This window comes from Prionailurus bengalensis, chromosome A1, assembly GCF_016509475.1.
Source record: "Prionailurus bengalensis isolate Pbe53 chromosome A1, Fcat_Pben_1.1_paternal_pri, whole genome shotgun sequence".
NCBI classification, from domain to species: Eukaryota; Metazoa; Chordata; class Mammalia; order Carnivora; family Felidae; genus Prionailurus; species Prionailurus bengalensis.
Genome location: NC_057343.1, coordinates 167,384,498 through 167,456,586, shown reverse-complemented (window position 1 = coordinate 167,456,586; position 72,089 = coordinate 167,384,498).

Here is a 72,089-nt window from a genome sequence, read left to right as displayed (position 1 = left end):
TCTTTTAGTATAAAAATAAAAAATGAAGAGTAGAAATTGTACAGAAACTTAATCCCTGAACGTTTTATAGAGGCAATACTGGATCATCCCCTTTCACAACAAGAAAAAGCCATTGCTACCTCAAATGTTCTAATTCCCTTAAAGATCCATTCAATGTACTTTCTGAGAAACATCAATTGCAGTAGAAAGAAATCTTTCAAAGGGACCTATTTTATAGCTTTAAATGGATAACAACACTCATAAACTTACACTGATACTATACAGTGCAAGAAATCACCATTATAAAAGACATGAATGTTCTTAATCCAAGTATCTTCCAGAGTCACTTACAGAATAGGAAGAATGACTGGGAAATTGACTGCTCTGAGCTAATTGAACAAAGCAGGAAAAAAAAGTGTCAAGGCAACCTCCTGACAGAGCAGAAAAATATGTCAAAAAATAATGAGTTAAATTAAAAACCGGAACAAAGTAGTATTTGAACTTTGAGGTCAAATGGGGAGATCTACAATTTAAAAATAGGTGTCTAGTAATGCTAAATCATACAAAGAGAATCTGGCTAGAGTGGAAAGTAAAAAAAGAGAATAGTTCCTCTGTTTCTCTTATGTTGGGAGTGCAATGGGGCAAAGTTACCTAATGATATTGTCCCTTTAATCATTATAGATAGGATTTTGTTTTGCTGGAAATTCACCTTATAATCAAAGAAAGGGCAGAATTATTATTAGATGTAGTCCATGAACTTCAACCACACATACTGAAAAAATGTCAGTTACATTTTAACTCAATTGCTTCAACAAGTATGTCTCGAGTACAATTAACTATGACTTATTTCTTGGTGTTCAACCGATTTACTATGTACAGGGAGCTAAACCAATAATCCACACTTTATCATATTTCTAGATGGGGATAAGAATATATGCTTTTGTTTCTACAATCTATGCCAAACATACAAACTATAAAGTAAATTGCTAACTCAAAATAATGATAACTGAGAGCATTTACAACTATGTCTCACTTTTCAAGTGCATGTGACTATTGAATTATAGAAAATAATAGGATTCTGGGTTTCTTTTGTGTCTTCGGGGGAAATTTTACTTTATTAACTTTACAAAAGAAATGCAGAAAAGCAAGTAGCTTTCAGCCCACATTTTAGCTTTCACACCAGATTTCAAAGTTTTAAAACGATGCACCTTTTATTCACTTTACTATTTCATTTATGTGGAGAGTTATGGGAAGAACTTTGCTTTACTTTTCTTAGGCAAAATGCTTTTATGGAAACCAAACTCATTGTGATGTATCAAGTACCTTTCCTTAAGAGTGAAGCATGTCTCCTGGTCCTCTATTTGTTCAGGTAGGGAGAAAGCCGCCATAGAGGCTATAATACCATAAAAGCCATAAGAGTAGGGAATGTCCGAACACTGAGCCTTGCTCATGTTATTCACTCAGGACAATTTACTGAATTGAATTTTAGGAAAAATAAGTTTATGCCTGGAAGATTTATGGCTTAATGCCTACCATTATACAAATGTCTGTTTCCATACAGTTGTATATGAGAGAGTAATCTTAAAAAACAAAACTAAAGTGTAAACTTTGTGGAAAATGTACATGAGAGAAGTTTCATTGAAGCATATTTATGTGTTTTAGGGTCATGCATTTCCAATGTATCTAGATCATTCCACACCATTACAATTTTCTAAAATGTGAAGCATATTAAAATTTTGTATTCTATATATCTGAAATATTTTAGCGTAATAAGATACACATTTTAAACTGGTGACACAAGCTTTTGCATATTGTCAATTTCCACTACTGGTAATATAGCGGAACAGACTCTGATGGACTCTTGCATTTAATACAACTAAAGCATGAAGGAAAGTATTATGGCCAAGCCAATTTTGAAAATATTAAACAAAAATGCTTACAATACTTACAATAAAAATGGAAATAAATATCAAACATTAGTTAATGGTAGCTTTTATTAAGTTGTAGAGAGTATTTGGAGAACTTGAAGAAAGTATAAAACGTGTAGGTAATTCTCAGTAATAATTCGTTGTTACAATAACAATAATAATCATGTGTTATCCTAGCTTACTGACGAAACCTTGTCTTAGATATACATCAGTTAAGAAAAAAATACTACCTTTTTGTATTTCTTGCACAAATTTGATACATTAATGATTTTCATAGAAATTTTACTACATGCTTAGTTATTCATTTTTAGAAGTTTTATGTGGCAATACAAATTATATAGTGGCCATTTTGTCCTGGTTAGCATTCAATTAAAAGGCTATTTAAGTTGATGTTATTTATCATTACCATTATTTTCATTTCTTAATTTTTTTTAATGTTTTTATTTATTTTTGAGACAGAGAGAGACAGAGCATGAGCAGGGGAGGGGCAGAGAGAGAGAGACACACACACAGAATCCAAAGTAAGCTCCAGGCTCTGAGCTGTCAGCACAGAGCTGGATGTGGGGCTCAAACTCACAGACTGTGAGATCATGACCTGAGCTGAAGTCCGATGCTCAACTGACTGAGCCACCCAGGCGCCTCCATTTCTTAAATTTTTGAACTTTTAAAAATATTATTTTGTAGTTTCAATCCAGTAAATAAATAGATCACTTTAAAATTATTCATTAAAATATAAAATATGCTGAAATGATAATATTAATCATCATATTTTTTAAACATTACATGGAAAAATATACATATAGTAAACTGAACTCAGGAAATACAGAATATAAATTTGCATGTTCTGAGAAAAGGAAATGTGCAAAACAAATTGTTCTACATAAGTAACTAAAATATTATAAAAAGAGAAAACAATGTATATCTTTAAAATTACGTATATTAGATGACCTATGTATTCACAGTTTCTGTCCTATTTATCTATATATTACACAATGTTGTTAATACTCATTAAGGTTTCACACCAGTTGAGAACAAAGTACAGAGATCGTTGTTAAAATTATTGTTTTGTGTTTATGTTTTATTGGATAATCATGCAATGTTTTCCAGTACAAAATTGATATGTATTGTCACTGATGGCCGGCAATAGCTCAAAACTAAAGAAGCATCATTCAACCTACTAATATGGCACTGTTTTGCAGGAAAAAAACATGGTTTATGAAAAAATCATTTATTTAATAGTAGAGCTGTATCAACAGTACCAAATCATTACCCTGACTGCCAAGGGAAAAGTGTTCCCATGAATTTTGGTACTAAGAGAAGACACAACATATTTATTGATGGCATTGATAATACACACAAAAAATCAGTTCCAGTTATTTCATGTGATCTACCACATTGCATGATCAAGGATATATTTAATATTTTGTGTAGTCAGAACCTATAGTTTCCCAGATAAAAATCATTTGGTTTCACATTGAGGATAAAAATTCAGTTGTTTAAAGCATTAACTCTGATAGGAACAATTTGGGAACTAAAAACTTGACTCATTCTTCTTTTTTTAGACTATACATTGGTGATGCATTATTAGGTGCATTTTTAAAAAAAGATCTAAATGTACAGAATACTCTTTTCACTGTTTACACATAAATAAAGATTGATTCAAGTCTTATTAGGCTCTGGCTTGCAAATTGAAATACTCAACATTTAAAAGTTTAAATCTGATAAATACATCATGATAGCATAATACATATGATTATTAAATATTTTTAGGGATAAACATTTCCTTATTTTTGAGTCCATGCCAAATATTATATTCATATGCTGAAGTCACCAAGGACTTGCTGCCATTCCCCAACCTATAGCTGTGATTTGGAACTTTTCAATAATTATAGAGAAATAATTACATAGAAAAGAAACTGGATAAAGAATCTGAACAAAAGTTCAATATGTCAATTACCAAGTCTCAAAAAGATCCCTTAGAGTTCATTGGGTAAACTATAGAATTCTTCCTTAACATATTAAATTATTGGTTTAATTAATGTTATCATATTAACAGGACATATTTTATCCATTTTAGTTTGGAACTATTCTTCTATCACCAAAATTTACCTACAATAGGATTGAGCTCCAATCTCATGTTGAAGAACAGTAAGTTGACCTCAGTTGCAAAAGTTTGAGAAACACTGATCTAAGTGAACTGGTAAAAAAAGAAAATATAAATTTGGTTTACAGCATAGCGTATTATTAAAAACGGAACATTTCTGATTAATATATTTTTCTCACCATGACTTTCTCATAAGACTTTATCATCAAGGTTATTATTTTGCTTCAAATCTCACTGTTATTTTGTCTATGATACACCTGCATACATATATAGAACATTATAAAAGGCAATTGACTTTCCTAGCTGAAGTTTAATTCGCATAATGACTAAGATACTTTACCAGAAATTCTATTCTTTGCGTGTATCTTTAAAAAACACAACATGTTTAAAGTATAAAAAGATTTTTACTAATCTTATTAATTGACAATAATGTCAGTGTTCTGGTAAGAGAAATATATTTTGTTGGCTCAATATAATTCTTTGATGTGGAAAATAAACCTGTGGGAAAGTGGGACAAACTAGACATACATGCATAATCACTTAATGGAATAGGCTTACTAAATTATGTTGTATGACCATGACCATGCTTAATTAACTAAATCTAATGTATGACTTTTCTAAAAAAACATTACCAAGAACAATTCTGCTCATGTCTAAATTATATTTAGACAAGCCCATTTTTATTATTCTATAAAGTATACCTATCTTAAATTATCTTTATCTTACCTTAAGGAATTATTTTTTAGAGTTGAAGGAAATGCCACAGTCAACTTAAGGGAAACCTCAGTAATAAAATCAGACATGTTTAAATCTTGCCTTTCCAATTGCCTGTTTTCACACTTGTAAAATCAAAATAACAACTATACATATCTCATATAATTTTATAAGATTTAAATATAATAATAAATGCAAACAACTTATAACTATGCCAGGAGTATTTGTGGATATTCTATATTTAGCCAATATCATCTCAGTACTCTTAGCATTCTATTTTTAATTATGTGTATATCAATACTTTAATAGACGTGTTGATAAAAACATTGATATCTGCAAGAGGATAAGTGGAATAAATGTCAAAGATAAAGTTCTCTCATTTGGCATCTTACAGTTTTTTCTACATATCTCTCTTTGTTTATGTATTCACCTACATAAACACAGAGTGGTATATAATTTCTGTATATTTTTTCCATTCTACTTATTTGGTTAATAGTAATGTATATCTTTTAGATAAAGTATTTTTCATCAGTAAGCTTTGAGAAGCATAAGGAAGTTACATGAGATAGTTATTCTCACACTAAAACCCAAAATACCCTGAACAAGCTAAAATAACATAACTCCTTTTAAAATTGCTCTCTCTCTCTCTCTCTCTCTCTCACACACACACACACACACACACACACAAAGACAAATACATTCCAGAAAGCCTCAGGTTCTACTCAGGAGAGAACAGACTCACAACTCTTTCCAACCCTGGTAGAACTATTCAGGAAGAGAAATCCACAAGAGAAGTGGATGAAGAGACATTAGTTGGATTTTAACAAATATTTAAAAGTGCTCTGTGGGCTGGTGTGGTATGATGGAATCCAGCGCATTCTACAAAAGAAAAAAATAGCATCTACAGCCCTGCTTACTCGTTATTCTTCATTTATGTGGTGGTGGTGAAGGAAGCAGGAGTATTGAGAGAAATTGGTTGACAGCCCTCTAGGTCTTCAGCTATAGAAAGGCTCTGGTCAGTCAAGGTAAGAGAGCATAAAGAAGACCTTAGGCACCCTGGGTTTTCACCTACAAAATACTGAGGAGATGGCAAGAAAACTGAAAAACGTGCTTCTAAAGAATGTTTATACCTAAAACTCAAACAATACGATATGTCAATTATATCTCAATAAAACAGTGGGCGAGAACTCCACACATACAAGACTCAACTCCTACAGAAGCTAGGAAATGGCAACTGAACTGGAAGAGATTTACTCAGACTCAGAAAACACAGGGTAGAACTACAGATTAAAGACTTCAACAGAAAGCTAAACTCCTGGCAGTGAAACTGCAAAGAACTACGAGATTTTCCACATATTTGAATTAACTGTAGAACAGGAAGATTTTTGGAATCTTCCCAGGGTTCAGATCTCTACTCCTAGTTCTACATAAAAATTTTTTAGAGCAGTTGTAATCTGAACCATCTTAAGGCTGTACAAAACTTAGAGCCAGAATAAATATAGGTTAGATTGACTTGGACTCACTGTTTTGGGATAAGAGGAAAGATATACACCCTTTTCTTGCCGTTAACATTATTTACTTATGGGGCGCCTGGGTGGCTCAGTCGGTTAAGCGTCCGACTTGGGTTCAGGTCATGAACTCATGGTTTGTGAGTTCGAGCCCCATGTGGAGCTCTGTGCTAACAGCTTAGAGCCTGTAGCCTCCTTTGGATTCTATGTCTCCCTCTCTCTCTGCCCCTCCCCCACTCATGGTCTGTCTCTCTCTGTCTCAGAAATAAATAATCATTAAAAAAATTTTAACAAAAACATTATTTATTTAAGTCTCTATTATTATTCTATATAAAACTTTCAGCAGAAAATCAAATATAAGATACAACCGCCCCCCCCCCAAAAAAACAAGAAAATATGACCCAAGTTTAGAAGGGGAAATGGTCAATAGAAGCAGTCTTAGAGATGGTCCAAATATTAGAATTATCAAACATGGACTTTCAAATAATTTTGTGTAAGTAAATAATCAAATAATGCATTTGAAAAAGTGGAAAAAATGTGTTAAGAGATATGAACTTTCAGCAGAGATATGAACACCAAAAATGAACTTTGAATGGAATGTGAGAAATGAAAAATATATCAGATGAATAGAAATCATTTGATAGACTTAAATTCTGACAAGACCTAGCTGAAGAAAAGATGAGTGAGCTTGAAGAGAGGAAATAAAAAATATGTAATTAGAAAAATAGGAAAAATAATTATAAAAGCAAATGAGAGACTCTGAGATCCTTAAGATATTTTCAAACAGTTTAATATTCCATAATTTAAGTCCCAAAAGAAGAGAAGAAAGATAAAGAAATTATTGAAAAGAAAATGGCTAAGAACTTTCCAATTTGATAAAGGATAAAAACAGATTCAGTAAACTCAATGAATTTCAATCAGGGTTGTAAAGAGAAAATATACCCAGGTTTATTATACTCTCACTAGTGCAAACTACAGAAAAGGGCAAATATTAACTGGTTCCAAGAAAAAAAAATCATACCAGGGAAGGAAAGACATGAATATTGCTAACTTTCTATTAGAAATAATGTGAAAAAGAACATAATAAAATGACAGTATTAAATTTGGGGGTGGGAGGAAACTCACAATAAGTAAAATGGTAAAAATAAATAGGAAAATGAAAAGTAGCACAACTCACAATGGAAAGGCATCAGCACTATTGTTTTTCAGGGAAAGCCAAGTTAAAATATTAAACATATACTACCTTATACCTAGCAGAGTGGCTAAAATTCTTAAAATAAATATTGACAATAATAATGTGGGTATAGATGCAAAGCACCTGGAACTCTCATTAGTGTTGGTGGGTAGGTAAATTGCTAAAACCTCTTCAGAAAAATATTTGGCAGCTTTTAATTAAGTTAAACTTATATCTACTCTATGAATGAGGGATTTATTACTAGAAGTTCATCAGTACCACCACTATTATAAACGTACGCCCACAATAAGATTTCTACAAGAATCTTAATAGCAACCTTATTCATAATAGCCCAAACTGGAAACAACTGATATGTCTATCAAAAGAAAAAATAAAAATATTGTGGCATAATCACACAATGGAATACTACTCAGCAATAACAAAATAATAGTGACAAACTACCAACACATGCGATCGTAACCACATAGAATCTCAAACTTTTAATGTTGAGTGGAAGTAACCAGACATACAAAAAATTTACATATTATGTAACTTTACATATAAAGTTTAAGAACAGCCAAAATCTATCTATAGCATTAGAAATAAAAGAATTCAATTTGGAGACAGGGAGAGGGAATTTATTGGAAAAATACATGAGGAAACTTACTAGAGTGATGGAGATTTTTGTATATCAGTTTGAATGGTGGTTTGATTGCTATGCAAAATTGGCAAAAATCGTCAAACTGAACTTCTTACTTTTGTGTTATTTTATTTTATAGTAATGATATATCAGTAAAATTATGTGACATTTGCATTTGGAAATATATCATGCTAAGTATGCAATGTTTTAAATATAATTCATATAATTCTGCAATATTGTGATTTCTTGCTTACATAAACAATTTAATTTCAACAGGAAAGATATTTTTCTCTAAGTTCCATGGATGTAAATATTTTAAATTTAACTTATTCTTTTCTACTCTTAATTATTTCAAGAAACAGGGATACATGAATAACTGATAAATTCTTATCACTGTTAAAAGACAATAGTGTAGGGTAAAATGATAAAATGTTTTCTTCAGATTTACAATTTTTGTTTCTAGTTGTTTACATTTGTTTTAATATTTTAATAATATATTTATCAATATTTTACAGAAGTTATTTTGTATATGACATTTAGCCATATAAGTATGCTTAACTTATTCTGAACTCTTCTGTAGGAAATTACTAAGATAAAAGATACCTTAAGGGAAAGCACTTTTTTGTTCATTAAACACACAACTATCAATCACCTGTACGCTCTTAAGCCCTTGAGAAACTCATAACATGACAGGATGAAAGAAAGGAAATAAAAAATAAGAGATAAAGTGTTCTCAATGTTTGCCTTCCTTTATTTTTCTTTTTGTTTGTGTTTTTAATTATATGAATTAAACTAAGGAAAGAGGAGAATGATTAAATCCTAGATGCAGAGAAAGAAAATGGAATTCAAACTACATAGGAAAGAGACTTGGGAAAAATAAATCAGAAACCAAGAAGTTAAGAATGTGAGCATATTGTATACTAGTAATATGAGCCCTTCAAAAAATTTACTCCTAAAGTCTTCTCTTTTCTCTGGAAAGTAAGGGAAGTAAAATCTCCTAGCGTAGGTAAAGCTCTGTGATGAGAACATGTCTTACATCCTCCCCTCCCCGCCCCCCACCGCCACACACACACATTGACGTACACTGTCAATTCACAAATTGTAGTTTCCTGAAGGAGACACTGGTAGAAAGCTTTTACTCTTTAATAGCCTACTCACTAAGCAAGAGTGATATTTTTCCTATGTTTATTTGACCAGGAAATAATAATTATACAATATTAGGGTAAAAACTGCTACATAACTTATCCGAGATTTGTGAACCCTTATTTTCCTGAAAGTCATCTTAACTATTAAAAGCCAATGAGACTATTAACTTTATAAATATAAAATCAGAGCTTTTTCTAGGATGAATTAACATAATTTTTAATAAAAGTAATTTTGAGTGTAATTCTGATTTAGTCAACAGTGTTGTAACAAGGAGATTTGATCAAAACCTTATCCTTCACATCTGTAATCTTACTAAGTCAAATTTCCACATCTGTTGATTGGTTGAATGAATATTGACTAAGCTAGGAAAGTTTAATTGGAAAGAGTTACAATTATTCACGGATGTAAAGAAATACGTACACATAGTTTTTCTATCCAAGGAAAGTTATATATAATGTACACATACACATATTGATGCATTGAGGTTCATTATATGGCAAAACCTGCAGAGAATCACGGCAACATAAGATGTGTTTAAAAGTTTTGGTCATCGGGGCTCAGTTGGGTGGCTCAGTTGGTTAAGCTTCCAACTTCAGCTCAGGTCATGATTTCACAATCTGTGACCTCAAGCCCCGCATATGGCTCTGTGCTAACATCTAGAACCTGGAGCCTGCTTCAGATTCTGTTTCTCCCTGTCTCTCTGCCCCTCTCCCACTCAAGCTCTGTCTCTCTCTCTCTCTCAAAAATAAATAAACATTAAAAAAAAGTCTTGGTTATCAATGTAGTTTTAGAATATTAAAAAAAATTTTTAACGTTTATTTATTTTTGAGACAGAGAGACAGAGCATGAACGGGGGAGGGTCAGAGAGAGGGAGACACAGAATCTGAAACAGGCTTCAGGCTCTGAGCTGTCAGCACAGAGCCCAACGCAGGGCTCGAACTCACGGACTGTGAAATCATGACCTGAGCCGAAGTCAGCCTCTTAACCGACTGAGCCACCCAGGCGCCCCATAGAATATTTAGCAAGACTTATCAATGTTCTCAGCCAGGAAAATTTAAATAAATATAATCTTTTGATTTTACTATTTTTACTTGTCTCTAGATGATTTTTGTTTTTATTTCTTCTAATGGTTTTCCTGTTTTCCAGGTAACCTAGACTGAAAAACCTCAATCTTAGATTAGGGTAAGGCAGGAGTGCATCTATAAATGACATTGAGTCTTTTTACCTTATATCTGAAAATACCAAAGTATTTGACATGAAATTGTAGAATAAGGAGAAATATAAAATAAAACTAGATAATTTTATGAAATTACAGAGAATTGTAAACAACCCAGTTGCAGGTGGGCAAGTTTTTTTTAGGTTTTCCATTTTAAGAAAGAGAAGAATTGGTAAGCTTGACAACACATGCTGAAAAAAATTCTACACTATCTGATTAAGCATATAAGTTGAAAAAACTTTAAAAAAAAGCTATAATCACTCTAAATAAGTATGAACCTATTGAAAATTAATATTCACATGGTAATTAGTAATAAACTTTTTCTAAGGCAGAAGTCACTTTAATCTCTAGCTATTCCTGGTCACTTTATTCCTAGTATAATTTTCAAATAGGGTAGACACAACCCAATTTGTATCTATCTACAGTTTTCATGTGGCATCATGAGGAAACAGATTTTAGTTCAGTTTAAGGAAGAGCTTTTGAAAAACTAGGGTTCTCCAGTGGAACAAGTTTCCATGCTAAGCAATGAAACACTACATTCTGGAGGCTTGATGGTACCTTCTTGAGTTTTTTTCAGACAGGATTCCTATCAAACCGTTTCTCACAACGTGTGGCATGTATACAACACTAGGTAATTAAGATGATTTTAGGGGCGCCTGGGTGGCACAGTCGGTTAAGCGTCCGACTTCAGCCAGGTCATGATCTTGCGGTCCGTGAGTTCGAGCCCCGCGTCAGGCTCTGGGCTGATGGCTCAGAGCCTGGAACCTGTTTCCGATTCTGTGTCTCCCTCTCTCTCTGCCCCTCCCCCGTTCATGCTCTGTCTCTCTCTGTCCCAAAAATAAATAAACGTTGAAAAAAAAATTTTTTAAAAAGATGATTTTAAGTGGTAGATAAAAATGATCAGGCAGGGGTGCCTAGCTGGCTCAGTTGGTTGAGCCCCTAGTTCTTGATTTTTGGCTCAGGTCATGATCTCATGGTTCATCGGATCAACACCCGTGTAGTGCTCTGTGCACTACCCGTGTAGTGCTCTGTTGTGACGCCTGTTTGGGATTCTCTTTCTCCCTCTCTCTCTCTGCCCCACCCCTGAGCTGTCTCTCTCTTTTCCTCTCTCTCTCTGTCTCTCAAAATAAGTAAATAAACTTAAAAAAAGCAAACTGGCAAATACATATTCAAAAGTACAATTAACACATTGAATCTGATTTCAAGGATGATATTTTCTAGGGTGAGGCTAAAATAGGTAGTGATTACATGCCTTATTAGCTATAAATGGAACTATTAATTTAATAGTAATGGAATTATTAAATAATATAAAAGTGAGAAAGTGATAATAAGAGGACTAAATTTAGATAACATGCTAAATTCTCAGATTCTTGAGGACTTGCTGACTCCTAAAGCTTTCTTATTTTATACTACCTTAGCTTTTAAATGAAGGTTCTCTATTCTACCCTTCTCAGGTTTTGTTTAATTAGTATTTGCTCCCTCCTGTTGAATAGATATTCAGTAAATAGTAATTTATTATAGTTGATTATGTGTATGCAAAAAACTTAAAATATTTCCAGATGTTTTCTTGCTTTGAAAAAATAATATTATTGGCTTTACAAAGGGGCAATTTGATATAATTCATGGTCTAAATGGAAAGTTATCAGATTTCAAAAAGTTCTCATATCAATCAACTAACTGAAAATGTGTCCCCATAGCAATTGAACTTTTAAAATCACAAAGCTGAGACAATTCTGTTCAATTTTAAAACCCCACTGGTAAATATTGGCAGAACTTTTTATGGTTTGAAATAATTAAATCATCTTGGAAAGTCTTTATGAATCCAGATTCATAAGAGATCAACAAAAATGTTGGCAAAATGCTTAAAGTTTGCGTTGTCTTCAATATGAGTGATAACACATTTAATAACATTGGCAGGCCTCAAAATTACAAGTAGATTATGTTACTAGAGTTTATTTTGATTATTTATGACTTTGAACATATATTTCAATGGGAATAATATTATTAAATTTGTTCAGTTCTCAGTTTAAATGCATACAAACTCTAATGTAGCAAAAATGAAACACTAATATTGCTGGCTTGAATTCAGAATCCTACATTGAGAAGACAATAAAGTATCAAAAGGAAGAAGCAGGGATTCCTTATTTTTCTGAAGATGGGTTAAATATTAAACAAAGTTGTGTTATTATTCATTATCATTGTTACTATTATTATTGGTATCTGCTCTTCTCTCTTTCAGTACCCTTTCTCACCCAGTTTCCTTTTTCTAGGATGTTGTAAGTTTTATCCTTCCCTAAAGCACCCACTCTGTATCCGCCGGTCACCCCATTCCACCCACTAGCTCCAAAGTGTTCCATAGATCAATGTCATTGCCCTTCTACATGATCAAAAGTCCTGTTATTTAAGGGCTGCAGATTTGTCTATATTTTAGGAAGACTATAATAAGATTTAGTTATTTTATACTAATATAAGATTATTTGTCTCCTTAAAAACCTTAAAGATTACAAAAGGTTATATATATATGTGTGCGTGTGTGTGTGCGTGTGTGTGTGTGTGTGTGTGTGTGTGTATTCAGTTTACTGTGGTTATATCTAAAGGTCATCTTTTTTTTTTTTGAAATTGACTTCTGAATTTGTTTCCCTCAAGGCTGATTATTTGCCAAGTTGGTTTGAGTCACATCATTTGTTTTATTATCATACTTTGTTTTATTATCAGTTTCTTTCATTATTCCACCTCTGAATTTATAAGACCAAAAATACCAAGTCTTATTTCTCTCTCACAAAAGCTTATGTGGCCAAAATGGTGAACTCTGGTGGCCTGGGGAGAGTCAGAGGGAACAAGGCCAGGGAAAAGCCTATAGGAGAGGAAGCATCAGTCAAAAAGCAAAGGATGGTTACAGTAGAGATTTTTGAAAGTGTATTAATTAGGGTTCTCCAGATAAACAGAGCCAATAGGGTGTATGTGTGTGTGTGTGTGTGTGTGTGTGTGTGTGTTTGTGACTTTTAAGGAATTTGTTTATGAGACTGTGGGAGCTGGCAAGTCTAAAACCTGCAAGGCAGAGGGCAGACTGGAAAACTGATATTGTAGCTAGAGCCTGAGTGAAGGCACTCTGTAGGGAGAATTCCTTCTTCCTTGAAGAGTTTCAGTCTTTTGCACTTAAGGCCTTCAACTGATTGAGTGAGGCTGATGGTTATGAAGGTTAATCTACTTTACTCAACATTTACTGACTTAAATGTTAATTTCAAGTCACCTACGGGGCTCAGTCTGTTAAATGTCAGACTCTTGATTTCGACTCAGGTCGTGATCTCATGGTTGTGAGATGGAGCCTCATATAGGGCTCTGTGCCGGCTGACAGCACAGAGCCTGCTTGGGATTCTCTCTTTTTCCCTCTCTGTCTGCCCCTCCTCCACTCATTCTCCCTATCTCTCCCTCTTTCTCTCAAAATAAATAAATAAACATTTAAAAAATGTTAATCTCATCTAAAAACTTCTACAGCAATCCCTATAGTGGTGCTTGACCAAGTACGTGGGTACCTTAAACTAGCCAAGTTCACATTTAAACATAGTCATCACAGACTGACTTCCAAAACTATAAAAATGATGCTTTATGTTGGGAAGTCTGAGTGGCTCAGTTGGTTAAGGGACAGACTCTTCATTGCAGCTCAGGTCATGATTTCACTGTCTTGAGATAGAGCCCCACACTGGCTGCAGCCCTAGCACCAAGCCTGATTAAGATTCTCTCTGCCCCTCCTCTGCTCTCTCTCTAAAATCATGATGTCTTGTTTTTAAATATGTATGTAAATGTAAATATAATTACTCCTGTTTTAATGTAAGCAATAGTATAATTGCATAGGAGCAAATAAAAATAAAATTTTATTTTTAAAATAACAAAGTAGGGACAGAAAACAAACTAATTAACCTTTTTGAAATTTAGTACTAGTAATTTTTAACAGTAATTGGCCTATATCATTTGTACTTTAATGATCTGGGTTATTTAATCATTACAAACTCTCATTTGTGAAATTTATGGAGGGTATACCCATTGTTCCCTCAAAATATGTATATGGAATATATATTCACATAAATATTAGTCAAAATTGAAAATACTTCTTAAAGTGAATCTTGTGGTTACATCATCTTAAAAACCGATTGTGAGAGTAGAGCATGTTTATATTTTGCAACTGGATAACATTCAAAACAATTATGTACATTCTCAAAAAAGAAAAAAGAAAAGGAAAAAGGAAAAAAAAATCCATCCTTTGGTCTAAATCCCCACTCTAATTAATTTGGCAGCTTGCTTAATTTATACAGCACAAACTTTTTTTACCTAGAGTGTGCAACTATTACCATCATCATTATTTCACTTCTCTTTCAACAATAAAAGGTAGTATTCTAAGGTTTAAAATACATACAGATTTTTAATATCTGAACAACCAAACAAGAAGATACTAAAAGCTCTTGTTCACTGATATTATAATAAATACAAACATACTCACAGTGACATTTTATGTTTAATGAAGTTCCTTTCTTTAACAGATTATAATAAGGAAAGATGCTGATTTTTAAATGAAATACTTTTATCTCTGTATCTATGGCAATATAAATCACTCCTTTATGGTTATTATAATGCTGAGCAATGATAAAGTCACATACACACATAATGAATACAAATGAAAGGTAATAGTTAGCTAAATAATGTGTGCCACATAGATGTATGAAACACTAATTTAGAAATTTCCAGCCACCAAAGGGAATATCAATGAGAAATAACCTAGAGCAAGAAAAAATCAGTTTGATGAATTGGGCTATATTAAAGAAGTTCTGAGACTTTTTCTTTTTTCAACTCTAGCAATAAATAGACAAAACTTTCATGTGAGAAAGTAATATTTTACTCTTGGAAAATGAAAACTTCGAACCTTTCCTTAAGGGAAGAACTTTGCATTTAAACCATTGGCTCTTTAGAGACGTTTTCAGGATGAAAAAAAAATCAAAAGATTCATTTTACTTGGAGCATTAAAAAAGATGAAACACATGGGGCTTCTGGTATTCCTCTCATTTAAGTTTAGTGTCACGATGGTTTGATAGGGCCTGAACATTCATTTAAAAAGATATGCCAAGTAATTAAAAATATTGCAGGTAGGTTGAACATTTGACCTATTTGCTTATTTTAAGCTCTGCCTCGGGATCACTCCTATTCCACATTGTAGGCTATTCCACAGAAGTTATAGGCCATGCATATATTTTAGTATGATGAATGCTGGTATTAAAAGGCTACAGTATGTCCCATCTGAGGCAGCACTTTATATCAATATAGAAACTTAGTGTGAGATTGAGGGTTACTGCTGCATCCTAAGGAATCAAGAAGGGCATAGTCTGATGTAATGAATATTCAGAAGGAGCAACATATAAATATACCACGTTTCATCAACATCTCTAAAACAGGATTGCATGTTCTACAGGAGTACATTTTCATTTTGATAGCAATATTTGCTCAATTTTATGCTTTAATTCATGCACTCATTCATTTATGTATCTCTTCATTCATTCAACACGGATTTATTGAGCAATTATGTTTCCAGGAGCTCTTCTAAGTCCTGGACACGGGCATGAGTAAAAGAAAAAGAATCTCCAACCTTTGTTAAACGAGAGGAGATAGAAAAACATGAAATAAATAAAATCTATGGTGTCTTAGATGACTAAAAATAAAGCATAATGGGAATAGGGAGTGGTGGGTAGGAATGGTGATATGGAATCTTAGGAAACACAAGTAACAGAAGGCCTCAGTTAACAGCTACCATCTGAGAAAAGATCCAAAGGATGAGAGGGGACCCATCTGTTGCTAATTGGGAGAAAAGCCTTCCAGACAGAAAGAAAAGCAAGCGCAAAGACCCTAAAGTGGGAATATGATTGGCAAATACAACAAACCAAAAGATGTCCTGTTGCTGAAGTGAAGAAATGAATTCAGAGAAAGGGCTAGACTTTCCAGAACTTTGTAGGCCTCAAAAGCTTTTCTTCTGAGCTTTTTTTCTCGCTGGAAACTATTTGAGGACTTGAGTTAAGGAGAACATATTGTGCCTTAGGTCTTAATAGTAACATTCTGACTGCTGTCTTGAGAAGTGATTGTATGTAGACAAGGGAAAAAGCAGTTACACCAGTTACAAACGGATTATAAGGTTAAATAAAGAACCTTGCCAATAATTCAGGTGAGAAATGACAGTGGCAGATCAGCTGCTGAAAACTAGTCAGACACTAAATCAATTTTGACTGTAAAGCAAACAGAATGTAGGCACAAGAGGGTTTCAGTCTCCTCCATCAGGGGCAGGGGTCTTTGCTTCTACCTAAGGTTCACTTTGAATGTCATGTAAATAATAAATCAGTTATTAGCATAAGTATGTCTTATAGAATATGCTGTTTATGCAAGCGTATCCTATGGAATAAACATGGGATACTTAAAAAGTTTCTTTTGTATTTGAGGTTTAAATTTAACTGGAAGTCATATTTTTATTTGCTGAATCCAGCAACCCTACTCCTATCCTTTCCCCAGCTAATATAGGTCCTCACTAGCATCCAATTTGTGTAAGTGTTGTTTTTACTTTCCCAGATGCAGATTATGTTTTTCTCCTACCAAACCTGACCCTACCCCCCCCCCCCAGCCCCAGAAGCATGGATTTTGCCTGGTCCCTGAGAGCTGGAGAGCGTGCTGTCCTTCACCAGTGGCCTAAGATTTTTGCTCCAACATGGGCATGTTCTGAGGGAAATGGGCATAGTTTTGTGTCTTTCTTCAGCATCAGCTAATCACCACCTGCATCCTGTACCTTGGGGAACGGGTGTCTTTGATTTTCTCCCTATCCCCACACCTTTTTTGTTTCTTTGTTTTGTGTTTTGTTTTGTTTTTGTTTTTGTTTTTTGGTCCCCACACTTTCTTATGAGCACCCTTCAGAGGGCTATAAATCCACCTTGGGTTTGGGGGTCCTAGCTTTTCCAAACTGTCACCCTGCCCCATATTTGGCCTTTAAAAACTGGTTAACATTTTAGTCAATTTATTCTTACCTTTTTGTCAACACCCTCTTTCCCATATTCTTCTGAAGGTAAAGAAACTTCTTGTGTCTCATCTCTTCCAGTAGTGACTTGTCACTCTTTGGAGTTCAATTTCTTTGATTACCTAGTGGCATCCTATGTCTGGTAGATTCATAAAAGTTATGGTTTTGCAGATTACTTGGCCTTTTCTCATTATTATGGTAAAAACAATATTCTCTTGCAGCTCCTTCCTGCTCAGTAGAAAGAGACCATGAAAACCTTAAACAAAATTTAGACACTTTATCACACTACTTTTTTTCTTTTTCTTCTCTACACTATCCAGAAAGGCTAGAGATAGGAGTGTTGATTTCATCTTAACCACTGAAATCAAACAGTTAGAAGGACGCGTCAATAAAGAGAGCAGAAATTTAGATAACACTTAGGGAAATAAACAAATAAAAAACAGGGCTCCCTAAGACAATACTCTGCCTGTATCTTTACTTCATTTCTTGCTCCTGTTCAGCCTGATATTGCTGGAAATGCTCCTAGAAACATGTGATGAGCATCCATATAATAATTTATTTATCTTAACTCTTAATCTCTAGCCAGAAATCTGCTTATTTGTTTTAAATGATTTCTTTACCTGTAGAAGTGTTTTTAGATTTCCTGTTCTTTGTCAGATCTTTATTTTAATGTCATTTTCAATATCATTCTTTTCTTTCCACAGAGAGCCGTGCCACCTAATTTACTGAGAATGGAAGTCATTTGCATAAGCTTCCTCAATTGCACCCTCACATCATCGCTTTTTTTCTCCCCTCCTACCTCAAAAGGTGATTCTTCTTTTCCGAAATGAAGCTACTTCCTCTTACCTTTTTCAAATTCCCACATTTAACAAATTAACATTCTTATTTGTGATTTATCTTTCTCCTTATAACTAAGTACTCCCAATTCTTCTTTTCATTCTTATACATCGCTGTTATTCATTTTATTTATAACATATATTTGTCCAATATATTGTTGCTATTATTTTGAACAAATAGCTCTGTTAAATCAATTAAGAGAGAGAAAAATAAAATACTTTATTTTAATGTTCTTTCAAGATTTACTGGTGACAAATTCCTTCAGTTTTTGGTTTGAATGAAAAAGTTTTTCTTCATCCTTCACTGCTGATAATAATTTGAATGGATACAGAATTCTAGATCATTGTTGTTTGAACACTAAAAATTTTATTCCACTCTCTTCCTGCTTATATAGTTTTTGAAGAAATGTCTGATGTAATTCTTTGCTCTTGTATAAGTAAAGCATTTTTTTTTCCTTTGACTTTTTTCAAGATTTTCTCTTTGTCTTTGATTTTTTGCAGTTTGACTATAATATGTCTAGGTACAGATTTTTTAGTGTTTACCCTGTTTGCTGTTCTCTAGGTTTCTTGCTATTAGTTATTGATTTTGGAAAATTATCAGCCATTATTAGTTCAAATAATTATCTTGCTCTGTCTCATCTTTTTTCTCCCCCTAGTATTCCCAATTATATTTATGCTACACGTTTTATAATAGTCCCATTGTTTCTGAGTATTATGTTCTCTTCTATTTTTGTTTTTGTTTTGTTCTGTTTTGTTTTTCATCCATTTCTCTCTTTGTTTTTCAGTTTGGGAAGTTCCTATTTGCATATCTTCAAGCTCACTGTTTTTTTTTTCTTCCTTTGTATTCAGTCTAATGATGAATCCATCAAAAGCATTCTTTGATTCTTTTATTGTCTTTGATTTGCTTTCAATTTTTTCTTAGGGTTTCCATCTCTTTGTTACATTACATATCTGTGCTTGAACACTGCCAGTTCTTTTCACTGGAGCCCTTACCATATTAAACATAGTCATTTTAAATTTATTATCTGATAATTCCAAAGTATCTCCCTCATCTGATTCTGGACACTTTTGTCTCTTCAGACTGTGGTTTTTCTTGCCTTTCTACCTTACCTTGTAGTTTTTTGTTGAAAGCTGAACATGACGTGTCAGGAAATAAGAACTGAGGTAAATAGGCTTTTTGTGAGAAGTAATCATGTGTATCTGACTAGAGTTTATGGGGCATTTAATGTTTGCTGTAGCTGAAAGAGTCAGAGGCTTCAATTTCCTCCATGCTCTTATTTTTGTCTCTACTCTTTCTCTGGCGTTTCCTAGAAACTCCTTCTTTGATAGAGTCTGTCTTGAAGCACTGTCAGTAATAACCCACTGTCACTATACCAGATCCCTGTTGAATTGTTTATAAGGTTTTTGAGGAAGAGAAGCATTCTGTAATTTTGTAATTAATTGCCCATTTTGAGGGGATGCCACTGTCTGTGGGTCGTGACCTTTAGGAGCATTTCTTAGCCTTTTTATTTTTTTTCCTTAATCTTCCCCTTGTGAGACCTGAAGGCTACTGGATGTTGCAGTTGTCTATTTCCTCTTCCTTGCAGTTGGATAAGGCTCTGAGTATTTTATATAAGGTATTTTCTCTTGAGGGTAATTTGTTATGGGGAACATAATGGTCTGGGCATATTTCAAAATTGTTATCCTCCCTCTAATTCTCCATGACTGGAAGTAGAAGGTAATTTTTCTTGGACCTTCAGCAAAAGAACCTGGTAGAGCTCCTGCAGGAGCTCAAGAAAGTACAGGGGTCTTTCCTAAGATTGGATCCCCAGGAGTTTTTAATTCTCAAGGCATTCCACATTAGGTTCTCAGTCATTTGTGAATTACTGGTTAAGTGTTTCTTCCTATTACTTGCTCCCTGTAAGCTCTGATTCACTATATATGTCTGTGTCTCCAATTTTCAGGGCAGTGGTTTGGTATGTGACCTCAATGTTCTGTTGGATCTATGAAATTGTTTAGTTTGTTTCTTATTCTGAATATGAGAGTGATTGTTTCCAAGATCTTTACACATCAGAGCAGATCTGGAATTGTCTCTTAGAGTTTTTAAAACCGACTTTTTATACTAGTCTTGGAATACTTATCATATATTGCAGCCTAAAATATATTTTTGTACATATCAGAGTTTGTGACACTTGCCATATACCTCAATTAATGAAAATATTGGGTGCATTTTTTCCATCTCCTTACTCTTTAACAAATAAGTCCTAAAGCTAAGACCATGTCTTAATGCGTAGAAGCATTTCAATCTGTGTCATTTTTGCAGTATATATTTGTAGAAGACATGTTCCAATCATGCATAAATGTAAATGCTTAACTAAGCACCAATTTTTCAATCTTGATAACTATTTTTTTTCTGAGATAGTTTCAGATATTTAAATTCTTCTTAGGTTAAAAAATTATTTAAGCTCACTACTAAATAGATTCTTATCAGTTTATAATGTCTATTGTGTACAAATTTTCTTCACTTTCTTGACTTGATATTGAATATCAACATTGATGACAATGCAATTTGTAAAAATTTGGTCTTTGCCTCTTCTTGAACAAAGTCTACCTTAATAGATAGGATTTTATAAGATTTCCCCTAGAGAATTACATAAAGCTATTTAAGCTGCCATCAGTTTCTGATTTAGCATTTTTAATAAACTTCCTAGGGCAAAGGATTAATTTCCCTGGACCCTCTTTATCCTTGATATAAAAGTATAATGTTTAATTGAGGATGGATCATTGTTTGCCTGCTGTCTTCCCTGTGTGTTTATGAATAAGTAGATACAAGTTCAGGGAATGGAGGAAAGCCAGGGCAAAATAAAAGTATTCCCAATCCTTAAAATTTGTTGCTAAATAAAAACAGCAACTAATACATATGAATGTAAATAGAATTACTTTTACCACATTAAAGTGAATGCATTAAAGAAACATATGTCTACTGAGGCAGTTTATAGCCAAATAGTTGCATTAAATTGCCTACATGCTTATTGATCCTTATCTAAAACTCATCTAAAAACAGAAGTTCCATTATCTTAGCAAAACTATGGTTCACATAGTGACCCAGAAATTTGGGGCTATAGCATTATTAGATTAGTAAGTCAATGCTCAACAGTTCCTCAACATTATAATGGGAAATAAGTCTAAGAAAATACATATAATTATTCCTACTATTACTACATATATACATGTTAATATCCAGAACTTAGTGATTGTACAACATAACAAATTACTATTTGTAAGATTTCCTAGTATCAAGTTTGAATTCACATAAAACCCTTTATAAGATAATAAGAAGCCAGATTAGAAGCCATATGTTAGCTAGAAAAATGTATAAGGAATGTTGGTAAATAATATACTACTTGAGGATACTTTTTGTTAAAACCAAACTTCCTCTCAGGGTTTCTAATAATATCTGCTAAAACTTATTGATGATAAAAATCCAACCATGGTGTCGACTCAAGCACAAGCTTGGAGTCATTGACAACACCTTTCTTAACTAATGGTGATATTATCTCACACTGTCACTCTTATTTTTATTGATGGTGACCATATAATTTATTGTCTAAATGAAACACATTTGAAAAGGATGGAGAGGATGTTGAGACAAAAGGCTTAGCTTGAGACTATCTCAGGAAAACCAAGATACATTTGGTAAAGTGTAATACATTTCAGCCTTATGAGTAGATGACTTATTTTCCTTCTACCAAAACAGAAATGTTCCAAAATTACCAATGTTGTCTATGGTAGAATGTGTAGGTTAGCAAATGGGTTAATTATGAAATATTTTTAAAAGTAAGTAATTTTTATTCATTTTTAAGTGCAGTTTAAAAATAATAACAAAAGTGTGCCTAGGTGATTCAGTTGGTTGAGCGTCTGCCTTCAGCTCAGGTTGTGATCTTGCAGTTCATGTGTTGGAGCCTGTGTTGGCAGTTCAAAACCTGGAGCCTGCTTCAGATTCTGTGTCTCCGTCTGTCTCTGGCCCTCCCCCACTTGCACTCTGTCTCTCTCAAAAATAAATAAACATTAAATAAATTAAAAAATAATAAAAAGATAAAACTAATAACAAAGCAATCATTTAAAAAAGAAACTGGTGCTAAAGCAAAAGGATTTTAAACCAGATCCAAGCAAATACATGTAACATGTGTTTCACATATAAAAATTCCATTTTAGGCATATTATTACAAATAAGAAATTCTTATCTAGACTCTTTGACAATTTCCAAACAGGGAAGATTTAATGAGATATGAATCCATAATGGGATATCAACCTACTATACGCTTTTTAAAAAAGGTTTCTTAATTTTACTTTTAAAAATTAATAGAATTTTTGTGCTGTTGTAGGCTTAGAGACAAATTCAATGAAAATTATAGAGATGCTTAACAAATTTGATAACCTTAAAAGACCCCATCTGTCAAAACTCACACAGGAAAAAATAGAAGATCTGAATAGGTCTATAGTTACTAAATAAATTGAGTTGATATTTAATAACCTCTGAAAACAGAAAGCAACAGGCCCAGGCAGAGAACAGAGAATGTTTAAGGCAGTGACAATACTCTGTTTAATATTATGATGATTAATATATGTCATTATACATTTTTCAAATTCACATAATGTACAAAACTAATACTGAGCTTTAAAGTAAACTATGGACTTAGGGTAATTATGTGTCAATGTAGGTTCATCCTCAGTTAAAAAAAAAAGGTGCTATTCTTGTGAATGATGTTGATAATGGGAGAGTGTGCAGGCAGGTGGTATATAAGAGATCTCTGTACCTTACTTTCAATTTCATTGTAAATCTAAAGTGCTCCAAAAAAAAAAAGTAAGTCTTTAAAAACAACCCTTTGTGGTCCACTTATTCATTCCTCTCTACCTCACCCCAAACCTCTGGCTACCCTAATATTTTTACCATGTTTATAGTTTAGCCTTTTCCAGAATAACTTACAGTTGGAATCATGCAGTACACAGTCTTCAGATTGGCTTCTTTCACTTATCAGCACGCATTTAAAGGTCCTTGACATCTTTTCATCATTTGATAACTCATTTCTTTTTATTATTATAATAATATTCCATTTTGAATATACCACAGTTTATTTTCCGTTTGCCTATTGATGTAAATCTTGGTAGCTTCCAAGTTTTAGCAGTTATGAAAAACTTACTATAAACATTCGTGTACAGGTTTTGTGTGTGGACATAAGTTTCAATCCTTTTGAATAAACACCAAGTAGTGCCATGGGTGGATACTATGGTAAAAGTATGTAAGTTTTGTAAGAACCTACTAAACTGTCTACACAGTGGCTGTACTATTTGGCAGTCCCAACAACACAAATGAGAGTTCTGTTGCTTCAAAACTTCATAAATATGTGTTTCACATGTAAAAACTCCATTGTCTGTAGACTTTTGAAATTTGAAATTCATACCTAAGTTCTTTAACATCCCGAAGAGTATCAACAGCTATGAATCTATATAACTAGTATGTTTAAAACAGTCATTTTAAAAGTTTTTATGAGCGATTAAATGTTCTCAAGAACATTCAAGTCAGAAATTTCCTAGGCAATTAAAGATAAAAACACAAAACAAAAAATCATTCTGTGCATTCTTGACGGGTGGATTTGAAAACATCTACAATCTTTTAATGAGCAAAACCCATGATTAAATTGCTCTTGATTTACATATATTTGTTGATTATATTTTTACTTATGATAATTATTGCAATTAATACACAAAACTAGAAAGATTAGAGGTATGATGTATTGTATCAATAATATAAAACCAGGATTTTCTAAATAATGAAACTTATTTATTCCATTATTGTCATGTTTTACCATGTTTTTAGTTTTGCCTTTTCCATTGCCTTTTCCTTTTCCTTGTCATTTAAAATCTATTATTATTATTATTATTATTATTTCGAGTGAGAATCAATAAATGTCTTTACATATGGCAGATAAAAATAATTTAGAATACTCTTTTATTCCATCTTTGCATCGTTTCTTTTTACATTTTTATTGTGCTTTATTTTATAGTATGTTTGGGAAGGGTAGATTAAAAATAATATTTTTCCTTTTGAAGTAAGTTTTTAGTGATGTTAGCGATTTTTGGAAACTATATTTGAGACTTGTTAGACTTAGATTGTGATGTGGCATTTTGTTTAACACTTTACAAATAAAGAGAGATCCAAGGAAAAATAACATCATATGTGATTAAAATCATGGAAATAAGCACTACTAGAAAAGAAGGAGGAATGGTAGAAGAGAGAAGAAATGATCTAATTGTAGTTTCCAAACATCATTAGTGATCTTGAATGAAACTCACTGAGTTTTTGCCCTTTCTCTCTGAAGACCACAGGGAATATAGTTTAAATGTGGCGATGCTGGTGTTAAGAGTCATGTTGTCAATATAGACTATGAAAACCCACAGCTAATATTATACTCAGTGATGAAAAGCTGAAAGCTTTCTACCTAAGATCAGGATCAATACAAGGATGTCCACTCTCACCACTTTTACTCAACACAGTACTGGAAGTCTTAGCCATAGCAATCAGACAACAACAAGGCATACAGATACCCACATTGGTAAGGAAGAAGTAAAGCTTTCACTACTTGCAGATGACATAATACTTTGTATAGCAAAACCTAAAGACTGTAAGAAAAAAAAGTACTAGAACCGATAAAAGAAGTCAGTAAGATCACAGGATACGAAATCAATGTACAGAAATCTATTGCATTTCTATACACTAGTAATGAAGCAACAGAAAGAGAAATTCAGAAAGCAATCCCATTTACAACTGCACCATAAATAAGAAAATGCCTGGTAGCAAACTTAACCAAAGACCTGTACTCTGAAAACCATAAAACACCGATGAAAGAAATTAATGAAAACACAAACAAATGAAAAGTATTCCATGCTCGTGGATTGGAAGAACAAATATTGTTAAAATGTCTATAATACCCAAAGCAAACTACAGGTTTAATTCAATCCCTATCAAAATACCAGTAGCATTTTTCACAGAACTGGAACAAACAATCCTAAAATTTGAATGGAACCATCAAACCCCAAATAGTCAAAACAATCTTGAAAAAGAAAAACAAAACTGGAGGTATCACAATTCCAGATTTCAAGTCATAAATACAAAGCTGTAGTGATCACAACAGTATGGTACTGGCACAAAAGTAGACAAACTGATCAATGAAATGGAACAGAAAGCCCAGAAAGAATCTCATGATCATATGGTCAGTTAGTCTTCAATAAGAGGCAAGAATATGCAATGGATAAAAGACGTCTCTTCAACAAATGGTGTTGGGAAAACTGGTCAGTTACATGCAAAAGAATGAAACTGGATCATTTTCTTTCACCATACACAAAAATAAACTCAAAATGGGTTAAAGACCTAAATGTGAGACCTGAAACCATAAAAATCTTAGAAGATAGCATAGGCAGTTTCTCCGACATCAACAGTAGGAAATTTTTCTAGATATGTCTCCTGATGCAAGGGAAATAAAAGCAAAAATAATGTATTGGGACTACTTCTGCACACTGAAGCAAGCAATCAACAAAACTGAAAGGCAATCTACTGAATGGGAGAAGATACTTGCAAATAACATATCTGATAAAGAGTTACTATCTGAAATACATGAGGAATTGATATAACTCAACACCCCCAAAACAAATAATACAATTTAAAATAGGCAGGGGCACTTGGGTGGCTCAGTCAGTTAAACATCTGATTTTGGCTCAGGCCGTGATCTTGCACTTGGTGAGTTGGAGCCCAACATCAGGCTCTGCACTGTTAGTGCTTGGGATTCTCTCTCTCTCTCTCTCTCTCTCTCTGCCCCTCCCCCATTTGTTATCTCTTTCTCTCTAAATAAATAAATGTTTTTTTAAGTGGTCAGAAGACACGAACAGACATTTCTACAAAGACATTCAGATGGCCAACAGACGCCTGAAAATATATGCAACATCACAAATCATCAGGGAAATGCAAATCAAAACTATAATGAGATGTCACCTCTCACCTGTCAGAATGGCCAAAATCAACAACACAAGAAACAACAGGTGTTGTTGAGGATGTGGGGAAAGGGAAACTCTCTTGCACTATTGGTGAGAATGCAAACTGGTGCAGCCACTGTGGAAAAGAGTATGGAGTTTCCTCAAAAAGTTAAAAATAGAACAACCCTATGATTCTATAATCACACTACTGGCTGTTTACCCAAAAAAATATTAATTTGAAAGGATATATGCACCCCTACGTTTATTGCAGCATTATTTACCATAGTCAAATTATGGAAGCAGCCCAAGTGTCCATTAATAGATGAATGGATAAAGAAGATATTCAGCCATAAGAAATAATGTAATCTTGCCATGTGAAGAACATGGATAGAGCTAGAGAATACAATGCTGAGCAAAAGTAGTCAAAGAAATATAAATACCATATGCTTCCACTCATATAAAGAACTCAGGAAACAAAGCAAATGAATAAAGGGGGAAAAAAAAGAGAGACAGACTCAACTATACAGAACAAACTGATAGTTATCACATGGGAGGTGAGTGGGGAGATGGGTGAAATAGGTGATAGGGATTTAAGAGTACACTTATCATGAGGAACACTAGTAATATATAGAAAGTTGAATCACTATATTGTATACCTGAAACTAGTATCACATGGTATGTTAACTACACTGGAATTAAAGTTTAAAAAACTTAAGGAAAAAACAAATAAACAAAAAAACATTTCTTTAAAAAATAATAGGAGATAAGATTTAAAAAGAAATACTGGTGTTCGACCTAAGGAAACATAGTTATTTTCCTTCTAACATGAAGCTTATTTTCACATCTGGAAAAAAAAAAGGCATTAAAAAAAATTAAAGTCACTCTTTGTAATGCTTTGTTAGAATTGCCCTCCCAATGTGAACCAACTTCCTACAGTAATATTTTTAAAGTGTTCTGGTGCTGTGAAGAATATTTAATTATGTGATTATCTTTCATGATGTGTGTAGTTAATTGTCCTTACGTCAAATGTAAATGATTTTGAACAATAAAAGTGAATGAGTAATGTTCCGGCTGTGAATAACAGATGTCATGTGGATTTTGATTTCCTAGTCATTTATAAATATTTCTTTTCAAGTATAGAAAAGCAATTAGTGAAGATTACAGACTAATACCCATTCAAATCTAAGTTTAAGAATGAAAGGTAATATGAATCATGGAACTCCAGAACACTACACAAGAAAAAAATTTATTATATTCATATTCTTTAAAAAATATAAATTACGATTTTTATAAATTATGGATAGCCTAGTTATAATTCCTTGGAACAATTAATGCTTTCTCATATGAAGCAAAGTTTCTGACCAGTTTCTCATTAGGTCTTGCAGACAGCAATCTGTTTTTCTTGAGTGGTATAGGTAAGAGTAAGAAAAATAAGAACGTGTACTTTTTGAGTTTGGTGGCTGTTTTCCATTAGCTGACAGGCATCTATTCCCCTTTTATTTGAAAACAGAACATGTTTTCTTGGTGACCAACTACTCACCTACTTTGAGCTCACATAATTTAGGTAGAGTGATTACAATTCTGATTCCAGGGTTAGTAATGTGACACAGATTCCATCAACAAGGACATCACATTCCTCACTCAAGAGGATTTTGGCTCAGAGATAGTAACATGATTCATGCAGTGTTAAGCTCTTGGAACATTTGCTTGAGTGATCAGGAGAAAGGCAGAAATTCTGCGCTGGAATTACTGAAGCGACCAAAAAAGCTTGATGCTAAGGGAATCACAAAGAGGAGTCATTTTGCTAAAGGGAGAAGCCAAAACAAGGAAATAGAGCTGTGAGGCAGAGAAGGAGGAATATTGGTAAGGTCATTGGAGCTGCTGGATTCAGCCATGTGATACTTCTTTTCCTAATTTGAGACGAAGATTCTCTTCTGACCAAACTCTAGCCAGCTTCCTCTGAGCCCTTTCTTGATCAGGCCTCAACCTTGGTCTATAACGACTTGAACAAACACGAATGGTTTCTAATACGTCAAGGTTATATACCTCAGATGACCTTAGTATCCCTTAAAATGTCTTTCAGAAAACACAGGGCTACCAAATGAATTTACTATTTGCTCCAATCAACACCTGAAGATAGGAGCCCTATCTCACAGTATTTGTGGGATGGTAGGAGCCTAGCTTCCAGAAGCACTAGTTAGCAAATGTGGATATGTTTCACACAGACCTATTCCACACTTGCTTCTTACAACTTTTCACTCCCCGGACTCCACCGAGCACCGCTTACTCCCCTTCCTACTCCTGCATTCTCCCTTTAGGAATCCCGGTCACACTGGCACAAACTGAAGTTCAGTCCAGTTAATGCTAGGCTCTTTTCCCTACTGCAATAACACATCACTGATTAAAATCTGTCTTTACCGCTTTAACTAGTGTCCAGCTTTGTTTATCTTTGACACTTGTTTACGGGAGCCAATAGCCTGACACGTAGCAAATTGAGTTCAGTTTCTCCATCATCTGCGGCAAAAATAATTAAAATCAATTTACTATGTATCTTACCTGGAGTTTGAGTTCCCCTCTCCATGTGCCTGTGTTCATATTTTGTAAAGATGATCACAAATATACCATTGTCAGACAATTGTTCAGCAAAGATTCCTCTTTATTTCTAGGAGGAAATAAGCATGAAACTTGTTTGATAGTTACATTGATATTGTCTAGATTGGAGGAAAAGTCAAAGTTGCAGGAAAGAGTACAGACACACTAAAATATTTTCTAGAATGCTTACAATTGATAGCTACGACTTGTCTTTTCACACTCACAATTTTTTAAGGAGCTCTTCCTCTTGTTATTAATTTCCATTCAATAAAGACCTTAAGGTTCTTCCTCTACCTTCTTTCTCTTTTTCTCTTTCTTTTTTCCCTTTTTCCTCCTTGTTCCCTCCCTCCCTTCCTTCCTTCCACTTTCCTTCCTTCCATCCTTTTTTTCTTCCTTCCTTCCTTTTCTCCTTTTTTTTCCCACAGGCTGACTAGAAATTGTCTAAGCACATATGCAGAACAAACAGTCCTGCGCTTCAGAGTGGTATCAGCTACATTAAACTGAGTGGATTAATACTTACTCATTTACATTCTAGATTACATTTGGAGAAAGCCAATAAGGGCAATAGAGACAGGTAAAGAAATGTAGCTATTGACCTACAGGTACAATTGACTCAAAATACTCAAATAAACATGACCTGTCCCTACAAATATGTACTGTATCATCACACCTGGGAGTTTCTGTTTCTATGAAAATCAATGAAAAAAAAGATACTCATATTTAGAATAATGATGGTTTCTGCAAGCAAGGAAAGGTTTGTGTAAAATAAAAATGGCTTTTAGAGTTGTTACTCTCCAACTTAATTGCACATTGGAATCAAAAAGGATTTTTTTTTATTCTGATGCCTCATTTTTGCTCCACAGACTCTGATTTAATTAGTCTGGAATTAAGGCTGACTATTGAATTTAAAAAGAAAATTTCTCCTAAGATGGGTCTAATGTGAATCCAAGGTTGAAAATTACTTTTTTGAGATCCCAGGTCAGGGGCAGGCATCTAGGCTTTGTGAGGCATTTCTACAGTGGCCTCCAGTGTAACTGCTTAATACTCAGATATTAGAGATTGGTGATTGAATAAAGATTGAATATTCTTTTAAGGTTTATATAGCTCCCTGTTGAGCCAAATATGCTTTGTATTTGGGACTTACAATATCTGTATTATTTACATAGGAAAAAAGTTAATGAGTTCCTAATGAATTTTGAAAGAAAATATGCAACCATTGTGAGTTATGGGACCCCTTGTACATTATTAATTCAATATAGCAGAAACATTCCTTTAATGGAAACTATTTAAAATACATTATACAGCTTAGAGTATGTTTCAAATTCTTAGATAAATTGCTTCAATTGGGAAAGTTATAATGTATGTTAAGTTTGAATCCATTTGTAAATTTTTATAAAACTACTTGATGGTAATCATTTTTGTAGATAAATATATGACCTATTTTTCAGGTTTGTCTATGATTCTGGAAATTGTGGCTAGGTATTTCATGATATAGCTTTTAAGATTTTATTTCACTTGTGCTTGTAAAATACTTAAATTACCTATAAATACACTTATTACAATTTTTTTCTTTTTGTCATGTATCTTACATTCTCTGAGAAGAAAAATATTTTGCCAAATACTTTGTAATTTTGTAAAGCCTTTCAATAAACACTACGCTAAAATCATCACCTTATCAAATAAAGTATTAGGAGTATTTAATAAGTGCACATTATTTATTTGTAATTGCTAGGAAATAATTATTACTCTAAAATAAAGTTAATATCTGGATCCTCCATTTGAGTATTTAAATTTTGTAACTTAAAATATATATTTAGTAATTAAAAAAATATTGTATGCACACAGAAAACATTCATAAGGTAGTGAAGGATATTGTTTAGTTCAGAGTCCAGTTGGGAATAAAGACTAAATTCATAGAAAAGGAATCGCTGACTCAATGGGTATATGTTATTTTAATTTTGAAGGACATTACCAAGTTATCCTGCATAAAGTTTAAAGTAATTAATATTCCAGCCCAAAATAGGTGAGAATAATTCATTCCCAGCTCTTGTTAGGATAGATATTAATTAAGCTGATAGGTGTAAATATCTTTACTAGACTTCTAACATGCATGTCTTAATCATAAGTATGTTGAGCATGTTTTTCACGTATTTGTCAATTTGTTTATATGAAGGCTTTAACATTTTTTAAAGGGTCTATAGTTGTTATGTATGTGTGTGCATGTGTGCATATGTGCATGTGTGTTGCAGACATGTTGCAAATATGTGTCCCTGGTTTATTGTTTGACTTTGGGCTTTTTGGTATCTTAAGAAATGAAAACCTTAAAATATATCATCAAAATTATCAATTACATTTATGGCAATTTTTTCCATTGTGTATCTTGCTTAGAAAAACTTTCCTTGCTCTGAGACTATGATAATAATAATGCCCCATGCTTTCATTTAATATTTTTCTGGTTTAAATTATTAATTGTTCCTCTTTTCATTGAAACATAACACTTCACATGAGAGAGAAAAAAACAAAAATCAAAGAAACATTTAAGTAACTGCAGCCTAAATAAAGATAGACAATGTTGCTTCTATATTTGTTTTCTAGGGTTGGAATAACAAATTACCACAAATTGGGTGGCTTAAAACAACAGGGATTCATTGTTTGTTCTTTCACAGTTCCAGTGGCCAGAACTACAAAAGGTTTGAGCTGAGTTTGTTTCTTCCTTTTGAGAATTCATGGTGAAGTTATCTGGGTTTTCATTTTCCTTTGGTAAGTACTGAATCCGTTGTATTTAACAGATATCAAACTAATCAAAATTTCTATTTCTTTATTAAAAAATTTTGGTAACTTGTGCTTTTTAAGAATTCATCCATTTTAATTAAATATTCAAATGTATAGTCATAAATTCCACCATAATATCATCTTATTACCTAATTTTAATGTGTGTGGGGTCTGAAGCAGTGTCCCATTTTGTTTCTTTTCAAAGTACCAACTTTGGGCTTTGTAAATGTTCTCTGTATTATGTTTGCTTTAGATTTTATTATTTTCTCCTATATTCTTTATTTTAATTTTCCTTTTTTTAAGATTCTCTAGGTTCAATTGGCTATTTTGGTCTAATTTGTAAACCATAAAGTATGTACCAAAATAAATTTCCTCTTAAACATGGTTTTAGTTTTCCTTGCATGTGTTTGTATTTTTATTATTCTTTAGCCAAAATTATTTTTTAGTTTCCATTGTGGTTTTTCTTTGACCATAGGTTGAGTGTTGTTTTTTCTTAATTTCCAAATATACAACGTTTTACTTATTTTTGTTTTTTAATTAATTTTTATCAACTCAATTCTTTTTTTTACGTTTATTTATTTATTTTGAACGAGTGAGCGAGAGAGAGAGAGAGAGCACATGCACATGCACACCAGTGGGGGAGGGGCAGAGAGGGAGGGAGAGAAAGACAATTCCAAGCAGGCTCTGCGTTGTCAGTGTGGAGCTCTACAAGGAGCTTGAAGCCACTAATCGTGAGATCATGACCTGAGCCAAAATCAGGAGTCAGAGTGGCTTAACCGACTGAGCCATCCAGGTGCCTCAATTAGCTAAATTCTATACTTTGCATGAGGGTTCGCTTTTTGCATTCCACAGTTCTAAGGGTTTTCACAAATGCATAATGTCATGGGTCCATCTTTATGGCATCATACAGAATTGTATCTCTATCCTAAAAATCCCCAGGGCTTCATCAGTGTATCCTTCCTCCCCTCCCCCCAGCTGCTGACTCCACTGATGTTTTTAGTCTCTCTATAATATTGTCTTTTTGAGAATGTCAGATAGATGGAATCATACAGGACGTGGCCTTTTGAGAATAGGTGGGTTTTCTCCTATGTTATCTTCTAGGAATTTTACGATTTTGTGTTTTGAATTTAGGGCTGTGATCCACTTTGAGTTCACTTTGTGGAAGTTGTAAGGTCTGTGTCTAGATTCTTTTTTATTTTTATGTAGAGGCCCAAATGTACCATTTGTTGAAAAGACTATCTTTTCTCTATTAATTTCCTTTGCCCCTTTGTCAAAGATAAGTCATCTCTATTTGTGTGGATTCCTCTATTTCCCCTTGCAGTGCTCCCAATTTTACCTCCCATATTTGACACTTTCTTGTTAGGCATATAGGCTTTAAGGATTGCTCTATTGCCTTGTACAATTAACTACTTTATCATTATTTAATGCCTCTCTTTGTTCCTGACAATTTTTCTCACTCTGAAGTCTGTTTTACTTAAAAGTAATATAGTTACTCTAGCTATCTTTGTGTTAGTGTGAGCATAGTATATCTTTTTCCATCCTTTTAATTGTAATCTATGTCTTTATTTGTAAAGCAGATTTCTTATAAACAACATACAGTTGAGTCTTTTTTTTTTAATTCACTCTCTTAGCCTCTCTTTTATCTGGTATATTTAGACCGTTCTCATTTCAATTGATTATTGATATAGTTGGATTATTATCTATCACATTTGTGTTTTATATTTGTTGTAATTGTTCTTGATTTCTTTTTATTTTATTTCTTTTTTGAAAAATTTTTTAGGAGAGAGTGAGTATGATCAGGGGAGAAGAGCAGAGGGAGAGAGAGAAACCCAAGCAGTTCTCCACTCTCCACTCTCAGCTTTCTTTTTCTTCTGCCTTCTCTGGTTTTATTGAGCATTTTATATGATTCCATTTATTCTCCCCTCTTAGCTTATCAATTACATTTTTTTAAATTGATTGCCTTACACTTGTAATATACATTTGCAAGATAGATTTATAAATATTTTCATAAATATTTCTAAATCCATTTCAAAACATACCATACCACTTGAAAGATAGTGCAGATAGATTATAATAGAATATTCCCACCTCTCCCTACCCTTCTGGTATAACATTGCTGTTATTCATTTCACTTATTCACACTGTATCATCTGTCAGTACATTGTTGCCAGTATTATTTTGAATAGAGTTATCTATTACCTCAGTTAAATATGAAAAATAAATAAAATATTTGACTTTAGTATTCCTTCTCTAATGCTCTTCATTATTTTGTAAATCTGAGTTTCTGATACACCAATTTCATTTTCTCTGAAGAACTTTAACATTTATTGCAAGGCAGGTTTACTAGAAACAAGTTTTCTCACTTTTGCTTTTCTGGGAAACTATTTCTCTTTTTGTCTTTCACTTTTGAAGAATAATTTCACTAGATACAGACCTCTGATTTGGCAGCCTTTTTCTTTCTACATTGTAGATATTTCACTCCACTTTTGTCCTATTTGTGTGGTTTCTGAGAAGTGTGATGTCATTCTTTGTTTCCGTATAGATAATATGCTCTTGTCTTTGGCTTTTTCAAGATTTTGTTTCTTTTTCTTCCTTTGGTTTTCTGAAGTTTGAATCTGATATGCCTAGATGTGTGTGTGTGTGTGTGTGTGTGTGTGTGTGTGTATATATATATATATATATATATATATATATATGGCTATTTCTCCTGCCTGATATTCTCTTACCTTCCTGAATGTATGGTTTGTGTCTGCCTTTAATTAAAAAAAGATGATCACCCATTATAATTTAAAATAATATTTCAGTCCCTTTCTCCCTCCTCCTTCTAGTATTCTCATTTCATATATGCTGCATCTTTTATGTTCGTCCCACAGTCCTCCAGGGCTCTGTTCTATTTTTTTTTCCACTCATTTTTCTTTTCTCTTTGCATTTCAGTTTGGGAAGTTATTGATCAGATATATTTGAGCTCACTGATTCTTTCCCTCAGCCATGTCCAGTCTACTGATTAGCCAATCAAATACACTTTTCATTTCTGTTATTGTACTTTATTATTTCTAGTATTTTCTTTTGATTCTTGCATAGAGTGTCCATCTCTCCACTTGCATTACTCATCTGTTGCATGTTTTCTACTTTTTTCCTTAGAGCCATTAGATGATCATCATAATTATTTTAAATTCCTTGTCTAATAATTCCAAAATCTCTGCCATATCTGATTCTCAATCCTTGCTTTGCCTATTTACACTGTATTTTTCTTACTTTTTCCTGTAGTGTGTTTTATAATGTTCTGTTGGAAGTCAGATAGGAACGTACTGAGTAATAAGAACGAAATAGATGGACATTTAGTGTGAGTTTTTTATTTTCTGGCGAAGAAGTGTATATGTTTAATGTTTGTTGTAGCTGTAGGTGTCAGAGGCTTCAATTTCTTCGAATGTCCTTATTTTTCTCCCCTCTTGTCTTTGGGTTTCCCTAGAAACTCCTTTAAAAAAAATTTTTTTTCAACGTTTATTTATTTTTGGGACAGAGAGAGACAGAGCATGAACAGGGGAGGGTCAGAGAGAGAGGGAGACACAGAATCGGAAACAGGCTCCAGGCTCCGAGCCATCAGCCCAGAGCCTGACGCGGGGCTCGAACTCACGGACCGCGAGATTGTGACCTGGCTGAAGTCGGACGCTCAACCGACTGCGCCACCCAGGCGCCCCTAGAAACTCCTTTTTAAATACAGTCTGTGTCATGCAGCTTTCTCAGGCTTCATCCACTATTTTTATACTATTACACTGGAGCCCTGTTGATGTGGTTGTAAGGTATACAATGATCTCTATAATCTAAAATCTCATGATTAACACTTTTTTTTTCTTAGTGGTCTAGAGTACTGGGAATGTGACCTTCAGGATCATTTTTTCAGCCTTTTTGTTCCCTCCTCTTTTGTGAGACATGAAAGCTCGTGGGGGATAGGGTTGACTAATTGCTCTTCTGTCATGTCAGTTCAGGCTCTGGTTAAATACTTCCTCTTGAGGGGTGGTCTTTGTTAAGAACAGAATGCTCGGGGAATATTTCGGAATGTCTTCCCCCTTTCTTTTTCAGGCCAGAAGCAGTAGGGAATTTTTCTCTAATTTTCACTGAGAGAATCTGGTGAAGCTCCTGGAGGTAAAACCAACATGCGCGCCAGTGTGTGTGTGTGTGTGTGTGTGTGTGTGTGTGTATTGGAAGGTGGATCTCCCATGTCTGGAAGGCCAAGTATTTGAACTCAGAAACTTGCCCACACTCAACTTCCAGCAATTCAACTATTGCCCTTCAAACATGTTACCAATTACTGTCTTTAGCAGCCTCTGGTCCTGTTAAGCTGAGATGTCTGTTTTCACATGTCTCCCCAGATTTCAGAGCAGTGATTTGTCCTGTCACCTGAGTTCTCTGATGGTTCTGAAAAGATTTGCTGGACATTTCTTCAGCAATTTTACTGTTGTGAAAACAGAATTGACAACTTCCAAATTCTTTATAGGCCCAAATGGAAATACTAGTCGGTTTTGTTTAAATTGATTTTGGTTTTGATTTTCAACTTAATTCCTTATGTTCATAGAAAACAATTATTTTTTGGCCCAGTAAAATGGCAATATTTAAATATTCCCTTCAAATTCGCAAAGAATATGTATCCCACGGCTTTTGGTGTAGTATTTCACATATGTCAATGGGATCGTGTGTTTTGTTCAAACCACTTATATGCATACTAAAATGAATATTCTTTTCAAAACAAAGAGAAGCTTATTATTATCTTTTCCTACAGATTTTAGCTACTCAGGGCCATTTGTTTTTCTACAAATAAATAAAGCTTTAATTACTTTGCTTCATGTATTTTCAGACTATACAATAAGTTAGACATCACCTTAAAGAATTGTCTTGTCTTTCCATCAAGTTGTTATCATTTTGCCATTTCTGTATCATTGACAGCATTTTTCTACCGTAACATCTATTTATGTGATATGAATGTGGCCTTCCATCTTTCTTTTGCTTAGTATTGGTATAATATGTTGTTTTCCATTTTTTCACATTTAACCTTTCTGTATTCATATATTTTATCTATGTCCCTCAGAAATGTGTATATATATATATATATACATATACATACATACATTTATATGCATATATATGTATATATATACATTTTTTTTCTTTCTTGTTTCACAAATTTATCTGTAAATTGGAGCATATAGGGGCGCCTGGTTGGCTCAGTCAGTTAAGCGTCTGACTTTGGCTCAGGTCATGATCTAGCAGTACGTGAGTTCTAGCCCTGTGTTGGGCTCTGTTCTCTCTGCCCTTCCCCCACTCAACCTCTGTCTCTCTCTGTCTCAAAAATAAATAAACATTAAAAATTAAAAAAAATAAATTGAAGCATATATATTATTTACATTTGACCTCATTATTGATCTATTTAATTTTAAATTTATTTTTATTGCTTACTTTGCACCTGTTTTGTTATTGTTTTGGTTACATTTTTGGTTTGATTGTAATTTAAACATAAATTTCCTCTTCTATTTGCTTTAGTACAATCCAGAGTTTGAAAAATGCCTTCTTGACTTACCAAAGTCTAAAGTAAATTTGAATGCGTTAGTACATATTTATATATTAACTCTACTCCTGACTTATTTGTAAGATTATTGCAACTTTATTTTATATTTATAAAACTCACAATACACAATTTTTAAAGTTTTGTTAATAATAATATTTCTTTAATGAGCTTCATTTACTCCTAATGTTTGTTTGCCTGAAATTGTCTTTTTAAAATCTTTTTCCTAAAAGTTAATTTCGTTTATTTATAGAATTCAACACATTCAAGAAACCATTTGTTTTCTGACTCTCATTGTTTTGGTTACAATGTTTAAAATTTTATATCCTTCATAATTTTAGTTTAATCCACGTGGATTTCAAAATTTTTGATGATGATATTTTTCCAGAGGATTGGCTAATTATTTTAAGTTTTTCCACTTCATTCTTTTCTTCACTGCTTTGATATGTCTTCTTTACCATATATACTTTTTTATATCATATCATATATTAAATTCTTTATGTACTTGGATATCTTTCTGAATTGTGTTTACTTTCCATTAATTTGCTATCTGTTCATGCATTGATTTTAATTTGTTTTATGTAATATATCATTATAGTAAAGTTAAAATTTGTTTAGATACTCTTGACAGTTGCATTTTTTTAAAACTATTTCCCAGGTAATTTTTACATGGTCTGTTTAACTGTGTGAATTTTATCATTTTTGCCTATTTGAAAAATCTTGTTGGTATACTTAAGGAAAAAAGATATAAAGCTTGTCATATTTTCTACCATTTTGAATTTGTTTCTTATTAAAGTTTTCAAATAATTTTTTTAAATGAGAAATCTTATACCTTTCAATAGTTTCCCTTTACTCAGAGACATGTAACTGGAGATTGGTATTCACCAATCTTGCCTGGTCATTCTTTTTTTTTTATGCTTACTTTATTTTTTGAGACAGAGAGAAAGAGAGAGACAGAGACAGAGCACAAGCAGGGGGAGGGTCAGAGAGAGAGGAAACTGAAGCAGGTTCCAGGCTCTGCGTTGTCAGCCACTTGGGATCCAGGAACACTGAGATCATGACCTGAGTGGAAGTCAGACACTTAACCATCTGAGCCACCCAGGTGTCCCTCTTGCCTGGTCATTCTTAAAGATTAATATATAACTTAAGCATCACTCCCCTTGTCAATTACTCTGCTAAGTTTTTATCCCACCCACATATTTTTTATCTCCTGTTTCATTTAGTTGTTCTTCAGATCATTGATCTTACTGCTACTGTTGTTCCCTGCTTGTTGATTGGCTACTGTTTCATTTTGTGAAGCCTGGTATCAACAATTTTTAGTTCATAGAAAAAGTGCATAGCAGTAATTTTTTTAACATTCAAAAATTGAAAAAAAAGTTTCATTCTTTTACTTTTGTTGTATAGTTTTCTATATATATCTCTCTGACTCATCATTATTCCCCAACCCCTAGTATTCTCAAAGCATTGCTCCTTTGTAACTTCTTCTCCTTCTTCAACTTCTTCTCCTTCTCCTTCTCCTTCTTCTTCTTCAGAGAGAGGGCATAAGTGAGTGAGGGGCAGAGAGAGAGAGAGAGAGAGAGAGAGAAAGAAAGAGAAAATGGGGCTGGAGCTCATCTGATGCAGGGCTCAAACTCAGGAACTGTGAGATCACGAGCTGAGCCCAAGTCAGATGATCAACCAATTGGGCCACGCAGCTGCACTGTAACATTTTCTTCTTACTGTTGTTTGTGTAGATATTTATTTTGGTTTCATTCTTATCAGTACAGCCCACTACTCTTTCCTTGGCCATGTTTGGTGTCACTGAGACTACATTGTTTTTGGTTTGTTCTCTCCAGAGAGAAACCCCTAATCTTCTGCTGAAGTAAGGAAATTTACCACACAGAGACTTCTTGGTGTCTAAGAGCTTCATAAAATTGCTTTCAACCAATTCTTTTCTCTCAGTCCCACTCTGTGCTTTCAATTCAGCAATACATGTTGTTTTCAGTGCCTGGCTTTATTGCATTAATCAGCTTGCTTCATGGTTACATTCTCTCTTCATGTATTTATGTTGCAGGAACTACTTTTATGCCTTTTCTGGTATTAATCATTATATTAAAAGGGATCCATGAAAAATAGCTCTGATAACCATTGGATACAATTTTAATAAGATGTATTTTTAATAGCGTTGTATATTATTTCTTTGAAGCAAAAATTTTTTTCCCAAATTTTAGCGTTTTGTTTTCATTTGTTTTTTAATTTTTTAAGTAGGCTCCATGCAGAGTGTGGAGCCTAACATGGGGCTTGAATGCACAACCCTGAGATCAAGACCTGAGCTGAGATCAAGAGTCAGACTCTTAACCAACTGAGCCACCCAGGGGTCCCCAAGTTTTAAGGGTTTTTTTTGTTTGTTTGATTGTCTCCTTTACCTTATTATTTTTTTTTAAAAAAATGTTTATTTATTTATTTTGAGACAAAAAGAGAGAGAAAGTAAGAAGAGGAGGACCAGAGAGAGAGAGAGAGAGAGAGAGAGAGAATCCTAAGCTGGCTCCAGTCATAGCTCGATGTTGGGCTCAATCTCAAGAACCTTGAGATCATGACCTGAACTGAAATCAAGAGTTGAATGCTCAAAAGACTAAGCCACCCAGGCACCACTTCCTTTACTTTAGAAATGTCTCTTCCTCATTTTTTTAGGTCTCCATGAAAATAACACCTTTTCAGTGAAGTCTTCCCTGACCACATCACCAATCCCATCATTTGCTATTATATTATTCCTTTACACCAATTTCCTAGAATTTACCTGAAATAATTCATTATATTTCACACACTTTATTTGTCTGCCTTGTTCAACACTGTATACTAATCTCATTGCAAAGTGCCTGTTTGAAGGTATATAGTAATTGTGCCATAGATATTTCATGAATGAAAGAATGAATAAATGAATATGACATTTTGTATATTGAAGATTTTGGTTACTGGAAAGATGCAATAAAAGATTGCCTTATTGGCACAGGTCACTTTACTTGTAAGCATTTTGGCACAGATTAGGTATTTAACAAAATGTTGATTTAATAGAGATGAACAGAATTTCAGTTGTCACTCCAGATAGAATTTGCTGTAATGTACACCCATTTTTCTTTCTTTTTTTTTTCAAAATTTATTTATTTTGAGAGAGAGCGAGAGAGGTAGGTGGAGAGCACGCTAGTGTGTGCGAGCCTGTGAGAACCTGTGCGAGCTGGGAAGGGTCAGAGACAGGGAGAGACATACTTGAAACTGAGCTCCAACTCAGGAAGCCTGAGATCAGGGCTTAAACTCAGGATTGTGAGATCATGAACTGAGCCCAGATCAAGAGTCAGATGCTCAATCAACTAAACCGCCCAGGCTTCCCTACACCCATTTTTCTAATAAACAAAGCTCATGAGTATCAGAGATTGTGTTATATATTCTGAGTATTTACTATGTGATACTAATCCTTTAAATTATTTTTCAAAACACTCTAGTTGAAATGCAATTAGTAAATATTCCTTATTTCAATTAGTAAATACAAGATTTTGAAATATGATCTTGTTACAACTAGTTTTTAATGCTTTGGTAGCTTTTTGTCTTTTTAAGTATTCTAGTACAAACATGAGTTCTTGCTATATGAGCCCAGGCACACAAATGTCTTTGATGACATTTTTCTTCTCTTTAGAAGAATCAATGTCCTGCTGTTTTACTATTTGTGAACTTTTACACATTATTGTATATTTATTGTTAAAAAATATACCAAAAGAAAAGTCTCTCAAAGGGCTAGAAAAGAAAAATTGAAAGCTTTAAAGCATCAGAGTAAAATGCATATTTCATGTCATAGTGGTAAGTGCTGCATTATATTAGCAATTTAGCTATAGGATCAGTGACTTTTCTGTCCTTTATTGAATTTCTAATATCATAAGAAAGTTACTAATGTGATAAAAGTCTTAAAGTATTACTGACTTTCTATCATGCTCTTGAAGTGAATTTTTATAGCATTAGCAAAACAGAGTTTCAGAATACCATATAAACTGACCAAAATGATAATAAAAAAAGCTTAAAAAATCAATAATACAGTTTATTCAGCTGATCTGTTTGAAGCTTCTCATATTTCATTTTCAGATCTTTCTCTTTTCGTGGCTCCTATTCATTGATAAGACTAAAGTTGCAAAATCCCAACTTCCTCTGAAACAACATCTACTTTTCAATAGATTGTCTCACCAAAAACAGACTAAAAATGCTAGTAGTTACTATTTACAGGAAAATAATGCTAAAAAAGTACTTGCAACACAATAAACATTACTGTCAGCTTTAAAAAATTTTCAGCAAAAATAAAATGTAGTGAGTAAATCACACTGAAATGTTATCAGCTGTCGTCCTGAATTTTTTTTTTTTTCTGTTTTAGGTCCTGTAAATATAGAATGTTTCATTTGTGCAAGACAGAATATCATGTATTAGGGGAGTTACTTTTATTCTCTGTAAACATAATATTAAATATAAAAAATAAGAAAAAAATAGGAAAAACATTTACTTTTCTCCAGACCTAAAGAGATAAGGTAATTATTATTCTTTAGCACCCATTCAATTTTACTAATGTGAAGTCATTTCAGTTGTTTGTATTCAAATGCAAATTAAACTGACCACAAAAACATATTTTAAAAATATACATGTACTCAAACTATACCAGTTTTTACAGGTTAACTTTTCCTTAACAACAATTCTGTATTATTTGACAAAAAGAAATCTGCTTACTTATTGAGGATTTTTATGCTCTACTATAAAATAGGTACTTTGGGTTACCTAATGATTAGTGCTACTTGTTCAAACATTTTCTAGTACACTCCATGCATAATTAAATGCCAAGAATGTAATTTGGAAGATAAAATTTAAAAATATTTAAACATGAAATTAAACATTTGGTTCTATAAATTTCAAAAAAAAGTCACAAAAATTAATTCATGTTCCCATATTTTGTTTCTGTATTACATCACAAGTGGAAATTGGTGATGTTAGTAAAATAACTAAAAAGAGCTAACTAGTTTTTAATCCCTTGGTTATTTCACATATCTTCTCAAATAAGTATACATTATTGATTGATTTTGACCTTCTATGAAATTGATTCTTAATATATTTATTTGTGTTCTCTGCAGTTTCTCCTTGTAGTGAATATCTTTTAAAGTCTGTATTAGAACTTTATAGCTTCTCACAATATTTTAGTGTTCAGTAGTTTATATTTGATTAAAAGATTGAGAGCAATGAAGATTGCCAAAATACATATTATAGCAAATCTTGAATCAAGGATTTACACATCATTCCACTCTAACCATCTCTGTGTTCCTTTAAAACTTTTTCATGTGGTGCTCACAATGTCCCTGTAACTACAGTTCCACGCACATTTGTTTTCCTTACTAGAACCTGAGCCATGTGTGGGAAAGTTCTCTATAAACCATGACAGAGCTTAACTCAATATGACCAAGGGAGTACAGAACCAATTTAAAGCACATCTCAAAAAAGCAGTTTGAATTAATCTGATCATTTATTGCCTCAATGACCGTTTTTTCACAGAAAAATGATGTCTTACTGAATTTAGTCTTCCATAATTTCATTCATAGATTTGCTTATTTGATGAGATAAAAGTTGTAGTGGCATATTGGTATATTATTACAAAGATGAAGTTCCAAATAATAGCATGTCAATCACCTCTACTCAAAGACCAGCTTGAACACTCCTATAGGTTAACAAGTTAGATTTATTATTTGTTGCAACAAAGTAGACACTCCTTGGGGAACCATGGGAGGTCTCAGCAAGAGCATGTTAGAGATGATTTGAGGCAGGGCTTAAGAAACTGGGGACTTGTTCCAGGTTGTTTTGCTGTCAAGAATTGGGGTAAATCTATGATAGAGTAAACAAGGTTACTCTGACTATGGTGGATCAAAACAAAAACAAGAAGACCACTAAGTAATCATGTCTGAACACAGCTGTCCACCACAAAATAGCAAACGTCTCCCACTGCTGGTTGTTAATAATTTATACCTTTACCCTCTGTCTAGTCTTCCCCCCCCATATGAAAAATCATTATAAGCTTGTAATTGTCAATTTAAATATTATTAGTTGTGTTAATTATAAGTAAATGTTTGACAAACCAAGATCAGACACAGACTCCCATGTGGAAGCTTGCTAGTCTCTGTATGAGTATTCTATCACTGCAGTCCTATTTTGGAAAAACAGATTAAAGTTTCATGAATGTGAAATTTAAAACCATATTCCTAGAGCTCTCAGTGAAGGATCTTTTAACTAATTTAATAAAAATGCTCCTTCATATGGGCCTGAGGAGTAAAGTCCCAGAAATTGATAAGAGACTGCCTACAGGCAGAAGAAAAGGCTGAGCCTTAGTGAGATTATCATTTCCACAAGTTTAGACTCACAACTGCATATGAGAACCAATAGTAATTTTATTTGCTTTGTAAATCTAGAAAGAAGACTGAGCCAATATGCAGGGTAGAAGACAACTATTATCAGGCAGCCCAGGTGCCTTGAAGTACCTGGTTCCATCTCAGCAAAGAATTCAGGCTTCTCCGTTATTTTTGTCATCCTTTCTGGCCAACCTCCCACACTTCAGTATTGCTGAATAGGACTGAAACAAAAGTGTTCAGACAGAAGAGAGGATTTACGGCTAATATCAAATGGAAAAAGTTAATTGGATATTTTCTATGTAAAGGCACTGCTGCATTTGCTAACCGTATTCTGGTCACAGAAGAAGCCGTGTGTCTAGGAACATGATGATATAGCCCCTATTACTGGTCAATTAAGAGACAACAACAGTGTGGCAGTAATTTGCCTTTCCATCTGCAGCAATCTGTCACTAACTTTAAAAGCCACTTATCTTAGGAAGACAACCCTAAAAAAAAACCCCAGAATTAAGAATAATATATAACCAGCAAAGGAAGATTTTAGGTGAGTTGTCGAGGAGCAAAATCAATCTGACATTATTACACATTATTTTGTATGTTCTAAATATTCTTTCTATTTATATAGAGGTTGAAGACGAATCTTGACTTAAATTTGAGGAAAATAAGGACAATTATCTTTTTACAATGGTAGAATATTTGGAATAATTTGTAGTTTACTATTCTTAAGAAAAATTTCAGATTTGTAGGTAATAAACATTTTGATTTCCCAGGTTGACTTTATGTTAAAACAGAGGTACTAATTTTCAATGAGATTTAACCATGTGTCTCAAATATATCACCCTGAAAATTTCTAGAGGACATTATTAGGTGTCAAATTTTCTCATATTAATTAATTTATAAAGTGAATTTCTTACTAGTTTAATGACAAAGGAACTAACTAATGTATATACATTGATCTACTTAAGCTTTGTGGGAAGGTACTATGTTTATTTCCATTTTATAAATAAGGAAACTCATCTATAGGAATGGTTAAATTACTTGCCAAAGATCACATATTTGGTATTTAAACATACTACAATCTTTGTACACTACAATCCAGTAAGAATAGTATAAAAAATGTAGTCACCCAGTTAACACATGATAACTATGTAGCTAATCTCTTTAACAGAATCATAAATTCCCAGTTGACACAGGATAAATATGCATTAATCTCCCTAACAAATGTGAATAATAAATGTTGAAAAGGTATTCAGTCAAAGTGAATTATTAAGGACATCACAATTTTGTCTATGGTGATTTTTCATTTATTTTCATGAGGGTGTAAGGAATAGTGTTACTAAATAATAGGTTAGCGGGAGGCCGACATAATAGTAGTGTTCAGTGACTATAAGACAAAAAAATGACAGTAGGATCATAGTAGTATCCTATTTCTTTAGACTATGATACAGAAATGTCGGATGAAGGAATTACATTAGAAACTTATTTGAATTAAATGTAGTTTTTTTTTTTTGGTCGCAGATATACAGAAGGCTTATCTTCTTTTCCCTTGATCATCTCAAAAACCAAACAGTCTCCCCTTAAAATAAAATAAAGTTGACTTTATGTACTAGAACTAAGATCCTATATTTCATAAGACATGCTGTTTGGTCATGTTTTCTTGCTTCTCACAATATAAATTTCCAAGTGTGCCATAAATATAAGAATCATTTTCAGAGTTGGGGTTCCTGGGTTGCTCAGTGGGTTAAGTGACTGACTCTTGATTTTGGCTCAGGTCATGATCTCAGGATTGTGAGACTGAGCCCCATGTTGAGCTCTGCACAGAGTATGGAGCCTGCTTGGGATCTCTCTCCCTCTCTCTCTGCCTCTCCCCCATGTGAATGCACTCTCTCTCTCAAAATAAAATAAAACAAATATAAAAATTGTTTTCAGAGTAGAAGTAACTACTCATGATCTTCCTTCTTTAAATGTCTTAAGGATTCTAAAAGTAGAATCTTCTTAAGAATTCTTTTTAGGGTTTATCAAAGCTGCCATATTCAATTTCAAACAGAATACGAAATGCTATTGAAGCTTGAAACACAAACATTTCTTTGCTAAAACAATTTGTTTGAAAACTATCAACTATTAAAAGGTAAGAGGAAAAGAACACTTAATAACAAGATCATATAATCCTATCAAAATTTTCAAGAAAATAACATACTCTTCTCTTTTGCTATTTTCTACCAGATTTGTACATTTTACATTGCTTTAATGGTTGACAAATGCTCAGTAAATTTCTGTGTAGGAAATTTATTTTCAATCTTCAAATTTACATCTGACATTTAAAACTATCATTACAATTCTCACTATTGATGCGTATCATAAGTTACTCTATTTTATTTACTGTAGCTCTATGTATATGAGAACACACTGTTAAATTTAAAATATCGAGTTTACACTTTTTCCATCTCATCAGGTGAACTATTTGAAGCAAAACTTCCTGTCAACAATATGGGATACACAAATTTGAAGAAAATATTTTTCAGTTAAATTACTGTGGGGTTACATGTTTCAATTCAACATTTCGAAATATTTCTAATCTTTTCTAAAATTCTGGTTTCATTTGAGACATCGTTTTGGTTTTCATTTGAGATGAGAAACTTAGCGATTATTTTCATTTGGAGGTAAATTTTTTTGGAAGGAAATAATGGGTTTGCTAATGCTAAAATTTGCCTTTGCAGATGGATACAAAAACAACTTGAATACCAACAAAAAGAATAGCGTGCTTGATATTAATCGCCAGTGACAGTCATTTTTAAGGAAACTGCTTATATATAGAAAAGGAAAAATAATCACTATACAATCAATGATCATAGTTTGATAGGTGTTCTTTTGGTCAAAACATAGTAAATTGTATGTACTAAATATTCTATCAACATTTGCAAAAATAAATTGATATCGTTATTTAATCTGTACTACCCCACCCTTCCAACTACTTTGATTAAGGTTCCAAAGTATATAAAGGACATCTTTGATTGGATCAGGCATATTTTGAACGGACATGTTCCAGGTCTTGACATATGCTTGCATCTGAGGATACTTTGTGATCATGCAGGCTGTTGTCCTTCACTCAGAAGAGTTTGATCTATACTGAAGCTCAGTGCTGTGCATATCACTTGAGGAATAATTTGTCTGATCTACCATGTTAGGAAGTGATTAAATCTTAACCAAAAGAATGACAGGTCTGCTAAAAATCTAAAACAATATTCAAACATCTTTATAAAATAATGTGGTAATATTAACAGATTTTTATCCAACTCAATTAGTTGCTCAAAGCTGTATATCATAGCAAAAAGAAAAGGTGTGTGTGTATGTGTATGTGTGTGTTTGTGTGTGTAACTTATTTGTGATTCAGATAAGCAATTTCTTTTTTTTTCTTGTTTTAGTTCAAAAGCAGTCTTTTATTTATTTTTATTTTAAAATTTTTTTAAATTTATTTTTTAATATGAAATTTATTGTCAAATTGGTTTCCAGACAACACCCAGTGCTCATCCCAACAGGTGCCCTCCTCAATACCCATCACCCACCCACCCCCTCCCTCCCACCCCCATCAACCCTCAGATAGTTCTCAGTTTTTAAGAGTCTTTTATGGTTTGGCTCCCTCCCTCTCTAACTTTTTTTTTCCTTTCCCCTCCCCCATTGTCTTCTGTTAAGTTTCTCAAGATCCACATAAGAGCGGAAACATGTGGTATCTGTATTTCTCTATATGACTTATTTCACTTAGCATAACACTCTCCAGTTCCATCCATGTGGCTACAAAAGGCCATATTTCATTCTTTCTCATTGCCATGTAGTATTCCATTGTGTTTATAAACCACAATTTCTTTATCCATTCATCAGTTGATGGACATTTAGGCTCTTTCCATAATTTGGCTATTGTTGAAAGTGCTGCTGTAAACATTGGGGTACAAGCGACCCTATGCATCAGCACTCCTGTATCCCTTTGGTAAATTCCTAGCAGTGCTATTGCTGGGTCATAGGGTAGATCTATTTTTAATTTTTTGAGGAACCTCCACCCTGTTTTCCAGAGCGGCTGCACTAGTTTGCATTCCCACAGGTAAGCAATTTCTAAGAATGCTCTTAAGGTCATTACAGTGTGTACTAAGATATGAACTTAAAGAGAAATATCACAGAGAGTTAAATTTATGTTCTGATTTGAAGAGTAGATTACATTTAACTTGCTTAGAATTGAAGGTTAGGTCTGGCACAAATTATTTCATCTTTCAAATTGCATCCAAAAATTTAAATTTACTACATTAAAATAATCGCTATAGATAAGTAGAAAGAATATATTCCTTTAAGGAATGTTTTGTGAAATAACACGAAGCACTGATTGCAGCAGCAAGAAAGCATGATTGTGTTCTCATGGGGACAAACACCAAGATCAATTTCACTGAAAAGTCAAAATCACTACCAAGGAAAGCAATGTTGTGCCATAAAACCTTCATCAAAGTACCCACACATAAAATTCACACCAGATACATTTGAACAAATGTAGTTGAACAAATTTTGTCAGAAAGTATTAATTGTTTCCCACTGGAAGGAAAGACTTGACAAAGATACCAGGAGGTTCTTTTGAAATTCAGGATTAAAGGGAATGCTTTTTAAATTTTTTTCTTAGAAATTGGGGCTTTGAACACTAGCAATTACTTCATTTACTTGCTACATCAGTTAAATTTATATTATACTTTATTATACATGCAATATATGGAAACCTTATATATTCAAAGATACAGATAATTGTGCAAGGCTACATTTTAAAGTAAATATTACTCTTTGCATGTATGTGTATCTAACATATGCATATGTAGTTATGTGTGCATATATATGTGTTTGTGTAGGTAAGCGTATATATTCCAGTTTCATTGTAGAACTCAAAGTGAGAAAGAAATTGTTTCTCCTGATAGTGACATACTTGCAACTAGTAGGTAATAGACTAAATATACTGAGTTTCAGTTTTGCCCTGAATCTGGATGTTTGCACAAAGGATGGCCAAAAGCTACTATTTTCTTCAACTATTTCAAATTCTGTGAAGGTCCTCAGAAAGGATTAAAAAAAATCCTTTCCTTTCTGTTTTACTTCATGTTTTTATTTAAAACATGTTTAACTAAATGTTTATTATTTTTGAGAGAGAGACAGAGAGAGACAGCATGAGTGGGGTGGGGGAGAGAGAGAGGAAACACAGAATCTGAAGCAGGCTCCAGGCTCTGAGCTGTCAGCACACAGCCTGACACAGGGCTTGAACTCACGAGCTGTGAGATCATCCTTCATATTTTTAGAGTGTTTCTTTGCCTTTTGAGTTAATAACTTTCTGCTTATTTTTTATGCTTGTACTGCCTTGATGTTTGTTTGGTAGTTTGTTACATTGGATACAAGTAGCAATCAATATTCAAAAGATCTTGAATGTTTAGAATTGGCATGTTAATAGGTTTAATATATAGGCATTATAACTATTTTTTAGGTATTCTATTTGTTTCTGAGCATTTTCTGTGTCTAATCTTCTATCACCCCATTCTGTAGCTTCATAGATTTTCCTTTCAGCTTGCCATGGTTTTAAAGGAAAACTATAGTAAATGACTTCAGAATATTTAGTGCACCATTCTTTTTTTTTAATGTTTATTTATTCTTGAGAGAAAGAGAGAGCATGAGCGGGGGAGGGGCAGAGAGCGAGAGGGACACAGAATCTGAAACAGGCCCCAGGCTGTGAGCTGTCAGCACAGAGCCCCAAGTGGGGCTCGAACTCACAAGCCCTTAGATCATGACCTGAGCAGAAGTCAGAGGCCCAACCGACTGAGCCGCACAGGCACCCCTTAGTGTAACCATTCTTAACCTGTGATCATATATGAAGTTTTAATGCTTTTGTACACATAAAATTCAAGTACAGAAATTAAACTGAAACACTAGAGAAAGCAATGATAATTTAATATGCTGTGACTTAAAGAAGAAACAATGAAAGATAATCAAGGTCTTTTCATAAATTTTTAGTGATTCATAACATAACATTTCTCTTTGCAGAAAACAGGCCATGTTACCCAAGGTTGCCTTGCAAAACACTAGGATTTAACACTTCAAATGTATTATAGGGCTATAATCTACATTTCCTTTATGATAAAATGAGTTCTTGAAAATGAAGCAAATTATAATCGTAGGTTATGAGACCAGATGTTTAATATGATTTGGAATAGGAAAATAATTTAGTCATATTATCATAATTAAATTAAATTTGTCAAAGAGATAGTACATTTTACTTGTTTTGTATGTCACTGGACTGCCATGAGATTGTTTTAAAAAGTTGTGCAAAAATGAGACAAAGTGTGATGTTTTTAAAGTATGACGAAATTAAACATTCATCACAAAGCGAGTATCTCTATCTTACAAACATCAATGTATATATATATTTTTAATGTTTAATTCATTTTTGAGAGAGAGAGAGAGCGAGCAAGCAGGGGAGAGCCAGAGAAAGAGAGGGGGACACATAGAATGTGAGACAGGCTTCAGGCTCTGAGCTGTCAGCACAGAGCCTAAGAAGGGGCTGGAATTCACCAGTGGTAAGATTGTGACCTGAGCCAAAGCTGGACACTTACCTGACTGAGCTATCCCAGGCGCCCCAAACATCAATATATTTTATTTTTATTTTATTATTTAAAAAAATTTTTTTAAGCTTATTTATTTATTGTAAGAGAGACAGAGAGAGCTGGGGAGGGGCAGAGAGAGGGTGAGATAGACCCCAAGAAGGCTCTGCACTGTCAGCACACAGCCGGATGTGGGGCTCAAACTCACAAACCATGAGATCATGACCTGAGCCTAAACCAAGAGTCACTTAACTGATTGAGCCACCCAGATGCCCCAACATCAATGTATTTTAAAAGATTTCAGTTTTTGGAACTTTTAACTCCAAAATTATCATAACTGTGTTATCCTTAATCTAGACTGGATTAATTTCTTAATGCTTTTATTTATAAAAAATTGGGGGGACATTTGAGTTTCCCTCTTGAATAATTGAAAAAAAAAAGTGTTGGGTGTCCCAACCCCTCTCCCCTTCCCCCCCACCCTCAAATAAGTCACAGCTGCAGGGCATCTCCATTGTTTCCGAAACCTCAAAATCAATATCAAAAGAAAGGGCCTCAAGTGTTAATGTTGTGCAATGACACCGGGCGGGACTACAAAAGCTGTCAAGCTCATCCTTACTGCAACCCAGAGTAGGTTCTGGGAGGAGAACGAGGAGAGGGAGAGGAGAGGGAAGAGGACAGCAGCGAGAACGCTAGGGCTTGCTGCAAGGGCAGATCCTCCGGTGCGCGGGCGCGGGGGCTGCCGGGAAGGCCGCCTACAATTGCCCCGGAAGTTTGCGGGGCTGCTTTGGGTTCTTCAGTTTGCACGCCTCTGACGCCGCCCCGACCTGGCCAGGGGTCTCAGAGCAGTATTTAGTGGTCAAACAGGCACAAGGGGTCTCAGGGCAGTATTTGGCAGCGGTCAAACATGTTCGGAAGAAAGCTTCTCTGCCCGCGTGGGACGTGAGGTGAGTGGTGGACCAAAGCACTCCTTAGCAGGCAAAGTAGGCCTTTACGGCAAGTATGGGGGGTGCCTGCCACCAGGGACTCCTTGCAGATATGGCCCCGCATCCTTCAGGACACCTTAGAAGCCAGTAGCCACTTGACCCTGACGCTGGATCTCCACCAGGTAGGTGTGCTCCATGAGCCAGGGCTGGGTGACAGGTGTTAGAGGCAGCGGCCTCGCATTGGGGATAATATGGATGGTATCTGCAGGCGAGGTCTTATTGTGGAAGAGTGCCCCGGATTGTTCTTGTCTGGTGCTCCTCTTTCTGTGATGTTCCTGCAAGGCATGCACTTGATGGGCTCCCATAACTGCCCATCCAAAGGATTGTTCTCTGGGTCAGTTTCTAGTACAGGTCCTCCTTCCACCTGGCCACATAGTTGGGGGCCTGTATTGTGGTGATCATTTTGCAATATATACAAATATGTAATTGTTATGAACTTCTGTCCCAGTCTTGGGCAGCCATCTCTCAGGGACGTGACAGTGATTTCATATTTGTGTGGGTGAGATAGCAGTTGTGGTCAATCTGATCCCAAAAGTGACTGGGAAAATAAGTTGTGATTGCCCCAAGGATGGAGGTGATTAGTTCTGTTTTACAGCTTAGTTCTAATTAAAATGCCAAAATGGAGAAGTTCCAGAGTGTTCCTGAGAACATGACTCAGGGAAGGGGCCACTTTCCCGTTCTCATTTAACATGGATTTTGGCCATTCTAGTAAGTGAATAGTAGTGATGCATTGTTTAATTTCCATTGTGTTTTTATATGCTTTTTTGCCCTCCATATGACATCTTTGGTGAGGTGTTTATTAAGGACTTTGGCCCATTTGTAAAAATCAGGTTGTTTTCTTACTTTTGAGTTTTACGAGTTCTTTGTATATTTTGGATAATAGTGCTTTATCAGATGTGTCTTTTGAAAATGATTTCTCCCAGTCTGTGGCTTTTTGTCTCATTATCTTGACATTATCTTTTACAGAACAGAAGTTTTTAATTTTAATAAAGCCAAGATTATCAATTATTTCTTTCATGGTTTCTGCCCTTTTTTGTGTCTAAAAAGGCCCCACCATTCCCAAGGTCATCTAACTTTTTCCTATGTATTTTTCTAGAAGGTTTCTAATGTTGCATTTTACATTTAGGTTGATGGTCCATTTTGAGTTAACTTTTATGAAGGTTGTAAGGCCTGTGTTGATTCGTTTTTTGGTGTGTGAATGTCCAGTTGCTCCAGCACCATTTGTCCAAAAATAAATTCACTATATTTCTGGGGGTCTATTTCTGGACTCCCTATTATGTTCTATTCATCTATTTCTCTATTCTTTCACCAGTACCACACTGTCTTGATTGTTGTAGCTTTATAATAAGCCTTGGAGTGAAGTCCGTCCTCCAACATGATTTTTCTCTTCAAATATTGTATTGTTTATTTTGGGTCTTTTGCCCCTCCCTGCCTCCCATGTAAACTTTAGAATCACTTTGAAGGTATCTGTAAAATAACTTTCTGGGACTTAGGGAACTGCATTGAATCCATAGATCAAGTTGGGAAAAACTGACTTTACAATATTGGGTTTTTCTTTCCATGAACATGGAATATCTCCCCATTTATTTAGGTTTTTAATGTATTCATTTAATAGATTTTGTATTTTTCCTTAGACCTTGTGCATAGTTTGTGAGATTTACTCTGAAGTACTTCATTTTAGTGCGTGCTGATCTAAATGGCATTGTGTTTTTTATTTCAAATTTCAGTTTCTAGGTGTTAGTGTATAGGAAAGCAGTTGACTTTTCTATATTAACCTTGTATCCTGTTACCTTACTATAATCACTTAGTAGTAGCAGACTTTTTTCTGTTCTCTCAGATATTGTATACAACAGTCATATCTTCTGTGAACAAAGACAGTTTATTTCTTACTTCCCAATTTGTATACTTATTATAACAAATAAAAAATTAGTTGAGTTACAGATATAAGATCAACATACTAAAATCAATTGCATTTTAGTACACTAGCAAAGAACAATTTGAAAATCAAATTAATAAAACAATTCAGATTACAAAGGATAAAAACAGTAAGCTAATTTGAAATAAATTTAACCAAGTATAAGATTTATACTCTAGAATCAAAACATTATTGACAGAAATTAAAAATGACCTAAGTATATAGAAATTCCAACCAGGTTTATGTACTCAAAAATGTAATATTGTTAAGACAGTATGTCCCAATGCAGTTCAATGCAATCCTTATCAAACGTCTAACTGCATTTTTTGAAGAAATGGATAAACGGATCCTAAAATTCATGTGGTATTGCAAGAGACCCAGAATAGTTGAAACAATCTTGAAAAAAGAACAAAGTTGGAGAGAGAACTGACTCTTCCAAGTTTCAAAACTATTACGGATCTTCAGTGTCCAAAGTAATGTGATCCTGGGATAAGGGTAGTCATATAGAATTATATAATAAACTTGAAAGTCGAGCAATAAACCTATATGGTCTTGGTATGTTGATTTTTGAGGCCAAGACCATTCACAGGATTGTAGGAAAACTACAAATGAATTTGTTACCCATACAAAAGAATGAAATTGGGATATGGTAAATTTTCATGACTTTAGATATGGCAGTGGGATTTTAGATATGATACCAAAAACAAGCCAGAATAACAGCAAAAAAAAAAAAAAAAAAAAAAAGAGAGAGAGAGAGAGAGAATAGACTTCATTAAAAAATTACATCAATGTATGATATCAAAAAAGTTAAAAATCAACCCATAGGATAGGACAAAATATTTGCAAATCATGTATCTGTTAAGGGTCTAATAATGAGAATATATAAAAAATACTTTCACCTGAATGATAAAAAGACAACCTAATTTTAAAAACGGACAAGAGACTTGAATAGACATTTCTCCATAGAGAATATACAAATGGCCAGTAAGCATAAGAAAGTTATGGTCAACATCATTATTCATTAAGGAAATGCAAATCGAAGTAACAGTGAGATTCTACACCAAATAAAAATAGAAAACAAAAGAAAACATGTTGGCAAAAATGTGGGGAAATTTGGATCTTCATACATTAGTGGTGGTTATAGAAGATGATTCAGCGACTATGAAAAACAGTTTAGCCTTTCTTCAAAAAGTTAAACATAGAGTTACCATGTGACTTAGCAGTTTCAATCCCATCCTTAAGCTCAAGAAAATTGAAAATTAATGTCCAGGGGCACTGGGTGGCTCAGTTGGTTAAACGTCCAACTCCTGATTTCGGCTCGGGTCATGATCTCAAGGTTTGTGAGTTCGAGCCCCGCATCCATCAGGTTCTGCACTGACAGTGTGGAGCCTACTTGGGATTATATTTCTCTACCCCTCCCCTGTTCATGTTCTCTCTCTGTCTCAAAGATAATTAAACAAAATACCTTAAATTGAAAATCAATCTCCAGACAAAAACTTGTATGTTAATATTCTTATCAGCATTTTTTGTGGTAACTAAAAGGTAGAACAATTCAAATGCCCATCAGATAAGGAGTGGGTAAACAATATATGGCATTTCATAAAGGGGACTATTATTCTGCCATAGAAGGGACTGAAATAACTGATATATGCCACAACATGGATGAACCCTGAAAATATAAGTAAAAAGTCAGACACAAAAGGCTGCGTATTATATGATTCCATTTATATAGAATGCCTATAATACACTAGTATGTATAGACAGAAACGAGATGAATGGTTCTTGGGTCTGGAAGGAGAAGGGAATGTGGAGTGACTGATTAATGGATATTGGGTCTGTTGGGCCTGTTTAGGGGATCATGAAAATATTCTGGAATTAGATAATGTTGGTGGTTGTACATTATTATGAATATCCAAAAAGCCAATTAAATGTACATTTAAAATAGTTAAACTGGTGAATTTTATGTTATGTTGATTGTATCTCAATAAAATAAATAGGTTTTAGGATATAAAGAAAATGAAATCTTATTAATTTGAAATTAACTAGTATTTAATTCACAGTCATATGGACTCGAAGATAATTTGGATTTTTGAAAGTTAATGGGCAACTTAATATGCTGCCAAGTAAAATATACAGGCAAGCAGGAAAGACTTTATTTTAAAATATTATTACAATAGGGAGAATATTCCAACTACAAGATTGGAACAGTAAATAAAGCTAGAAATAACTGGCGGTGGTTTGAGTTGGGTAGGCAGGTACTCCTACTGAATTACTAAAAAGGGAATATTTTTCTTTGATCTTTATAAAAGGGTCTCTTAAAGTTGATCTGTGTTCCAGTGCTTGCTTTAGCTCAAGGGTGGGCCAAAACCTGGGCCTTTGGGAAGGAGAGAAGCTTGGTTTTGGTCAAGTTCATGGATTTTTCATCCAGATTGGTCAAAACTAATTAGCATTATGAAATATTGCAGAGGAAATATATCTAATCAACAACAAAAAAGGATAATCTTTTACTTAACCTATTTGTAAGTGTCTAAAACAAATACAGAATGAGAATATGCTTTTTTAAAATCTTCTGCATCTCTATGGTATAATATGCCCAAATAAGAGCTCTATGCTTATTTGTTAAGCTTTTTCTGCTACTGCAGCTACTTGAAGCACTAAATGTATACTTCTTTGGAAGAGACTCCATAGTTCATATAACTTACTAATTCAAGGAGTACTTTCTTTCCAGTTATTTCAAATTAATGAGGCTAGCTAAAAGCACTTGAAAAGATCATAAAATAATCAAAAGGTAGACAGCAGTTGAGTTTAGTGGAGTTCACACATGTGCTAATATGAATAAGATTGCAATACATTCACACAGGTAGAAAATGATGAGGACTTCATTTAAGAGTGTTTGTTTGTTTTTTTGTTACTTAAGCTGATTTGTTATTACTAACAAATTTACTAACTGATTTGTAAGTGGTATGCAGAAAGAAGTTCTTACAAGGTAATGGAGGCAGAATTCCTATAAAGCCAAGTAGCTTTAGCTGCATGGCTTTTCATTTCATGGCCCCGCCTTAGGCCCTGGAGCGGGGAGCCTTGGCAATGGGTCACAAAGCCATATGTTTTTGTAAATTTTGTTGAAATAAGATATTTTAACGATAACTATTTAAAACCACTGTTTCTTTCCACTCTGACTTCCCTTCATTTTCACTTCCCCTGTGTCATGGCTCACTGATGGCACCATGGCACCATGAGTCTTTTTTTTTTTTGGATCCAGCTAAGGGAAAGTTGGAATATATTCAGTTTGAATTTAAAAGGGTATAATTATATGGTTCACATTTATTTTATGTCTGGCTAAATTATTGTTACGTGCCCAATGTAGGGATGAGTTCTAGAAATACTTCTGCAGCTCATAGTGTTGACTACACAGCATAGTATGGAGTCACAAAAGGCTAGGTGGCATTGTGGTATGGATGAGTCCTGTGGTGCCTGGTGTGGGAAGAGTGGGAGGAGAACCAAATGGAGCAAAAAACTTCCCAGCGTCAGTTGTATAAAGTTTGGTTTACAGCAAATTTATCAACATCTAGTCAAAAGATAACTTCCTTCTTGCAGGGTATTTAAGTATATGTTCCATGTGATTTTTGATAGAATATCAAAAATTCATAAGGTACAAACCTGGATCATGCATATAGATATGTATGGTATCAGATATTTCAGGCATCCCAAGTGTTGATAATAAGAATAATAAAAACATGTTTTGATTAACTGTGCTAGAGGAAAGAACCAGTCATATTTCTGTTGTCTAAATAGAAAAAAAATATAAAATGTTGTCATATGAAGAATCAGTCAAAGAGCATACTGACAAAAAAAGGCAGTGGAATGTATTATAGTAGTGTGAAAGGGAGTTAATTCATGTAAATATTATGGTATTTATCAATATTTTGTGATTATTGTAATTTATGTCCTAGTGGCTTGCTGAATAATGGCCCTCAAAGATACCTGGGTCCAAATACCTGGAACCCATGAATTTTCAGTATATAGCAAAAGAGATTTTGCAGATGTAAATAGTTAAGGGTCTTCAGATGGGAACACTAGCCTAGATTATCCAGGTGGGACCTAATGCAGTCAAGAATGTCCTGGAAGACAGAGTAAGAATGACACAGAAACAGAAGGCAGTGTGATGATTCAAACACGTTACAATGCTGTTGGCTTTGAGGATGAGGGAAAGCGCCACAAGTCAAGGAATACAAGGAATGTAGTTCAAGATGTTGTAAAAGGTAAGAAAACAGATCTTTCCTTCAAACCTTTAGAGGGTTCATGGCTCCCTATCTTGGGATGAAACTAATTCTGGACTTCTAGACTTCAGAACTGTAAGAGAATGTATTTGCATTGTTTTAAGCCACTAAATGTGTGGTAATTAGTTGCAGCACCAATAGAAATGATTTCACAAATTGTTTCACAAATTGATCTCACAAAAGCTGGTTCTAATCATGGGTAGAGATGCACAGGGACTTTGAGCACATCCATCCAGATTCTTAAGTGCTGCCAATAGGTCACTAATGTAAATATATGTCAATATCTTGTTCCTGTCAGGCACAGTGCTAGTAACAATGGGGAGCAACACAGCCATAACTGAGACTGATACCTAATGTTAAGTCCTGCGGAGGATAGTAGGACCACAAATTGATCTGATTAGCACATGATTCTGGCATTAGGTGGTCCCATACTACATTGGGCAAGCTTTAATATTAATCCTCATCATGAATATACAGAAATTATATTGAAAGTAATTACCATTCTGCCTTCTATGATCCCATTAAATATTTTGTTGTTATTTTTAAACTTCTGAAGTACAGGAATGTAAAAGAGATAATGTAATGTTAATAATTGTTCAGCGAAGTTTTTGTTTTAACATACCATTTTACTCCTTACAGGATATCAGAGAAGCTAAAAGATAGACTATTGTAAAGCAATCTGAATTCTTTGGAATGTGGAATTCAAAATTAGCAAGGAATTTTATAGATGGAGGATGATATAAAAAATGTACTTGTTTCTGAGAAGAGAGTAATACCTTTTTGTCTTATTCTGTCCTATGCATTTAATTCTTAGTCAAAATAAGGTATTCCTTATTTTGCGGACTCATCTTCTTGAACAGATATAGTCTCTCTGTCTCTCTCTGTCTTTGTCTCTGTCTCTCTCTCTCTCTCTCTCTCATCATATCTCTATTTCTCTCTTATTGTATAGGGAAATGTAGGAACAAGACCCCTGATAAAAGTTATGCGTAGAGAAATAGCACAATTTCTAGTGGTCAGTGTTTAGGATTTCTCATGTATCATATAATTAGGACTACTTGACATTTTCTTGATGGAAAAAGAAAGGAAATAAATTAAAGGTAATGACACTAAAGGAGAATGATGTTTCACAAATTAGTTCTTAATTTCTCTTTTATCGGAAGTATACTAATCAAGCTTGAATAAGTTCTGTTATGATTGCTTTATCTCATGTCTTTCTTCCCAGGGGTAGTAATAGCAAAAGTGTGATTTAGTGAATTAAAAAAAATTGTAGAGTGTTTATTGCCATATATATTCACACATATAAATAAAAAAAATAAGGGGTGCCTGGCTGGCTCAGTTAGTAGAGCATGTGACTCTTCATCTCACGGTCCTGAGATCGAGACCCACGTTGGCCATAGAGAGTACTTAAGAAACATAAATAAAAAAAATGTTCTTGATAAATATATTTGTGTGCTTGTTTGTATATGTGTGTACACATACCTGTACCTGTAGACATATACATATAGGAATATAATGAATGCAGAAAATATCTCTCTCAGAGGAAGAGCAGTTGCTATACTAACCAAAATCTACTCCATTCTTTGTTTTTAATCTTTGTAAGTATCCTGATATTTGAATTAACAGTACATATTAAGTTATTTAACAAGTTTTATTAAGGTATTGAAGGTAGCATCAACATGCTTTTGCTTTGTAATGGAAAATATTTGCTGATTTAAAGAATTGCAAATGTTGCCTTTTGTTAAGTATTGTTTGAATATTTCTACATGTCAAAGGGTATGAGCTTAGTTGAAATGAATAGTTTTAAATAATTTTAAATTAAATTAATAGAAAACTGTAAGAGATTGTGGCAATGTTGTGTTTCATGTTATGTGCAATTTAATAGTAACTCTTAGTGAGTTGACTATTTCATTGATTTTTCTTAAAAAGGACATGAAATAGAGTATGCTTATTTACTTATACTGGATTTGTGCAAATTGCACAACTGCCAAAAGCACACATATGCCAAAGGAAGAGGTGTATTTTACTAAAAAACAAATTAAATGGAGATTCACTGTAACAGCTTTTGTGAAGAAAATGAATGTGCGTGTATAATATATGAGTGTGTGTGTGTTGTGTGTATGTGTATGTCTGTATACACTTGAGACACTAAATAGAAGGGGAATTTATCATTTTAAAAAATGCATTTCAGTGAAATTTCAGATATGAATATGGAAATTAGAACCTTAAAAAATTTAGTGGAAATCAGCTTCTTAGTCCTGGAGTAGGCAAATATTTCTTAAATTGGTCACAAAACTCTAGTCAGAAAAAGTATATAAATTGGACTCTAATAGACAACAGGACTTTGTTCTTTAACGTACTCCATCATGGAAATGAAATGGCAAAAGAACGTAAATTCAGTTTATGAAAAAATGTCATACAAATCATTAAGAAAAAGACAGTTGAATAGAAACTAGACAAAAGTCTTGACTGGACAATTCACAAAAGAAAACTCAAAGCGGTTAATTAACTTATGAAAAGGTGTTCAACTTCATTACTTATCATGGAGGTGCACATTAAAAATGCAGTTGGTACCGCTGCACCATTAGCAGAATAGGCTTAAACAGATAGCATCCAGCATTGGTGAGGATGTGATACAACTTACACTATGGAAGTGCAACTCAGCAAAATCACTCAGAACTTTTGGGAAGTTTCTTGTAAATTTAAACATGCATCTACCTTGTTACACAACAGTTCAACTTCTAGGTAGATTTCTAACAGAAGTGTGCCCAAGTATTCACCAAAAGACATCGATCAGAATCTTCTTAACAACATTGATTCCAGTAGAAAAAAAAAATCTGGAAACCACCATGTAACTAATCTGGAGAATGGAATAAATAATACCCAGCAATGAGAATAAATGATCTAAAACAACAAACAACAATATGAATGAATTTCACACAAGATGTCAGACACAAAAGAGGACTGTTCCATTGAAACAAAGTACAAAAGCAAGCAAACTCAATTGATAGCATTGAAATCAGGCTAGTGGTACTGGTTGGGTGGTGGGTAAGGGGAATCTGAGGTGGGTTCTTAATCTGTGTGCTGGGTACAACTGGTAAATTTGATCTGCAAAAAATTCATCAGGGTTTATACTTATGTGCATTTGATTACACATACTTTTTGCTTCAGCAAAAAGTTTAAAAGTGTATCCCAAAATCGTTTCCTATTTTCGATAAAGTAGAAGACTTCTGAAAACCGCTAAAGGAATAAAAGCTATTTTTTCGTTGCTCATTCCTGTAATTTTCTCTTTACTCCATGTATTTAGCTATAATTTCTATATACCCAAATCTTCCAGATATAATAATGATAATTATTGAACAATGTAAAAAGTTCAATCCAGATAGGGAATTTCAGATTTGAAGGAAAATAGCTCCTGATAATCAAATACCTCTTCCCATACGATTCCATCCTATGTTGAAGTTAAGTGTTGACTGTTTTGTTGGAACTCAACAAATGATGAGCGCCCAGGACATGTGAAGTAAATTAAAAAAATACTGGTTGTGAATGTCAGACTTGAAGTTACTAGAATGTATTTTCTGGGTTAGATCATCAGTTTTATATGACTTCTGTTTTTTTTCTTCATGTTGGGAAATGTGTATTGTTGTGAAACAAATGCTGAGCTCAGGAACTCCTGCAAGAACACTAACTTCTAGCAAATGATTTTTGACACTGTTTTCTGGTCCAGTTATTCCAAAAATGTCTCAGTATGCTTTGAATTGCTTATTATTTTAATTTTCCAAGAAGAGTGTAATTATTCAGGTGGGGCATAGCAAAGGTCACCAGCAACTCTATTATATCAACTTATAAATTTTCTGTTTTCATGTTCTGCAGAGTTCCAATTTTTTACATGAGGGAAGATTCTCACCTATATTAATGCACAGTAGCAACATACATTGGTTACTGGAGAGAAATAATTTGTATCCATACACAGTCACTCAGAATTCAGATTTGGCTGGACCCGAGCCTTCTTTACCCAACCAGGCAAATATGGCAGCTATCTCCATATCCCAGTCTGGCCCAGTTGGACTTTGGGGAATTGCTTTTTTTCTAGATAAAACAGGAACCAGTTAGCTCTGCCTTTGGACCTAAACACTCATACCCTCTTTGACCTCTGATTAATTCCTGATGACAGCTAGGTGACCTGAAAGGTTCATATAGTGACATAAATGCCTAAGTGACACAGAATGCTAAAATCCTACTGTCAACATCCATAGCACTCACCTGAGTGTTGATCCTTTCTGCTGGAGATTCAACAAGCAGTTGTTGAAGAAGGTCTTCCTATTAGTGAATTAAACTCTACTTTGAAAGTAGTTGGACTTTGTGAACATTTGGCTTCATTTTGTCATTCTAAGTGCTCATGGAATGTCCTGGAAAGTGCACATTATTTTTCTACCTAAGTTATTTTTATTTTATTTTGCAAATTTCATCCTGTTATATGTAAGTGGAAAGAAGTTAACATTTATTGGCCCCTCCACTAGCTGTGTTTTGTCCCTTGCCCTGCATCCCTAAAACTCCTGTGACAGCTCGACCAGAGTCAGTCTATAGTACACTGAAAATGAGGGGTATTAATTTGATTTCTGTTTACTCTCTTTACCTGGAGGCAGTTCTCACCATCCAGTCAAAACAAGGGTCATTGTGGAGCTGGGACATTTAATCCAATAACCCAGTATTGTCACCTAAGGAAACACAACTGGTCTTGCCTAAAGCTAACAGAAGTGGAATTTTCTGTATCTATTTGAGAACAGTTAGATCTAGAAAAAAGAAATTCTTCAGGAATTCCTATCACTTTTAATGCATTCCACCACCCCCCCCCCCCCGAAACATGAGCCTCTTTTATGAAGTATGTTTTTTGCAGTGTTCTTCAGGTCTTTCTTTGCTTCTCAATCCCAGATTTTTAGTCAGAAGCATTATACTTATTAGTTTGACTGTCCTTCCATTTAGCCTTTACAGTATGGAAACAGAGATAAAAGTTCATGCTAGGTGAACCATATTCATCCTTTTATCTTAAAAGTTAAATAGTCCATACTCTTTTATTTATTATTTTTTAAATGTTTATTTATTTTTGAGAGAGAGACAGAGGAAGCAGAGGGGGAGGGGCAGAGGGGGGGAGACACAGAATCCAAAGCAGGCCCCAGGCTCTGAGCTGTCAGCACAGAGCCTGACATGGGGCTGGAACTCATGAGTCATGAGATCATGACCTGAGCTGAAGTCGAATGCTTAATCGACTGAGCCATCCAGGTGCCCCTAAATAATCCTTACTCTTAAATAAGAGTCATTACTATTCTCATACATGGACAGTGCTTTTTAGTTAACACTGGACTTTTATATACAATTACATTCTCATTCTTACTCCCATAATAATTCTGGGAATTTTTCCAGGGAACTGTGATTTTTTCTATTTTCAATGAGAGAAAATGACCATCACATAACTGAAGTGCTCTCTGACCCATCCTTGATTCCAGTGGGTGTTATTTTTTTAACCATAAGATTATAGTTAGTTGGTGTAGCTAACTTGCCCATCTTGCGAGTTGCTTAAGGGCTTTGACTGGGCCTTGCTGGGGATAACATTGAACATGGCACATGATACGTGTTTGTGAATGAATTCTAAATATAATAAGCAGAGTTGGTTAAAGGTACTGACCTAGTCAGTGGTAGGAGTATTATTTAAATTTGGTCATCCAACTATAAGTTTTGAGCTTTTTTCACTAAAATATTTCACTAACCCTATAATTAGGCAGCAAGCCTGTGAGTTAAGACCCATGTTTTAAATGACAAATACTTTATATAACCTATGTTGGCCAATTGTCGGCAGCAATGAGATAAAGAGCAGGAGGATCCTTATAAAAATTGGCTTTCTCTTGAGTTCTGCTTTCCAATTGAGCAGATCAACCATCCACTTCACCATTTTCATTTCTTTTAGCGGAAAACACTTGAAACTCTTCCTGTTGTTATTGCCTTTTTAGATTTAAGCTGCATTGCATTTTAACATTTCAGAAAATATGTCAAGAAAAAGTACTATTTCTTATCATTAAAAATGAAAAATGCGTAACAAATGACTTATAAGAATTTGGGTGTAAAAATTTACATGGATTGAAGGAAAGGCTCAAAGTGAATCCAGAAGCAAGTGCCTTATTTTTGCCTGCTTGTAAAGATAATTCAATGGGTAGACTGCTTTTCTTCCCCAATAAAGTAAAAAAGAAAGAAAATGAGGTAAAACAATTGTTGGTTATCTTGAAAGAATAAAATGTTGGTTGAATGAGAGTAATGCTGAGTTCCTAAGAATTACGATTTTTTTCTTTATTCAAAGCAAGAGTATCATCAAAAAGACAGTTTTACTGCTAAGTTCATAAACTTTTGGAATAATATGTTTTAAAATTGAGTGTAGTTTGGAACTATAGCATTATATATGTGTATTTTATCCAGGAAATCTTTCAATAATTGAGTCAAGACACTTAGCTCCTCATGTTTTAAACGCATTGAAATAAAAAGTTATACCACAAAAAGTACAAATATGTGAACTGTAAAACATTATCAAATATAAATTTAGTATTTTTGAGAGAGAGAGAGACAGGCTGGGCTGGGGGAGAAAAATTATTTGATTAAGGCTATTCAATCAAGGCTATTTTCTGTATTTTTACAGCCAGAGGGCCGTGATGAACCTTGCACAGTCATCTGGTTCAGCCCTCTGCCTTGAGGCAGAGTACATCATTGAAACATGAGGATCAATACTGTTTGTTGAGACCCTCTCCCCAGAGAAGATCATCCCCGGCCTCCTTTATAACTTTTGAATCTTTCTCTTGTGGCTATTTAAAATCCATATGGTTTTCTGAAGCCCTGAGGTTCCTTTAAGAGAAATGAAAAATAAGCCTCTGAAATAAATCAGTTCCCTTTTATGGAGATCTTTGATCACATGTCTAGAGATTACTTTAAAATATTCAACCAGAAGAGAACCACACAATTTAAATAAAAAAAGAAAAAGCCAAATGAAAAATCATTAGCATACTTAAGTAAAAACCGCTTAAATGTTACTACTTAAATGGTTTGTTCATTTAGTAAGACAGACCCACTATTTAATGCTTGGTAGAAAAAAATGTAACGGTTATAAGTGTGTTGGTATTTTAGGTTGAGGTGGTCTTTGACAGAAAAGTCTGATTTACTTCAGTAAAGCCCTTTTCCATGTGGGGTAGGTCAGAGAAGAAAACTATTTAACCAAACCAAGTAAAATGTTAAAAAAAAAAAAAGACTGAAATTACAAATAATATGTAACTACTACTTATAAAAGCTTATTGGTAAAGAGCGTTTTAAGGAGCTCATATTTACATTGAGTTCTAATTAATAATGAATTATTCTGAGACCCCAAGCTAAGATTATCTTCATGCTCAATGTGCCATATATTTCCTAACTTCAAAACCAATAAATCTTAACTTCTTATTTTGCTAAGTTGTGACACTATCATTCTTACATTAATTTCATACCTGTTCCTACTTCCTATCTCTTCCCTTTCCCAGAACACATGCAGATACAATAATATTTGATGCCATACATAGTTGCCAAATGAATGATGTAATAAATGGATTGTATAATTTAAATGTGTTAATTTTTGCAGCAGCTTTTAGTATAACAGTCTTTATGATGCTTGAAACCATCTTTGACAAGCATACTTCAGATACTTATAATCCACAGATTTAGTATGGAGGATCCTGTAGTAGTGTATTCAGAGTTTACAAATATTTTCATTGCTCTTGAGGTTTTTTGTATTTGTGGTGTTTATGTTTATTTCGATAACTTTTGCTTTGTTCTTTTTTATTAATGACAGTATTCAAACATATAAAAGAGAAAAGAGTATAAAGAACCTTACTGTCCCATCATCCACCATTAACATCAAGTTATCAACATGTATTTATATTCTTTCACTTCCTCTCCCCATATAGTATTATGTTAAAGATTATACAAGGGATTATATTATCTCCCCTGTAATAGATTTTAAATGACAATAAGGTTAATAACTTAAGTTTCAGAATGATCTTTCTGTGAAAATTGATAGTACCCTAACTAACTCAGGTTTATCTAGAAATATATACTGTTCCTGAAACTATGTGATCATAAGAAATAAAAATTAAGACACCTGGATAATTTTGAGAGAAAGATGGGTCATGATTATAAAATGTGTAATTAGATTAGAAATATAGATGGGATTTGTGTACTGTGGATATCTACTAAACAACTAGGAATACAGTTTAGGATTGTTTTTGGAATTTATTGGGTGCATATGACATTAATGTCTTTTAGATAAAAATTAATAAGGAATTAATAATTTGGTAAGCCCTAGTGTTCACTTACATAAATTTGGGGAAATCTTTAGCAATTCATCAATGGGGAATTGAGAAAGAAAATTAAAATTTTGTGACATAGAGAAGTTAAAGCAAAACAACTTTCAAAAACTACCCTAGAGGAAAAACAAAGAATTTAAAAGATAATAGTTTGTTTATATAATTACCTTAGACAAAGACAACTAGTTACACTAGAAAAAGTTAAACCTGTAAAATACCTGTAAAATAGTTAAGCCTGTTAATGTAAAATGTTAAACCTGTAAAATAGTTTGAATATAAGAGCCAACATAAAAATATTCTAAAATCTCTAGGAAAGCATTGAAAAATAATCATTCTCAATCTTTTCAGAGCATATACTCTAGTGTTCCATTTGTTCCTTTTATTTTTGCTTTGATACAGCACTGCCTGGTCAACTTTGGCATCTTTCACTACAGCCAGTGATGCTCAAATATAATGCTCAAATGGGAATTGGGTCCATAAGTCTTGGGCTTCGTATGGCAGAATTTCCTTCAAGGGATGTATGTAATGGATATTCAAAACTCAGTATCATGGTATAAAGGTGATGTTATAATACAGACTTTGAAGAAAGTAAAAACAAGACCTAATCAAGAGAAATGATCAGTGTGTAAGAATATAGGTAACAATATATCTAATGATTGTAGTATATAGTTTTACATACTTACATATTACCACATGATAGAAATCTGGATTTTCAGTGCAGTGATAAGCAGAGAGTATTTGTAAATGCTGCAGCTGGTATCATGAACTACCTACCATACTAGATATTCTTATTTCCAGTGTTTAAAGTGTGTAAAAGATATTCTCAATAAAATGATCATGAATATATGCCGGTTTTTAGGAAAATTAGTCATACTGTTACCAACCTTTCTTTCCAAAAGGAAATCTGGAAAATGCTCTGCAATTTTCAAACAGCCAGTGTCCTAAAGTTCATTGATTACTGTAAAACTTTTAATAGCTAACCCTCCCCCCTTTAATTAGGTTTTTTTTAGGGAAGGTATAATCTCTTCCAATGAAGTCTTATTTTGAGGATTGTAAGGGAAATCCATGGAGGAAATTAAATGCTGATTTAATGATAGGCCTCTTTCAAGACAGTGACATCTTCTTCTTTCCTCAACTATCATGTTATTTCAGACATTGCTGGTAGAGCTTTGTGGAAATTAGGGTGCAACTGGGTACAGTAGTAAACATCTTATGAAGAAGTTAATCCTCCCTTCATCCTGCCATCTTTTGGCCCATGCTAAAATTTAAGGGACTTATCTAACCTGTAATCCTAATTAAGAGAAGGTGAGGTTTTTAATAAAAACAATAGTAGTTATCATTTAATTAGTCAAAATTCTAATCTATATATAATAGAGTATATATATGTTATATATACTGTATATACAATGTGTATAGAATGCAATGTATGTGTGCATACACATACATACATTATACAATATATACAGTGCCTACCCTTGGGAGTAGAATGGATTAGAATTGGCACTAAATAAATGATGCACACACCCCCATACCGATATATTTACAATAATACTTTAAAACTCTTATTATACTTATTTTCCAGATGCAAAGACTAAGCTTAGGAAATCCTGTAACTGTCTCAACATCTTGTCTCATTTAAGTGGTAGATAGATACTAATAAAATTCTACTTTGGTTGGCTCATTGCCTAAACTTCCCTCCCTCAGTGGTATAATCAAGATTGGGCTAATCCTTAGGACAGAGGAAATTTAAAGCTTTAAAAGTTGTCTATCATTTTTTCTATTTTTTTTTTAAGGAATGAGAAGAGCCTGCAATTGTAGCAAAACAATCTATCATCTTGCTCTAACAGAATTTTTCTGTAATATTAATATCCCCAAAATACACCAATTTGCCTGGGCACAGGGAAAACAAACCAACGGAAACCAGAAAACAAATACACACAAAATAGCAGTAACAACAATAATAGGATCCTTAGGGACTAATACTAGGATAAACTGAATTTCTCCTTCATTAATTAGAACCAAAAGAAAAATGGATATTTCATCAGATTATTTGATGTGAAGAATCTTTTGCTGTATGGAAAGTACAGATCCAGTTAGAACTTCGCCTCTCATCCAGTGTTGATTGTCTACTGAAGAGCACCAGTATTATCATATGGTCAAAATAGCTAAATCTTTTCATGCAGGTGGTTTTATAGACTCTTCCTTAAGCCCTGTGAGGAGGATTCTGCCTCCAGACAGCCCTGAAGACCCTTTTCCTAACTAACAATGGAAGGATGAGTGACCATATGGCAGGAGCAGCATTCTTCTGGAGCTTTTTCAACCTATTGTTCATGTTTATTCTGATTGATCTATGTCCAGGCACAATGGTGTTTATGTGATTTTCAGTGCAGGTCACATTGGTTCAGGAGAAATTAGTAGTTAAAAAAAAAATGAAAGGAAGTATTTAACTTACCATTAGATGAAAGAAGGTTATCTGAACACAAAAGCAATGGAAGAAATTTCAAAGATTAAGTTCAGTTGCTTTTACACAGGTTTACATATAAAATTAATGGCACATTGGAAAATATTAATAACAAATATAACAAAAAGTATTAATATGTAAATTTTATAGATTTAAATATAAAAGTAATTGAACCTCAAATAGGTAAAAGAAAACTAGAAAAATAATGACCATTTATTGAAAAACCCAAATTAACAAGATACACAATTTTCTATAGTATAACTTTGCAATTAATCAAGCAAATTAAAATTACTACAACAGGGGGATCCTAGGTGGTTCAGTTGGTTAAGCCTCCGACTCTTGATGTCAGCTCAGCTCAGGTCACCATCTCATGTTTCATGGGTTCAAGCGTCACACTGGGCTCAGTGCTGACAGCGGGAGCCTGCATGGGATTCTCTCTCTCCTCTCTCTCTGCCCCTTCCCTACTCGTGCTCTCTCTCTCTCTCAAAATAAGTAAACTTATAAAAATTACTACAACAATATATAATTTTCAACTAAGAATTTACCATAATTGATCTCTTAAGTATGAAATCGTTAATTTGAAACATCTCAACTATTTCTCTCACAACTGCTATAAAATACTCAACTGTCTCTTGACAGGAACACTGGGAAAACATTTACAGTTTTTAAGGAAGTTTTGTCTATTTCTAATTGTTGAGGAATTTTTATACTGAGGTATAAATTTTATACCACATAAATCATTATTTAAAATGTTACTGTCTATAAAATCGATAGACTGTACAAGCGAACCCTACTTGAAAAATCTCAATTCCTGGACAACACATGGTTCTTAATATTCCTTTTCAAAATCAAGGTGTATTCTCAAGACTAATTGATAATTATAATTATAATTGTATTAAGTATGGTTAGAACATTTTCTTTCTTTGCTTTTAATATCACACTGAAATTATGTTAGACCAGATTTATTATGTATGTACATTCTTTCATATCTTTTTTGGAAAGAAATATGTATACATTTAAACATATAAATTAGGATAAGTTTGACATATTCGGTCTTTAATTTTTATAAGAACAGGCAGTCAAAACAGTTTTTGCTTTTAGGTTATTCTCAAATAGTTTTTAATGAAGTTGCCTCAAGAGGACCTTCTGCCATGTCTGCTCTACTGTTTCCAATGGAGTGTCACTGTACAAATGTGCTGTTTTAAAATTATAATTGCATTTCTTTTAGCAATAGAGGTGTGAATCATTCATATTTGAACCACAATGCATACACTTCTTAAAAGCCCGTTTAAAAAAATTATGCTTCTAAAAAGGTTGTTAATGGAAATATGCATCACTTTATAATTACCCAAACCTACAACAAATTAAAGTGCTGATTGTGAAGGCAAAATAACACTAATCTATAATTATAATCAAGAATAGCAGCAATTGAAAACCATAGCCAACTCAAGACAAAATTTTTATGAAATATAAGAGTCACAGGAGATTTCTCAGTAGAATCTAAAGTAAACTATAAAAAAATGCATTCATAATATATACTTTTAAAATTTATGTAGATCTCAATCATTTATTTAATAGTGTACTGGTTATTTATACATAAAAACAAATCTACAGAGAGTTTTGTGCCATGTTTCCTACAAAAAACAAACAAACAAACAAACAAACAAACAACACCACAAAGGACTTGAGTGTTTACCTCAGTATCCCCCTGCTAAGAGAACTTGTTACTCCAGGCTGGCATTATGCCATTAAAATCACTACTCAAAGACAAAACTAACAAACCAAGTAATGAAACAAAATAAGACAACACACTTCAATACTCCTGTTGTCAGCATATCCTGGCACTTTAAATTTAATTCCTATATATTAATATTATTGATTGAGCATTTTTCTTCCTGGAGAGAAAAATGTGACTACACTGATACCTGTGTCTATTAGATGACACTGACTTACAATTTTTAGTGGCAAAGCATAGACATTAGAGGATCCCCTATGAACTTCTGCTAATAAACATGCATTTCTGTAGATAGAAGTTAATTGATATAATGGATAAATGATCTGGATTGCTTATTAGATTCAAATATGATTTCTTCAGATTCCTAATTGTCACTTTATCTCTCTAAATTTCCATTTCCTCATCTTTGGGGAGTAACAATAGGATCCACGTCCTAGAACTGCTATTAAGATGAAATGGGATAACAAATGTGTACTCTTTTACATCATATATGGCATGTAGAGCAGACTCCAGCATTTTTTCACTATTTTCATTGTATATAGCACTGTTACCATTTTCTCCCATTGCATGAAAAAAATCATAGAAAACTGTCTAAAGTTTCCCCTTTAAAATATTGAATGCATCTTCCTGCTCAGTCCAAAATCTTTTTGTTCAAACATCATGACACATTAGAGAATTGATGTAGTTCAAAAAATTGGCTTGACTCTACCCTTGTTTTGAATTAGAGTTCATAAAAGAGATGTTATCATGTTTCTTCAATGAGAAAGAGATGCTAATCATTCATAGAATTGTTGAGTATTCCAAAAGCATTTCTAGTGGTTTTACATGGTTTGTGAACAAGATTTAGAGCACACACATGTCAGCCAGATATATACTCAGAGTATCACTTTTCCTTTCTCTCATTCACTTACATGCACATTACATGTACACATGTCCTTAATTTTCTTTGATAAAATTCTACATCAAGGCCAAGAAATAAAAGGAAGGAAATCTATGATAATAATTTCTTCCCAAATTAGATAATTTCTTGTGGAGTGAATGAATTGATGTTTCCATTGTAAATTAAATGCTTAGAAGTTTGTGCTTAGAATAGTGCCCTATCCAGGCAATATATTTATTGGCACATATTTCCCTGTGGGTCCATAAATAGCATTTTTTCCCAAATTCATGGTTAACATTTAGTTTGAGGAAAACTTTGTATTCATGATGATTTTTTATTCATTTTTATTTTATTTTATTTATTTTTACTCATTTTAATTTTCATTTTAGAGAGACAGAGAGCATGAGCAGGGGAGAGGGGCAGAGGGAAAGAAAGAGAGAATCTTAAACAGGCTTCCTGCTCAACGGTGGAGCCTGATGCCGGCCTTGATCCCATGACCCTGGGATCATGACCTGAGCTGAAATCAAGAGTTGGATGCTCAACTGACGGAGCCACCCAGGTACACCCATGATGGTTCTTTTTAAAAGGTGGGAACTATCATTGATAAAACCATTAGCACAATGCTTTATGTATAATAGATTTTCTGTAAACCAAAGAAGGATTGGCTGATTTGAATGGCTAAAAGAGTAGGTAGAAAAATTGATAAGATTATTATCCATGAGAAGATGCCACCTTTTCTTGAAAAGAGATGAATACATTTTCTGTATATATACAGACTGTGTATTATTAAATATATAATATAATATAATTATATAGTTATAATATACACTATATATTATATACTAATACTGTATACTATATACATTATATAGTATAATTATATATTATATATAATATATCAATATATAGATACTGTATTATCAAAGTTTGTAATTAAAGGTTATTTGTACAAAATTTTACTTTGTTATTAGAATGGAAAGTAATTGATTTAGTTAGGTTTGGTTTATATACAACCTTATGGGCTATTTGGTTTACTCATTACAAATTTAGTTTTATACAGCATTATCAACAATAGCTAAATTATAGAAAGAGCTGAAATGTCCATCGACTGATGAATGGATGAAGAAGATGCAGTATATATGTATGTATGTACACATACTGAAATACATACATGTATACACAATGGACTATTACTCAGCCATCAAAAAGAATGAAACCTTGACATTTTCATTGAGGTGAATGGTGCTAGAGTAT